At 44.6% G+C, this 72,089-nt stretch overlaps 2 protein-coding genes across 4 annotated transcripts; one reads left to right on the top strand and one right to left on the bottom strand.

The window, feature by feature from the left end:
• Positions 1-11,829: 11,829 nt before the first annotated feature.
• Positions 11,830-44,866, bottom strand: ctbp1 (C-terminal binding protein 1). Of its 2 annotated transcripts, none has more exons than XM_083785922.1 (11): positions 44,827-44,866; positions 26,789-26,943; positions 24,653-24,797; positions 24,135-24,238; positions 23,409-23,511; positions 22,611-22,735; positions 21,920-22,009; positions 20,858-20,988; positions 19,418-19,545; positions 18,090-18,204; positions 11,830-15,787 (listed from the first exon to the last, which is right to left on the bottom strand). In XM_083785922.1, the coding sequence occupies exons 1-11, from the start codon at positions 44,831-44,833 to the stop codon at positions 15,592-15,594; spliced, it is 1,299 nt and encodes a 432-aa protein (XP_083642048.1). In that variant the 5' UTR covers positions 44,834-44,866; the 3' UTR covers positions 11,830-15,591. The 2 variants fall into 2 exon arrangements, with proteins under 2 accessions (XP_083642048.1, XP_083642047.1); XM_083785921.1 differs by lacking the exon at positions 44,827-44,866 and adding an exon at positions 40,135-40,434.
• A 3,646-nt stretch (positions 44,867-48,512) lies between these two features.
• maea (macrophage erythroblast attacher, E3 ubiquitin ligase) lies at positions 48,513-71,561 on the top strand. 2 transcript variants are annotated; one of them, XM_083785961.1, is made up of 9 exons: positions 48,513-48,606; positions 53,334-53,516; positions 56,016-56,219; positions 56,969-57,091; positions 65,184-65,260; positions 65,558-65,666; positions 66,618-66,751; positions 67,702-67,897; positions 69,222-71,561. In XM_083785961.1, exons 1-9 carry the CDS (start codon positions 48,538-48,540, stop codon positions 69,315-69,317), a joined length of 1,191 nt encoding a protein of 396 aa, XP_083642087.1. In that variant the 5' UTR covers positions 48,513-48,537; the 3' UTR covers positions 69,318-71,561. The 2 variants fall into 2 exon arrangements, with proteins under 2 accessions (XP_083642087.1, XP_083642086.1); XM_083785960.1 differs by lacking the exon at positions 48,513-48,606 and adding an exon at positions 49,805-50,011.
• Positions 71,562-72,089: the final 528 nt, after the last annotated feature.

Genomic DNA, 72,089 nt, shown 5'->3' with positions numbered 1-72,089 from the left:
GAAAGAAGGGAGAGAAGTTAAGCAGATCCAGAAGGGATGTCTGAAAATCTACTGGTTTCCTCCACGTCAATCACAAGTTAACTAACCCGACTGGACCCACAGACAGACACACACACACACACACACACACACACACACACACACACACACACACACACACACACACACACACACACACACACACAAAGAGACTGAATACATCCATATGGTACAGTACCACCACCGGCGCATACACACAGTGAAGCAGGAACGAACAGTACATGACAAGAAGGCCGTGATTTTAGTATGGAAAGAACAAGGCATAGTGCAGACCTCAAATGTCATTGCTGTAATTGAGAAGGCACTGTTCCACTTCCACCCAACCTGACACACAGCTTCCTGCACACTGCGGTCAGCAGACGCCACTCATCTGTCCCTCCAGTGACCGTCCCTATGCGACAGCCTGGCCATCGCTCCGTGTCAGTGCCGTGGACAGGGACCTCTTGAACATCTCAAAAGCGTTAGCGTCCCACATAATGTGACAGCTGAAAGGTGGTCAGATGGGCCGTATATGCATTTTCAGAGAATGTTTATTTTAGTGATCAATCGATGGAGTCCCCCACGTTTGATCAATGGAACCATTGTAGTGTACTTTACGTTCTTATATGTTGGCGTCACTATGAAAACACATTTTTTTATTTTTAAATCATATTTTATTATCATTAAAACCATTGTGCCAATTTTGAAGGTGCCCACTTGCAAACCCCTCGTGACCCACCAGTGGGCCCCCTCCCACAGGTTGAGAATTGCTGTCCTACTTGCTTAGCAGTCTTACGGCCTGCGTGGGGGAGGAAGCTAACTTTACCTGTATGTGTATGTCTTGTGTATTTGTACTGTATGTGTACTTGCACTGCTGTAATGTTGTAGTGGTATTTATAGGACCCCCTCTAAAACGAGATGCTGCATCTCAAGGGCCATCCTCTCAATACAATTCTGACAAATTCCCTGATGGCAACAGTAAGAACAGACTGTTATGGGGGTGGGTGGGGTCCTTAATGATCCTCAGGAACTTCCTGAGGCCACCCGTTTCGACTGATATTAATCGACAAGACCGCAGTGATCACTTAGTATCAGTACGATTGTTTTCGACCAGTATGGGCATGCTCTGCCGACTGAAAAAAACCCTGACAGGATTAAGGTTGACGAACATGCGTTAATATTAGGACCGCGCTGCGACATGCTTGCGGTTATGTTTAGGGGAGGGTATGAGGAGGCTTGTCGTTTTCAGTAGGCTCAGTAGACCTGACTAGACCGATAAGATCGGTTAACGTGTCATCAACGCCAATCGCAGCCAGTATGCTCCAGGCGAGCCGATCGGCTGGATAAGATCGGCGTAATAAGTAACCTACTGGGAATTATCGGTTGATTTTCTGTCGAAACGGCTGCTGAGGCAGCGCTGGGTGTACAGCTCATCCAAGCTGGGCAGCCGACATCCAGTGATGCGCTCGGCCGTTCGCACCACCCTTCTAAGAGCTTTATGGTCCCCGTCTGTGCAGCAGCCTCCCATACCAGGTTCAGGTTCAGGTTCAGGTGTCATATGTATAGATACAGAGTATAAATACAAATAAATACAATGGAAATTATTTTGCTCAGAGCACTCTCAGTCTTACAGGACAAAAACAAACATCTATAGTGCAAAGACAGAACACAAACACAAAAAAGTGCAAGGTGAAGTGACAGTGCAATACAGTTCAGGGTCAGCTGTTCAGCAGCCTGACTGCCCTAGGGGAAGAAACTGTTACTGAGACAGGTGGTACAAGATTTGATGCTCTGGTAGCGAGTGGTTGGAACAGGGTATTTGCGGGATGGCTGGTGTCTTTAATGATGTTGTGGGCTTTTTTCGTACAGCGAGTGGTGTAGATGTTGTGGAGGCTAGGTAATGCTGTAATACCAGCTGGCTCACCATCAGTAGAAGACCCTGATGATTTGTGGACTCAGGCCAAACTTCTTGAGTGTCTTAAGTCCAATAGTCCATATACCGTAACAGGGTTGTAGGGTTGGATCAGACTTTGAAGTTATATAGGGTGACATAAGTGTGGTTGCTTTGCAGGCCAACATCAGTGTTTTGCACTCTGTTTTGCGTGGGCAGTAACTAGGAGCCAATGGAGGGAGTGGAGAAATTATTGTGTTTTTGGCAGTGAGTGGACCCCCATCTGAAAAGAGTTTGTTCCAGGGAAGGGACCCCCATGTTATAAGATAAGTTTTGAGTTGTTTAAAATGTAGCTTACATCAGCTAATTTTGAATTTTGAAGCGCCAAATAGGGTTAAAGTGGTTATACCAATTTTTGGATGAGGGAAGTCTGGAGGCCACTTTGAGAACCGCTGATACAGTATAGAGACTATCCTAACTTTGATGTGTAGACCTGTAACGGTCAGATATTTCTATCACAAGGTACTATCATTTCACGGGGTATTAATCATCCTCCTTAAGGTTCTGCGCCACCCCAGAGATCCTGAGATTAATTAATCGATGCCATGCCCGAGATCCCGACATTTGTTTTATTTGGAATAATCCAGGAAAAAAAAAGAATTAGCATTTTTTTGCTAACAACCGATCGTGTCAGAGCTTAATTTGACTTAGGTCACATTCCCACCTAATACTTCGGTAGACTCAATGCGAATGGGCAGAGAAATTGGGATTCTTGCATATTTCATTTGCTGTGGTTTGCCTTCAAACTGTCATCCACAGCAATTGGAAACGCAGCAGGGGGGAACTTTATCAATGTGTTCCATTCATAAACTAACCTACACAGTGAAATCTATGGTGATGAAATTATACTCATAACGTGTGTCATGTGTCATGCCGTCTGGGACTGGACCCCCCCCCCCCCCCCCCCCCCCCCTCTCTCTCTCTCTCTCTCTCTCTCTCTCTCTCCCTCTCCCTCTCCCTCTCCCTCTCCGCACGTAGCCACGCACTGTTCTTTTGGGCATGGAGGCACAGCGCTGAGCGCACTGATATAACAGACAGCAGCGCAAAATGTTTACAAGTTTATCGAGATGAAAGTCCCTACTCCCCAGTCCCCACACAGTCACAGCACTCCATGTTTACGGCACGCACAGACAGACAGACAGACAGAATATTCTGTAGGCTATACACTGCAGTGTTTTCATGTGTTTCCTTAAGCAATTGATTAATGTACTCGTCCTCATTTCGATCAGGGCTAAAGTCTCCTCATTCGACCACGTCTATCCACGGTAACGGGACATCTTTGCGCTGCGTAAAATATGCCTTCTCCGTCTCCAACTGTGTTCAGCTCCTCATCCGCCACATCGTTTGCTTCATTTCCGAGACGAGAGGACAGTCACACAGCTTGTCACGCTCACAGGCAGTCATTTGAATAATTAAGAGACGGATAATTCCAACTTGTTTATTAGAAGTAATTAGCATGTCTGGCCAGTTGATCACGGCAAGCAACGATTGCAAGTCAATGGGAACGGTGGGCTGGTGGTGCTACTGCAACACCCGCACCGGTCGGGGGGAAAAAGGCAATGGCTGAAAAGTGTGGAGACATTCTGGGGAATGGGGAGAGAGATGGGGGGAAGACATGCAGTAAAGGCCGTCGGGATCGGGAGTCTAACCCACGGCACACTGCCATACTGGATTACCAGCCAAGGTGCCTAGACCACTGAGCCATGGCCCAGGCCGAGAGCTGACCTGTTCTGACATTCCAATTATGTTGATCCTTCCCCACCCGTCCTTCCTCTTTGATGTCTCCTATTGACTGATACCTGTCCATTCAAACTCTAGACGGGCCCGCCCCAAAGTTATTAGTGCAGCCGCGCCTGGCATCCGTTCTCAACAGGCCCGGAAATTAAGGCCAGGCCCTACCTGGCCCTCATCCACCCCTGTACACTCAAGACACTGCCCGGGGCATCATACTGGTGGTTAAAGGACTATTTTGAGTCATACACTTTTAATTTTAATTTTTAAATAAATAATAGTTATAATAATGTGGCAGTGCTACAGTGCTACTATTCATGTAGGTCCTACTTGCTTTGCAGCATGGGTTCGTTTTCTTAGCATTCTAATTCCTCGGCTACCCTTTGCACTTTATAAGTTGCTCTAGATAGAACATCTGTTACATGCTAACATTTTACATTTCCGATCATGTTTAATTTATTAGTATCTAGGGCCATCTTCTCTATGTTTGGCAGCGCATTAGAGAGAGTGAGTGCATTTAAAAGGGTAGTTGACTTTAAATCACTTATGCCGGGTCCTTTTAACCTCTTACACTGGCTTGTGTCAGTTTTTTAACTAACTTGATTCAATATTTAGATATTTGATTTTAGATACATCCCCTCCCCTTTTAATATGGTTAAACTTAATTTTAACCATGTTAGACTCATTGAAAACACATCCCTGGTTCTGGTGTCCTTCAAAAGTGTGTGTGGGTGTGTGTGTGTGTGTGTATGTGTATGTGTGTGTGCATGTGCTTGTGCGTGCGTGCATGCAGTGTTCAATTACCCTTTTTTAATCTACAAGCTCACAACTATAACCACTACGACTACTAAGTCTATTTGCCTAAAAGTTTCAGTGACTTTCGCTCACTGGAACGCACCTTGCTATAGGCCCTTCTCACTGCATCTGGTTCCCATCCTGTTGAACGTCTTTAAGCCTAACTATCCTGGAGTTTCCAGCTGTCAGGGAGCCTGCTCCAATGACTAACTCTGAATGGAAGAACCAGAGAGCGGCGAGAGAGCGAGAGATGGACGGGGGAGGGAGAGCGAGAGAGCAGTCAGAGAGAGGAGTGTGCAGGAAGGACAAGAGATGGAAAGACGAGAAGGGGGGGAGAGAGAGAGAGAGAGAGAGAGAGAGAGAGAGAGAGAGAGAGAGAGAGGTAGAGAGAGAGAGAGAGAGGTAGAGAGTGAAGAGTGGCAGAGAGAGGTAGAGAGTGAAGAGTAGCAGAAAGAGGTAGAGAGTGAAGAGTAGCAGAGAGAGGTAGAGAGTGAAGAGTGGCAGAGAGAGGTAGAGAGTGAAGAGTAGCAGAGAGAGGTAGAGAGTGAAGAGTAGCAGAGAGAGGTAGAGAGTGAAGAGTAGCAGAGAGAGGTAGAGAGTGAAGAGTGGCAGAGAGAGGTAGAGAGTGAAGAGTGGCAGAGAGAGGTAGAGAGTGAAGAGTGGCAGAGAGAGGTAGAGAGTGAAGAGTGGCAGAGAGAGGTAGAGAGTGAAGAGTAGCAGAGAGAGGTAGAGAGTGAAGAGTAGCAGAGAGAGGTAGAGAGTGAAGAGTAGCAGAGAGGTAGAGAGTGAAGAGTAGCAGAGAGAGGTAGAGAGTGAAGAGTAGCAGAGAGAGGTAGAGAGTGAAGAGTAGCAGAGAGAGGTAGAGAGTGAAGAGTAGCAGAGAGAGGTAGAGAGTGAAGAGTGGCAGAGAGAGGTAGAGAGTGAAGAGTAGCAGAGAGAGGTAGAGAGTGAAGAGTAGCAGAGAGAGGTAGAGAGTGAAGAGTAGCAGAGAGAGGTAGAGAGTGAAGAGTAGCAGAGAGAGGTAGAGAGTGAAGAGTAGCAGAGAGAGGTAGAGAGTGAAGAGTAGCAGAGAGAGGTAGAGAGTGAAGAGTAGTAGAGAGAGATAGAGAGTGAAGAGTAGCAGAGAGAGGTAGAGAGTGAAAAGTAGTAGAGAGAGGTAGAGAGTGAAGAGTAGCAGAGAGAGGTAGAGAGTGAAGAGTAGCAGAGAGAGGTAGAGAGTGAAGAGTAGCAGAGAGAGGTAGAGAGTGAAGAGTAGCAGAGAGAGGTAGAGAGTGAAGAGTAGCAGAGAGAGGTAGAGAGTGAAGAGTAGTAGAGAGAGATAGAGAGTGAAGAGTAGCAGAGAGAGGTAGAGAGTGAAGAGTAGTAGAGAGAGGTAGAGAGTGAAGAGTAGTAGAGAGGTAGAGAGTGAAGAGTAGTAGAGGTAGAGAGTGAAGAGTAGTAGAGGTAGAGAGTGAAGAGTAGTAGAGAGAGGTAGAGAGTGAAGAGTGGCAGAGAGAGGTAGAGAGTGAAGAGTAGTAGAGAGAGGTAGAGAGTGAAGAGTAGTAGAGAGAGGTAGAGAGTGAAGAGTAGCAGAGAGAGGTAGAGAGTGAAGAGTAGCAGAGAGAGGTAGAGAGTGAAGAGTAGCAGAGAGAGGTAGAGAGTGAAGAGTAGCAGAGAGAGGTAGAGAGTGAAGAGTGGCAGAGAGAGGTAGAGAGTGAAGAGTAGTAGAGAGAGGTAGAGAGTGAAGAGTAGTAGAGAGAGGTAGAGAGTGAAGAGTAGCAGAGAGAGGTAGAGAGTGAAGAGTAGCAGAGAGAGGTAGAGAGTGAAGAGTAGCAGAGAGAGGTAGAGAGTGAAGAGTAGTAGAGAGAGGTAGAGAGTGAAGAGTAGTAGAGAGAGGTAGAGAGTGAAGAGTAGTAGAGAGAGGTAGAGAGTGAAGAGTAGCAGAGAGAGGTAGAGAGTGAAGAGTAGTAGAGAGAGGTAGAGAGTGAAGAGTAGTAGAGGTAGAGAGTGAAGAGTAGCAGAGAGAGGTAGAGAGTGAAGAGTAGCAGAGAGAGGTAGAGAGTGAAGAGTAGCAGAGAGAGGTAGAGAGTGAAGAGTAGCAGAGAGAGGTAGATAGTGAAGAGTAGCAGAGAGAGGTAGAGAGTGAAGAGTAGTAGAGAGAGGTAGAGAGTGAAGAGTAGCAGAGAGAGGTAGAGAGTGAAGAGTAGCAGAGAGTGGTAGAGAGTGAAGAGTAGCAGAGAGAGGTAGAGAGTGAAGAGTAGCAGAGAGAGGTAGATAGTGAAGAGTAGTAGAGAGAGGTAGAGAGTGAAGAGTAGCAGAGAGAGGTAGAGAGTGAAGAGTAGCAGAGAGAGGTAGAGAGTGAAGAGTAGCAGAGAGAGGTAGAGAGTGAAGAGTAGCAGAGAGAGGTAGAGAGTGAAGAGTAGCAGAGAGAGGTAGAGAGTGAAGAGTGGCAGAGAGAGGTAGAGAGTGAAGAGTGGCAGAGAGAGGTAGAGAGTGAAGAGTAGCAGAGAGAGGTAGAGAGTGAAGAGTAGCAGAGAGAGGTAGAGAGTGAAGAGTAGCAGAGAGAGGTAGAGAGTGAAGAGTAGCAGAGAGAGGTAGAGAGTGAAGAGTAGCAGAGAGAGGTAGAGAGTGAAGAGTAGCAGAGAGAGGTAGAGAGTGAAGAGTAGTAGAGAGAGATAGAGAGTGAAGAGTAGCAGAGAGAGGTAGAGAGTGAAAAGTAGTAGAGAGAGGTAGAGAGTGAAGAGTAGCAGAGAGAGGTAGAGAGTGAAGAGTAGCAGAGAGAGGTAGAGAGTGAAGAGTAGCAGAGAGAGGTAGAGAGTGAAGAGTAGCAGAGAGAGGTAGAGAGTGAAGAGTAGCAGAGAGAGGTAGAGAGTGAAGAGTAGCAGAGAGAGGTAGAGAGTGAAGAGTAGTAGAGAGAGATAGAGAGTGAAGAGTAGCAGAGAGAGGTAGAGAGTGAAGAGTAGTAGAGAGAGGTAGAGAGTGAAGAGTAGTAGAGAGGTAGAGAGTGAAGAGTAGTAGAGGTAGAGAGTGAAGAGTAGTAGAGGTAGAGAGTGAAGAGTAGTAGAGAGAGGTAGAGAGTGAAGAGTAGTAGAGAGAGGTAGAGAGTGAAGAGTAGCAGAGAGAGGTAGAGAGTGAAGAGTAGCAGAGAGAGGTAGAGAGTGAAGAGTAGTAGAGAGAGGTAGAGAGTGAAGAGTAGTAGAGAGAGGTAGAGAGTGAAGAGTAGCAGAGAGAGGTAGAGAGTGAAGAGTAGTAGAGAGAGGTAGAGAGTGAAGAGTAGCAGAGAGAGGTAGAGAGTGAAGAGTAGTAGAGAGAGGTAGAGAGTGAAGAGTAGTAGAGAGAGGTAGAGAGTGAAGAGTAGTAGAGAGAGGTAGAGAGTGAAGAGTAGCAGAGAGAGGTAGAGAGTGAAGAGTAGCAGAGAGAGGTAGAGAGTGAAGAGTAGTAGAGAGAGGTAGAGAGTGAAGAGTAGCAGAGAGAGGTAGAGAGTGAAGAGTAGCAGAGAGAGGTAGAGAGTGAAGAGTGGCAGAGAGAGGTAGAGAGTGAAGAGTAGTAGAGAGAGGTAGAGAGTGAAGAGTAGTAGAGAGAGGTAGAGAGTGAAGAGTGGCAGAGAGAGGTAGAGAGTGAAGAGTAGCAGAGAGAGGTAGAGAGTGAAGAGTAGTAGAGAGAGGTAGAGAGTGAAGAGTAGTAGAGAGAGGTAGAGAGTGAAGAGTGGCAGAGAGAGGTAGAGAGTGAAGAGTAGTAGAGAGAGGTAGAGAGTGAAGAGTAGTAGAGAGAGGTAGAGAGTGAAGAGTAGCAGAGAGAGGTAGAGAGTGAAGAGTAGTAGAGAGAGGTAGAGAGTGAAGAGTAGTAGAGGTAGAGAGTGAAGAGTAGTAGAGAGAGGTAGAGAGTGAAGAGTAGCAGAGAGAGGTAGAGAGTGAAGAGTAGCAGAGAGAGGTAGAGAGTGAAGAGTAGCAGAGAGAGGTAGATAGTGAAGAGTAGTAGAGGTAGAGAGTGAAGAGTAGTAGAGAGAGGTAGAGAGTGAAGAGTAGCAGAGAGAGGTAGAGAGTGAAGAGTAGCAGAGAGAGGTAGAGAGTGAAGAGTAGCAGAGAGAGGTAGATAGTGAAGAGTAGTAGAGAGAGGTAGAGAGTGAAGAGTAGCAGAGAGAGGTAGAGAGTGAAGAGTAGCAGAGAGAGGTAGAGAGTGAAGAGTAGCAGAGAGAGGTAGAGAGTGAAGAGTAGTAGAGAGAGGTAGAGAGTGAAGAGTAGCAGAGAGAGGTAGAGAGTGAAGAGTAGTAGAGAGAGGTAGAGAGTGAAGAGTAGTAGAGGTAGAGAGTGAAGAGTAGCAGAGAGAGGTAGAGAGTGAAGAGTAGCAGAGAGAGGTAGAGAGTGAAGAGTAGCAGAGAGAGGTAGAGAGTGAAGAGTAGCAGAGAGAGGTAGATAGTGAAGAGTAGTAGAGGTAGAGAGTGAAGAGTAGTAGAGAGAGGTAGAGAGTGAAGAGTAGCAGAGAGAGGTAGAGAGTGAAGAGTAGCAGAGAGAGGTAGAGAGTGAAGAGTAGCAGAGAGAGGTAGATAGTGAAGAGTAGTAGAGAGAGGTAGAGAGTGAAGAGTAGCAGAGAGAGGTAGAGAGTGAAGAGTAGCAGAGAGAGGTAGAGAGTGAAGAGTAGCAGAGAGAGGTAGAGAGTGAAGAGTAGCAGAGAGAGGTAGAGAGTGAAGAGTAGCAGAGAGAGGTAGAGAGTGAAGAGTAGCAGAGAGAGGTAGAGAGTGAAGAGTAGCAGAGAGAGGTAGAGATGTCTTTCTGTGCCAGCGGACGGACGGGTACGGCCGGGTCCAAGACTAGCAGTCACTGCTATGTCCCTTAGGCCAGTGGTGGGTCCCAAACTCTCTAGCTCGAGACCCTAAAGATAAATAGGATATCACTGATATCAAATGGGATATCACTCATACTAGTACAAAATCTACAAGCTCACAACGTGTCGCATTTGGAAATGTATTACATTCTCTTGATTTCTTTTTTTTTAAATCCCTTTTAATTTCTGACATTTTTGTATTTGTTTTACATCTTTTTTTGTTTTGTTAGTTTGTACTAAAAAGAAAAGAAAGGGGATATGTACTCGTGAGCCTTAAAATGGGTACCGCGTACCCCAGTGTTTGGGAAACACGGCCTTAGACAACAACATCAGAACATTAAGCATCTTTGGGTACTCAGAAAAGCGCTATATAAATGTATGATATAATAATAATAATTATTATTATCACTGTGATAACCAGAGCACTAGTACATTAAAGTAACCTGAGCAGTGGATTCATGAAGATACAGTATATAATAGCATATGTACCATAGACAACCCTGACCAGTGACCACATGTTATATAATAGCATATGTAAAATAGACAACCCTGACCAATGACCACATGTTTTTAGGCCTCTTGGTGTTTCATAAGTGAGCAGTCAGTCTTGGCATCAATGGAATATGATTCATATTTTACAATATACAAATGTTCAGGGCAGAGACATACAGTAGTTTCATGTGATTTATGTACCTGTGTATAAATCATCTATCCCAGTTCTTTATGTCTAAGCCTGTGGAGCAGGGGTCCTCAACGTTTTCCAGGCCAATGACCCCTTAGTCGAGAGAGGGACCCACATAACCTTTTCATAGATTTCATATAGTTTCATTGTTTGACAGCAGTGTATTCTGGATTCATGTTAATGTCTAGTTTTAGATATTTAACCGCTTACACTGTCAACTACTTCAAGTGGTTAATTAACACCGTCAAGTGTCATGTGCCCGAGACGGAGATTGATAATCTCCATCAAATTATTGCTATGAAAACTGATCCATCGTCAGCAAGCCTAGAGGTGCTTGCTGACGATGGGCACATTTTATTAATGGATTAAATAGGCCCGGGCCCTCAAGCTGTTAATATACAGTATATAAAAAAATAATAGTCTCGTGTTACCGTTCTTCACCCCACCGACTTCAAATTCGACACACACGTTCCACACCCCCACAGGGAGTGCAGTGCCCGGTGTCGAGTCAGTCGGACCCACGGTTGAGCAGAACCGCCACAAAAGGCCTCTGCCCGAGGTTCTGGACAGGACCCCTGCCAAGGCTCCATATATGGAGCTGGCCTGTTCTGACATCACGACATGGCCCCATGTCAGGTCTGTTGGACCGACGATTGTCCAGAACCGCCACAAAAGGCATCTGCCCGGGCCCTGGACCATAGCCGGGTGGGGAATGGATCTCCAACTTCCATCGTTCACTGCATGGATCTGTATTTCTTTGACAACTTTGCAGTTAAAATAGATGTGAGCAACATTTTGGAGTTCTAGGCTTGCACACTTCTCATTATGGATCTGACAGCTGCACTTGTGCCATCTAGTGGACAGAAACATAACTTCATATTCAGAACTGGAGGGTGATATATTTTTACTTTCTATATTTTCTTAGTTTTGATAGCATTAATATACAGTCAGTTAGACTAGAGAGTAGGGCTGTCCCCGACTAAGGATTTGTATAGTCGACTGATAGATGAATACATTTGCTGTTAGTCGACTAATAGTCGACTGAGCACCCCCACCCCCCCCAAAAAAATTAGCCAGATTGAGCACAGCAGGTGAGATTGAGATTCTGGAGTCTATCAGGCCAGCGCACTGTGCGATTCAAGTCACAGGCAGTGGCACATTGCCACACAGGCAGACACACTCCACATGCACATTGGAGATTTGAACAGTCAGAATGTTCAAATGTGTTTATGTCCCCCACAGACCTAGTGGAATAATACTATATTTTTGTATATTTTTGTAAATATTGTATTTTTATATAGAATATTTTGGGGCAAAAAAAAAAGAAAAAGAAAAAAAACTTTTTTTTTTCTTTGAACATCGACTAAGAGGTGGTCAGTCGACTGAGACCCGTTCCGATCGATTAGTCGACTATTCCACTAATCGAGGTCAGCCCTACTAGAGAGTACATTGACACAACCCCCGCCACCATTTTACACTCTTGAAGTAACTGCTTTTATTAAACTTTACTCCCACAACTATGTCATGTATTTGTGGTTTCTATTCTCTAGTTGATCAACTATTGATAGAAAGACTAAAATGAACAGATTCAGACACATTAAACTGCATATACTGTAGTATGCGGCTAAATATGTTTGTTTTGTATGTTTTTGTAGACATTGGAATAAAACTGATATGTTGATTGTATGATCACTATGATGTGATAAGAATGTTCATAATAGTATATTTCCAATCAAACCAAATCAAACCATAATGTATATGTTCAGAACAATCCCAGGCTGGGCCTTTGTAGATATTTAGACCTGGACGATAACAAACTTGTTTTACATGTAAATGAGATCTGAACCAAGACAACCTTTCCACAGTTTTATTTCTTTTTAAAATAATTCATACAAATGCATACAGTCACAAACATATCTTTGTCAGGTTGTCAGTTTTTTTGACCAAAAATAATGATATTTACCTTAGAGAATATAGAATATGTATACTGTATATTGCTACACCTACTACTTTACCGTAATGGGGACAACGGTAGGTAACAGTGGACAGTTTTATTACTACCAGGGATGGAACCTCAACTCAAACTGGAACATTGCGAATCCTCTACTCTGCTGTTTCGTCTTGTAGCTACTGGCAGTTGCCATTGGTTCCAATAGCAAATGTTGGAACGCTAAGCAGTTTTTCTTTTATGACATTGTTTAGGAAAAATAACAGACTATAATTCGGAAATATCCCAGCACACAGTCAAATCGTAAGTGTTAATACTGTCTATTCGTATACTCTCAGAGGTAATTGAACACTCACTGGATTTTACAGTGCATGCTTTCGAGCTCTTTGGACTCGGAGCAACTAGGGCCCAATCTTGCGCGCCGCCTTACCCCTTATTCCTAAACGTCTTGTGAATTCTTCACTAATTTGAAAAACATTTAAAATAATGAAAATGGCTGATCTACATCGACACGTTGTGAGCTGGTAGATCGTCTATTTCTTTCTTTTTTTCATTCATTTTTTTAATAGTAAGAAATGCCAAAAAGGTTAAGCATAAGGGTTAAGGTAGATAAAATAGGGCCCTGGCCTCAATGTTTGGCTATTAAGTACCATGTCCAGAAACCATTCAATAGAAAGAACTTAATGTTTCTGTCCATTTTCTAGTGACGTTTCCATCCCTGGTTGCTACGGTACGTCTACTAGTTTACCATGAAGAAGCTGGTAGTCAACAGGGTTCTGTTGCGACTATTCAGCGGTTGGCAGGACTGACACAAAAGCACCACCACCCAACTAGCCTGCTCACCTCAACCACACTTATTCAGGAACTCGGTTTAAAAAATGTAATTAAGATCTGTTTACAGATGTTTACTGGTTTCTTGACCTGGCCCGATGAAATAATCAATTTGACGAGGTATACGAGAGGGCACTATTGGTGGCACGGTTCCTTCAAAGACATGCATGAGTTATTTCGAGGTCTGAACACGAAACCTGTGGTTCAACAGCATTTTTTTACTTTTTAGTTGTATATTTTAGCTGGCAGTGTTTTGTAATGGTGCTTTTGTAGAGCGTCCCCCCAAAGACACAGATACAACCAAGTCACATTGACACAGGCAGGCAGAACACCATATTTACACATAGACACAGAGGCCACGGGGGTGGATCGACGGCATACTGACGGACCCATCACGCTCTAAGGCTTCATTTAAAACTCCACATTGTACGACGGTGTCCCGTGCCCAAAATTAGAAGCTATATTTTCGTAGTTGGACACCGTCGTATGCACCGTAAAAGTATGAATGAGGCTTAGCGGAGATCGGTGAAATGTTAAAGGGATGCTACATACTAGAACCACATGGTTCAGCTCCAAGTCAGTACATTTTGGCCATGCTATAAGGAAAGACAACAATCCTGGTCAAAAGCAAAAACAAAACAAAACAAAAAATCTTTGTGCATATTTGACTTTCTTTTGTTGTATTCAACCATTGCTTGTTGCTCTCACTAGTGGTTCGTTCCTCCCTTTGTTTTGGAGCTTTTGGCAGACAGTTTTTTTTTTACAGCCTGATGTCATGGATTAAAAAATAAACTAAACTTTTGAGGTTGGTTTGGCAGCAGACCAAAATATACAACATATGTTTGGCTTAATCACACACGCAAATGCACACTCGCTCGCACACACGCACGCACACGCGCACACCAGCCTAAAGCTGACCCTATTATAAACATATAATATAATGTTTTCCCTGTACCTACTCCTGATGTCAGTGCTCCATTGTGACTATTACACTTACTGCTTTGCATCCCTCCGTCTGAATAAGATATCCACTCAACCACTTAAACCCTATACATAGTTGACTGGAATACCCCAGGGCTCTATACTCGGCGCCCTTCTGTTTTCGCACACTAAATATAACTTAAATAAATGTATTCTCAGAAGATGGCCGATCTACTAACTGTGCATTGTGCGCTTGTAGAACGGCTATTTTCACTGAACGTTCACTCCAGAGTGGGGACGCTAGGGTTCAAGTGGTTAATTAAACTGGGGATGCAACATGCTGTATACGTGAAAGTAGCAAATGAGTCTTTGAAATGCATTCAGATTTATCCCATGTCTTTTAGACAGTTCTATTATGCCCAGGCCCCATAGCTAGAAAGGTTAATCTAGCAACAAACAAAGCAGTATGAAGCTAAAAGCTCAGTTGAGTTTCTTGGCTGCTGTGCACCGTTTGTTTAGTGTACTACAGTATGTTCTTTATGTGCTACCCTTGGAAGTTATTGTATTCCTGAAGTAGACAGTAATAGTTTTGTAGTTTGTGGTTAAACTTCTGTCAGAGATTGGCAGAGGCCAAGTAAAGATACTACACTCTAAGGGAGCAAACTCCGTTTTTAATCACCAACATAATAGCATTGTCTGTCTGAGCATGCTAATACCAGTGGTTCTCAAACCTTTGTCAGGGACAAAGGACCCCCATCTTAAAATATGTTGTGCCAGGCAACCCCCATACAAGGTTTAGGATAAAGTTATCCCAGACAAGCATACCATTTTGCCACCACCGTTAAGCCAGTCAACAAACCCTTTAGTTTGGGTCAAACTTACAGTACACAGTCTGAAGAGCAAATTTATATGCTCTTTATTAAACATAACAAAGTAAAATTGTAATCGACTTTAGCTCTTGTTAAAGTTATTTTGTTACGTAACGGGACATGAAAAGGCAAGCAGGTAGAAAAGAAAACAATGCACTAATTGGCATAGAGAGGACTCTAAAATCAATTTAAATAAAAAAAACACGGGAAACTTAATTTCCTGAGAAGGTGTGCAAAAAGCTGCCTCTTTTTTGGGGGCGGGGGGGGGGGGGGGCAAGTAAATTCATGGAGACACACAAAAAATATATTGTATTACTTTTCTAACCAATTTGGCTACATTGAGAGATCACATCACCCATGTATTTTTAAGACTGCATACAAATATTGTTTTTTTCTTTTCTTTTTTTCCTAAGTCTAAAAACTGTACATAGACAGGTTACATTCGTTTGATAACCTACTACTTTTGCTTGTACATCAAACTAACGGAAGGACACAGAAAATAGATAAAGAAAGACATGAAACCCACCCTCCTAACTTTGGACAAACTACAATCTAAGGACAGCAGGATTTATCTCTTCTTTTTTCGCCTCCATATTGACAGAGGTTATTATTTTCTCTTGTTTTGTTTTGAGACAGAACTCAACTACCGGTACTGCTGTCATAACAGTAGGTGCAGAATACCGGTGAACTTTGATCCCAGAAGTGCGGTGTGTCTCAGGGTTTCTGGTCGTCAGCTGCCTTGGGGCACCTATGACAGCTATCCTCATCCTCTTCTCTTCCTCATCTTTGGGGTTTGAACTGGCCACTTGTGAACTGTTTGCCAGTGAGTTGTAAAATCGCTACTGGGAATTCAAGCTATCAATCTATCTCACTCTACCGATCCCGCCTCTGGATTACTTGTTTTGTGAAGGAACTTAATCGCTATGACACCGGTTGCTGTGGAAACCACCAGGCAACATGGACATGTGTGAATGTGTGCGTGCGTGCGTGCGTGCGTGCGTGCGTGGATGTGTTTTTTGCACATGTGCCTGCTTTTCGTGTATGGCTACAGTTGGTCATTGGGGTGCTGCTCTCTGTCACCCTCTGGTGGTTTGATGGTGTTGTGGCCGGGCGACAGGGCGTGGGGAGGGTGTGAGGCTGCGGGAGGCAGTGCGTGTGCCATTGGCACGGCACTGGGCATGATGCCCTCCGCGGAGGGGGGGAGGCCGCCCGAGGCCAGGCTGACTATCCCTGGAGGGTACCTGGAGATACACACGGAGGAATTGAAGTAGGGAGGGAAGTGAGAGAGAGAGGAGTAAGTTATATTCTTTTGTTAAAATAAGAGGGCTTTTCCAATTTCCACTGGTTTTGTGTTAAATGTTAAATACTGTAGCTCTCTATTCTGATAGTACTCATTGCTATAGTATAGAGGGTATGCACGTGACATCATCATCATACCCGGAAGTTATGCAGAAAAGAAAATCCTACTTTCTGGCCTTGACAGCCCATACATCCAAACAGAAAAGTCCTATCTGATTGCATTAAACAATATTAAACAACGTTAAACTCACTTTGCCACTCGATTTGCCACTCACTTTTGTTATGTTCTAATAACATGGACACTGTGTTATATGGGGTTTGCAGATAATGGTTAAGATGCCTTTAGGAGACTGGTTATTATGGGATTCTTACGTAATACACAGAGCGAGCGAAATAACTGTGTACTGAGACAAGAGACTAAGTAAAGCAGTGTTGGTTCTTCAGTCTTTTACACACAACAACATTATGCATACGCATACCCTCTACCCTCTCTTCTCCAGCTCTTTAGTAAACACAAATTGTATCTCAGGTCGGGATACCAATTTTATCCAATCAGGTGAGGGAACTCACACAGGATACATGTAGAAGATTAAACAAGTGAATTTGGAAGGCGATGTCACAAATAAATGAACAGAACCCCGGATTCCCTGCGCAAGTGCTGAAACTTTACCATTGGGCTCATGGAGCCTGCCTGCTTGCTCAGGGGACATTTTGAATCTTGACCATCAGGTCAGAATTTGTGTCTAGGTGCAACATGACCTTTGACATGATCTAAATGTCTCAATGAAAGAGCAGGGAGACAATCTGTATTTATTTTAATAACTAAAATAAATACAGATTAGACACAATTATATTGTATTAATTTAAAAAAAAGTTACATAGTGCCGCTTTAACTTTTTTACATATAACTTTTTTTTTCAGTTCACCAAAGTATATCACTGACTTACCCTACCTTTTAAGGGTGAAAGAATACAAAATGCAACAAATAGTTAAGGCTACAGCTGAAGTGGGATGATAATACACCTCATCAATATATTTAGTCAAATCCTTGTTTGAACAGTGAAAAGCTTCTAACTTTCTTCTTGGCTCAGCCTGATCCAAGCACTTCAAGATCAGAGGAATATATGTTTTGGACAAGGTGTGTTTTCTAGTGGTGTGTTTGTTTGCTGTTCAGTCTTTTTTAGAGGTGTCAGCAAACACCCAGAGGCAAACTGTCAATGACAAGGGCTACCAACTAAACCCTATAAAAGAAGCTCTAGTCAACCTGCTAAATACCTAACTGACACTGATTCCGCAGATGACATCGTGCTTATCAGTCAATCCTTGGAGTACGCTCAGGCTCTCCTTCAGTCTCTTGAGCAGGCCTCCAACTTTTGTTGGTCTTTACTCAACGAGACAAAAACTGAATATGTAAATATATGCAAATCCAACAATAACCACGTTAATCAAAACACTTAGCAACACTCCTTTGAAACAGGTTGATGACTACAAGTATTTGGGTTCATATACTGTATATCTTCTTCCCAAACAGACTTTCAAACTAGGAAGGGTATGGCCTCGTCAGCCTGCAATGACATGCATAAGATCTGGTCATCCCAGCTAAGTAAGTGGTTCAAAGTAAAAAATATTTTGGATGACATGGACAGTGGACACTTTCAAAGAAATTAGAGAAACGGCTGGATGGCACTTGCCTTCCAATGGCACCGCCTTCTAATTAGAGCGCAAAATCTCTCTTGGAAAAGCCACCCATCGACTCTATTATACGGCAACCTTCCCCGTGTTACTTCACTAGTCGAATCCAGAAGAACACAGTTTTCTGGCCAGTGGCCACTGATACAGAGCTGATGGTTATATCTTCCCTCCTTCTCTGGAATGCTGCCTCAAAGCAGACCAGAGGTAGAAAACTGTCGTTCCCTGATGTCATCGCTATAGGATGTAAGCAGGAACTGGGGATGGCAATGAAGGCGTGGCATTGTTAAATCTATGATCTCGATCGCGGTCGAAACATGATGAGTGGCGAGATTTTAGTGATTGGCTGGCCAGCCTGGCTGTCACTCAAGGTGCAGCTCTGCCTTTGCGCCGCTGAGACAAAAACAGATTGTGTGTGTGTGTGTGTGTGTGTGTGTGTGTGTGTGTGTGTGTGTGTGTGTGTGTGTGTAAGGCGTTAATTTAGAATATGGAGATAGGAGGTTTATGACCGACAGCAAGTTTTATGTTGTCACTGGAGGACATTTTTTTTCTTACCTGTAAGCCCCATTGAGTTCAGGGTGAGCGGTAGCAGGGTCAACTCCTGCCCAGTGGTTGGTCTGTGTTAGAAACTCCTTATTCACACAATTCTTTAGACTATCTGGGATACGACCTGAGAGAGAGAGAGAGAGAGAGAGAGAGAGAGAGAGAGAGAGAGAGAGAGAGAGAGAGGACAGAGGGACATACAGAGAGAGAGAGAGGACAGAGGGACATGCAGAGAGAGAGGACAGAGGGACATACAGAGAGAGAGAGAGGACAGAGGGACATACAGAGAGAGAGAGAGGACAGAGGGACATACAGAGAGAGAGAGAGGACAGAGGGACATACAGAGAGAGAGAGAGAGGACAGAGGGACATACAGAGAGAGAGAGAGGACAGAGGGACATACAGAGAGAGAGAGAGAGGACAGAGGGACATACAGAGAGAGAGAGAGGACAGAGGGACATACAGAGAGAGAGAGAGGACAGAGGGACATAGAGAGAGAGAGAGGACAGAGGGACATACAGAGAGAGAGAGAGGACAGAGGGACATACAGAGAGAGAGAGAGAGAGAGAGGACAGAGGGACATACAGAGAGAGAGAGAGGACAGGACAGAGGGACATACAGAGAGAGAGAGAGGACAGAGGGACATACAGAGAGAGAGAGAGGACAGAGGGACATACAGAGAGAGAGAGAGGACAGAGGGACATACAGAGAGAGAGAGAGGACAGAGGGACATACAGAGAGAGAGAGAGAGGACAGAGGGACATACAGAGAGAGAGAGAGGACAGAGGGACATACAGAGAGAGAGAGAGAGGACAGAGGGACATACAGAGAGAGAGAGAGGACAGAGGGACATACAGAGAGAGAGAGAGGACAGAGGGACATAGAGAGAGAGAGAGGACAGAGGGACATACAGAGAGAGAGAGAGGACAGAGGGACATACAGAGAGAGAGAGAGAGAGAGGACAGAGGGACATACAGAGAGAGAGAGAGGACAGAGGGACATACAGAGAGAGAGAGAGGACAGAGGGACATACAGAGAGAGAGAGAGGACAGAGGGACATACAGAGAGAGAGAGAGGACAGAGGGACATACAGAGAGAGAGAGAGGACAGAGGGACATACAGAGAGAGAGAGAGGACAGAGGGACATACAGAGAGAGAGAGAGAGAGGACAGAGGGACATACAGAGAGAGTGTGTGAGAGTCAGTGACAAAGAAACAGAGCCAGAGACATAATTAGACATGATTTGAACCGAACATGGACTGTACACGAAAGAGGCCATAGGCATACGTACGTACACCCATGCAGTGTACGAGTGTGTGTGTGTGTGTGTGTGTGTGTTACCAGTGATGGCTCGTCGAATCTCCCTGGCGGCCTCTTCCCTCATCTCCAGAGAGGCCTGCTCGCTGTACCAGGCAGCGTGCGGCGTACAGATCAGGTTGGGGGCGTCCTTCAGCGGGCCCTGGCTGAAACTGAGACACATGCACACATTCATAAGTACAGTTTTATCGACCTGGGCCAGGATCAAGAGCCATTATTTATTCTGCATTTGAGCCACAGACCGCCATTTGATGAGATTTAGCCTCTCAGACCCAAAAATAGGCAAATGTTTATCAAGAATAACAATTCTTCTACATTCTCTAATTGTGTAGACTTATTGTAAATTAACTAATGCAGATGTTTAACAATAATTTAACAATTGAGAGCATAAAATGCATTTTATTCTCACAAGTAGGGTTGTCCCGTTCCGATCACGTGATTGGAAATCAGGGCCGATCATGCCATTTTCAAATGATCGGAATCGGATCGGGTGCAAAGAAAACGTGATCGGGACGTCAATATTATATCCATATCATGATATTAGACTGGATATTGTACTATTGTCAGTATTGTGACATGGCATAAGTGTTCTACTAGGGAAGGTGAGCGCTTGATTTCCTTACAAACCCTGGACGTTTAATCACACCCGCATTCATAGGACTGTGAATGGGTGGCTCCGGGCGGCCTTGTAAAGACATCAAGTGTCTCCTATTTCCCTGTCACTGAGAACAGCTGTTCGCTAGCTCGCTATGGTACCTTTTTTGACGTTATGTTCAGACATAACAGGATTTAAAAAAATATGAATTTCTATTGAATATGATAGGTACCATGAGACTGACGTCTGACCTCAACATAAGTTGTTTGTTTGGCGAAGTTTTTCGTAGGCCAGACTGGACTCCCTGAGTAAAAAAGGAAGCGGCTCTCTTTTGTCCGCAAATTGTAACTACTTTTGTGAATTAGGAATAGTTTTATGATGGTAATATTGCTAATATTTGAAACTGTTAGAAAAGCAATAAGCCATGTGAGTTCCCACGCTACCTGCATTTTATAATGTCTGAGAGGGTTGGAAGCACTCCGCTGCACGTTGTGTCTCACCACGCTTCTCAGATCAATACCTGGTAACCTGAGATCTCTTATAGCTTTAATAAGGGCCCATTTGGTTACTAACTTCATCATTTACCTGGGTACCACCTGGAACCCCCTAAAGGACCACAGGTGGTCCCCACTGACCTAGAAATCCACTGACCTAGGCGGTCGCACCAGCAGTTTTGTGGAGTCAACAAGACAACATTAAATGAAGCTCACATTAGAGCTTTACATTTCAAGATTTTCACATTCCTATAGAGTATAGACTCTATATACCAACAAGATCAAGTATCACGTTTACAATATTCTATACTCTAGTTCTTTATCCTCTCTGTCGGGTGTAAACCGCTATGTGTGTGTGTGCGTGCACAGTGTTACCTGAAGGGCTCAGTCTCGTGCACGTCCAGAGCAGCTCCACGTATCCTGCCCTCCTTCAGGGCCTGGGCCAGAGCCTTCTCATCCACCAGGCCTCCCCTGGCTGTGTTCACCAGGAACGCACCCTGACGCATCTATCACACACACACACACACACACACACACACACACACACACACACACACACACACACACACACACACACACACATGCAGTCACGCATGATGCATGAAAACAACATTCTGGACCTATACATGTGTAGCTCACTGGTTCTCAACATATGGTCCGGGGAACACCAGGTGCCCTTGAGGGCGTTTCAGGGGGTCCCCTGCAAACCTATTTTATACTTTGGCTATCGGATACATATATGATATTTTTGAAATCGTGGGACATTTTGAATAATTGTGAAACACAAATGTTCTCAGCAGGAAACCGGTGGATAGTGCAGTCCAAGTAGGGAATGAGGCATTGCCCCAGGTGAAGGAGTTTAAGTATCTCGGGGTCTTATTCACGAGTGAGGGGAGGACGGGGAAGGAGATCAGCCGAAGAATTGGAGCGGCAGGGGCGGCATTGCAGTCACTGTACCGCACTGTTGTGTGACGTAAAGAGAGTTGAGCAATCTTATCTCCCTTAGAAATAGGGTGAGAAGTTCAGTCACGCAGCCGAGACTCGGGAGTAGAGCCGCTGCCCTAGGGAGGTCCTCGAGGCACGTCCCACTGGGAGGAGACGAGGAAGTTACTAATTGCTCTGGAGAGGAATGTTTGGAGCTCTCTGGTGGAGCTGTTGCCCCCGCGACTCGACTACGGATAAGAGGTTGAAGATGGATGAATGGATGGACGGACGAATGTTCTATTATGGGGCCGCTGAAACAAAACCTTTTCAGAGTCCTTGACATGAAAATGTGTTTTGTAGGCTACACATTTGTGCACTCTAAGTTAAATGAACACTGAGGAGTGAGGATTTCAGTGTAGTATACACACAATATGAACGAACACACACACACACACACACACACACACACACACACACACACACACACACACACACACACACACACACACACACCTGTTTGATAGTGAAGTCATTGATGAGGTGGTGGTTGTGTTCGTTCAGGCTGCAGTGTAGAGACACACAGTCAGAGTGGAAGAGCAGGTCCTAAAGAGAGAAGAGAACATGTTGAAAGCGTTGGCGGCCCACCCATCTGTTTTCAGAACATGTTGATTTTATTGATTGATTGTTTTTTATTGTGTTCCAGCTTGGATCATAGGAACTAACGTAGTATAGTTCCATTAGTATAGTGCAGTGGTTCCCAAACCTTTTAGCTCAAGAGACCCAAAAGAAAAATGTGACGTCTCCCTGGGACCCAAACTACTAGTGAAAATCTGCAGGTCTACAAGCTCACAACGCATCGCTTCTCACGCGAGCAAGCTCATAACGTGCTATGAGCTTGTAGATCGGCTATTTTTCCCAACTTATTAAACGCCTGTTTTCTATTTAATGGAATTTTTTTAATTTTTTTAACGTATTTGTCAAATTAGTTAATAACATAATAATTGAGTTTGTTTATAATTCAATGCAATTCCCCCCCACCCATGTTACATACAGTCTTGTGCCATTTTCACCATAACTTCTGTGGTGGAAAGTCAACAGTAAAAAGCGAAGTGTTAATGCTCTGAAAGTATAAACAAACCTGCAAGGATAGTTTTTTTGTGTGCGTGCGTGCATGCGTGTGTGTGTGCGTGCGTGTGTGCTATACCTGTAGCGTCGTGACCCTCTGTAGTCCCAGGGACTTGTCTACTCCGTCGGCCAAATATGGGTCATAGAAAATCACATTGAAGCCAAATGCTTTGGCTCGCAGGGCTACGGCCTGGCCCACTCGACCTACACACACATTACACAAATCCCCCATTAGTTATACCAGGTGCTTTTTATAGAGACTAAAATGCATCTCACGGTATGTCCTCATTACATTTAAGTCTCCCATGTGTATTACATAATGAGAATAAGCCCGAGCAATTTATTAGTGAAAAGGCTCTGAGTCGTGAAAGGAGGATGTTTGCATTCAAGTCCTGCCTCTGTCTTACTGCCGACGGCTCTTTTTCGGGAAATTGAAATACTTACCGGAAATAGCTGATCCCTATTTCAGCTTGTATGTAATTTTTTTTGTAAATTATTACCCCAATTCGTAATACTACTGTGTGTGTGTGTGTGTGTGTGTGTGTGTGTGTGTGTGTGTGTGTGTGTGTGTGTGTGTGTGTGTGTGTGTGTGTGTGTGTGTGTGTGTGTGTGTGTGTGTGTGCGCGTGTGCGTGCATGCGCTCTCTACAAGCGTTGTAAGCTCACATTGTGAGCTTGTAGATCTACTTTCTTTTATTTTTTGTCTGTGAGTTTTATAAATATTGAACCAATGAAGAGCCTGTCACTAAATAACAATGGATCCATTGAAAGAAATGTTTTTTTTCCTGAAAAGTAACTGTGTTGGACATACAAGGTTTCTGCCTGACAGACAGACATTCAACGTCAATACCGGTGTGGTTCTCTTTTAATGTACCCACCGAGGCCTATGAGTCCCAGTGTCTCTCCTCTGATCCTGGCAGCTCCCGATGCAACCTCTCGGATCTGTTCCACACTCTGGACCCGCGTGCCCTCCCGGAGAGCCTGGTGCACAGAGCGGACAATGAACACTGACTACACACACCATTAAACATTATACACACAGTGAGGAAGGGCATGGCAACACCCTGCGAGTGTTCAGGTCGCTTTTCTCTGCGTGGGATCAGTGGGTAGTTAACCATAGTATTGTGTATGTTAAATTCGGTTTTTGAAAGAATTAGCAGATCTATAAGCTCATAACACAATGCAATGCAACACATCATGAGCTTGAAGATCTAGAACTATATAGGCTATAAAGGGTTAATGGGTTCTGTTCATGGTTCATCCTGAGGCCTTCCATGCTAAAATTGTATGCACTCATGTTTGTTTCTAACATTGGATAAAATAAATGGCATATAGTCTCTATCTCTGTAATCTGTAGAGCTATACAGAAGGTAGTATCTGCATGAAATGCACATATTTAGTGTTGACTAATAACAAAATGGGCTTATTTGGCATACAGTATTAAGATGACCATCTATAAGGAGTTCAAATAAAACAAGGCATAGGTGAAGGTTTTCTCTTTCCACAAAAGACTGAACCCATCGTCGTTCTTTCACGGAAGGTTGCTCCGATCTAAATGTCAACATTCGCCGAAGTTCATCTACATTTCAAATGTACGTCCTTACCTGGTGTAGCCAGGTGGTACGCCGATACAAGGTCAGGATGTGGCACAGCGTGGAATCAGCCGTTTCTTCTACAGAGGCTGCTGGCATGTTGCACACAGCAATGCCTGTGTTGGACCAGAGTAGAGGTGACTGAGCAAGACCGCTGGCTATTTGTTTTTTTTCCTACATTTTTATCCCACGATTTTGTAACCCATTTTTCACCCCTGTGTGAATTATTTAATGTGATCCTGGGCTCTACACACCCTCCGCCAACCTGGAGAGAGCAACGGACTTGAACTCATGCTTCCTTCATGCATGAGTGTCCAAGTTGCTCTATTACACCCTGGTTGGACGTAGCGCGTGGAAGGAACATGTTATTCCAACCAGTTCCTTTCCCCTCCATCAGGCGCCCTGGCTGGCCAGGGGGAGGCAGTTTAGAGACCAGGATTACTGCATGTTTTTTGTAAGGGTACCTACCCTAGGGGACACGGGGAGTACATGCAAACTCCACACTGCGTGCGTGCGTGTGTGCGCCTCACCCAGGTCCCCAGCTGACTTGATGTCTATGTTGTCGTAGCCGCTCCCGATGCGAACGATGATGCGGAGAGCTTTAAACTTCTCCAGGTCCTCTCTCATTAGCGTGATGGTGTGGTACATCAACGCCCCTACTGCTTCATTCAATACCTGGACACAATCACAGAACACAAAAACATACTGAAGCAAACAACATTTCAAAACAGCAATTTCATGACATAAATATTATATCTACAGTACAAGCTAGTAGATCTGTGTGACACCTAAGTATAAATCGGGCATAATCTGACCCAACCCATAAACCAAACCTCTAAATGTCTAATCCTGACTCTTACCCCGACCTGCATCTCTGACTTGTAAGCCTTCTGTACTACAGTAACTCTCACTTTATTTTCAACCATAAAACAATCATAATTATTCTCAAATATTTCCCAAATTCTACTACACTTGCCTCCACAAGTATAGTAACCCTAATAATAATAAACCCTGTACTCTTGCGTCGATTACGTTCGACTCTGCAAGGCACTTAACCCTGCCCCTATGTCACTTGTGTGAGCCGGCACAGAGCACATACTAACAACCGAGGCAGAATCACGTCGGCCGATCCTATGGCGGACATCAGCACTGCAGTATCTGATGTATTTTTACAATGACATCTTATGCGGTTGGTTATTATTAGAAAGGAGATATTATCCTAACGATGTGCATGTGGCGTCGTTGCACGTGCGCTGATCTTTCAACTGTTCAACACGCCGGAAAATCATCTTCTGCTCATCGTCACCTCTGTGTGCGTGCACGCCAGCAAAAGCAACATGCGGTTCAATTACAATTAAAGAGCTCCTTTTTATTTAGGCAATGAGTTGGCTGCTTAACAGAGGGAGAGGCAGAGGGAGAAAGACATGGGCAGAGAGAGGCGGTGAGAGAGAGGGGGGGTAACCGGGCGAGACAAAGCAGGGGGAGAAAGCCGGTACCATCTGTTTGTAGCACCCCGTGGCCCCGTGAGTGTGCTCACAGAGGGAGTGTGTCTGGCAGGCACCCAGAATGAGACCAACCAGACACACAAACAAACAAGCCCTGGCTGAGACAGTCCACAGTAGCTGGGAGCTATGCTGTGACCGCTGCTGGAAAGTCACTTAATTTGTCCCGTTATTTGTTATCGTGTATGTTCATTTCTTTCTTTTAGTCAATTTGTGTATTCTTCTATGTCAACTTGAAAAATGTTCATGTTTGACCAGTTTAACCACATAAGCCCTTTACATTTTGTCATATGATGAATACTTGAATAGCCACAATATCCAGTCTACAAGTTGTACATCCTGGGGCATTGTGAGCTTGCAGATGGTCTATTTTCTATTTCTTGTAGTTTTCCATCCCACAACATTCTCGTGCGTGCGTGTGTAGTATATTTTCTTACAGGGGTCCGTGGATTATTTCCTTATTTTCCTAATGTAGCACGAAATGAGTTGCGATTCCCAGGCAAAGTCCATAACTTATTCAAACAAGGCATCTTCCATAGTTACATCAGGTTACAGGCATCCGTTCCATACAGTTAGAGCATTTTGAGGCCTTCGTTCCCCGTCCAGGAAGAGAGCCTGGTGGTTACCAGTTTCTCCCTCAATTCTAACTCCTGATCCCTTCCTAGGCCCTGTGTCCCCCATGCTTTATACATCTATAACATACCGTGGGTGTCACCTCTGTGCCTGTGTGTGTGTGTGTGTGTGTGTGTGTGTGTGTGTGTGTGTGTGTGTCAGGGGAAACGGCTAAGTCAAAGACCCCCAACTGTGACAGGCACTCTAGTATAATAAAATGCATAGCTAAATATCTGAATATCTGAGCCTCCTGTCATAAAGATGGCTCTGATCAACCAGGGATAGCCCCAGGTGGTCTTCCTGAGTGATAAACCCTCACAATGTGTTTATACAGCTGCCTATAGCAGCTTTTAGAGATAACCTGCAGATAGCCTTTAGACCTTCAGTTCTAGTCGGTCACTTTGGTGAGACACTGGAGTGAGATCAGGGATAAATACAGAGTTAATGTTATATGTACAATTATGACTAACCACGTAGTTATGAATATGCTATATGATTCATAATACACCACACGTGCGTGCATGCGTGCGTGCGTGCATTGTTGTGTGTTACCTTTTCGTGGATCTCCTGTGTGGACTGGGCATCACAGAAGGCCACAGTCGCCACGTCTTTCAGGATGGGCATCTCCACCGTGCAGTCACGCCCATCCAGCAACGCCACCAGGGGGCGCGGGTGCATGGGCCCGTTCATGATGGGCGGCCTGATGCCTAAACAACAACAAGACAGCCATACACACCCACATGAACATGAGATCCAAATAAGGTTTTGTCTATGTGTATATGCGTGCATGCATGTAACAAATGGCGAGAGAAGGAGAGGCACAGAATAAAGGATATAATAGAGATCAAGAAGCCAAAAGAACACAAGACAAACAGATGGAGAGACGAGAGTGCAAGGCAAAGCTTGTACTCTCGCAAAACAAGAGGAGAAGATGAAGACCAAGACAGGGAGACGAGGTGAAAACGTAACCTTTTATGTGGGTGCACCGTTGCACCCTGCGTGAAACTCAGGAGAGCTTTTAATTTGAAATTACGGTTCTAGCCATTGGCATCACTTGGTCCGAGGCGAATGATGATGTTACACTGTTGCTCACCTTCTGAAGACGCTGAGGACGAAATAGAAGACTCCTTCGTCTGGTAACTGAAGACTGTAGAGCTGCTTTTTGCGATGAATCATTTTGAAAGAGTACTGCATGGCCAAATGGGGAAACTCTAGCAGTCTGTCAGCCCGAACAATAGTGTAACTTCATCACAGTGACTCAGTCAGAAATAGTCATGTTGGCCCGGATGGTTAGCTCAACGGTCTGGGCTGAGCCAGCCTGACGGCGTTTGACTCTCGATCCCGACAGCCTTTGCCACGTGTCTTCCCCCATCTCTCTCCCATTTCCCTGTCATACTACTTTCATCCTATCAATAAAAATGGCAGAAAAAGCCCCAAAAAATAAAAATATAAAAATATATATATATTCACGTTGTTACGGTCCAGCCGAGAAATAGGAGGTGAGTTAGAATCATAATAATATTCAGTGTCTGAGGCAGCGCAGCAGGAATCGGGGTGACAGCTGACAGGTATTCAGAATGACAGCTTCATATCAATGAAACATTCACATCACACTGTTAAGCCCGTCACACACCGTCTGCGAACGCCACGCATCAAAACAGCCGCCTCCGTTATTTTCAATGAACCTATCCCACACCGGCTCCGTCCGACGCGTGCTCACGCCTCGCCTGACGCTCCGATATGCCACTGTTCTATTTTCCAGGCGTTGCCGCGCCGCTGCGCACCCGGTGTGTGTCGGGCTTTATACATTCACCACCTACAGAGGAGGTGAGACATCATACACTCTGCAGGACTCTTTTCCACACAAATAACTGGTTCCATTGTAGATTATTTAAATCTTGGTGCTTTCACAGAACCGGTGGCCATTTTTTTGCTTCCAGTTCCGAACCAACTTTTAGGGTTCTGAACCAGTTAATTTTTCAGTGGAAACACACTGAACTCATGCCAAGGATAGAGGCTTAGGAGACTGCTAGTGAGACGCCGGTCAGTGAAGAATCTGGGGTTTAAGTTTAAGTGGTTAAGGCGAGATAAGGACAGATGTGTGTTTGTGTTCCTGCCTCTGCATGCGTTTCTCATTTCTGACAGCATATGTTGACCACATGATTAAATAGCCATTACTCCTAGAATACTCCAATTATTCTTCGAGACTGAAACAAAGCCATGGCAAAGCTCTCCAAGTATATAACACATGTAAGTGTTTTCCCTTTCATTCTGTGTTATAGCTTTCAGTTGCACGATCAGACATGACGAAGTGGAGTAGTAGTCCCTGCTGCTGAGTCATTGTCAGCCTCAGTCTAGAGTCTCTCAGAAACGCCAGGTGGGGGTGATCGCTTCAAGGTTTGCCTTGTGACAAAGAGGCTGGCAGTTTGACCTTCTGGGAAAGTGAATGAACTGTCGAGCTATACTGTACTGTATGCTCCGGTGGAGCTGCTCAATGACTGACAACACTGTACAGTGTGTGTAATGTAGTTGACCTGGTGGTTAGCTCCCAGGTCTGAATGAGACAGTATGTGAAGCATGAATTAATGAATGAATGAATGGTTACAATGTGAATTTAAAAAAAAAGTTAAGTGTTGTCAGCCGATCCCACAAGCTAGTCCATTTCACACAGAATGTTTTACCAAAATCGGTGACCAAAAAAGGCAATAGGCTGAAGCAAGAGATGACAAACAACATGCATGCATGGCGGACACAATTGCGGGACAAAAACAAACACATTTTGATAGCTCTCATTCTCTGTATCTTTCACTCTCAAGTGTCCGCAAACAAGCAATAGAAATTACTAATTGTTTTTTAAACTTGTGATCAAATACGTACAGAAAGAAACATATCGACAGCAAGTTATTGCAACTCCAGTCCCGTGGCCTATACTATTACATTAAGGTGAAATTCCAATCCTGTTCACTGGCCCAGTAGAGCCTGGTAAAACATTAGCTATAATGTAACATGATCAGCCACAAGTTACTTCTATCTGCACACCAGTACAAATCAATGGTCACTGAGAAAACTGCAGATGTGATATCGGCACGGGCTGCAAGACAAACTGACACAAAAACTAAATCACACTTCAACTTTGAGCCTTATTTGTGTAGCCCGTTATTAACCACATGAACCCCAGCATCCATATTCTGGGGGGAACATTATCCAATAATAGCGGAGCTACACGTATAGATACAAGCTCACAACTGTATTTGCACAACCAGTTCGGGCGGCGGTGGCTCAGGGGTAGAGTGCCTGGATGGTAACCGTAAGGTTGCCAGTTCAAACCCGGGCTCCCCCAGAGTTACTGTCGAAGTGTCCTTGAGCAAGACACTGAACCCCTAATTGCTCCCGATGTGCTAGTTGGTGCCTTGCATGGTTTCCGCTGCCATCGGTGTATGAATGTGTGTGTGAATGGGTGAATGTAATGCACAATCTCTGTAAAGCGCCTTGGATAAAGGCGCTATATAAATGCACCATTTACCATTTAATACAGTGTGAAAAAGGCCATGGTAAACTAAAATGTCACCCAATTTTGATTATCCTTCAAAAGCCACTACAGATAACAAGCTTGGCTGTACTTGTGCCTTACAAGTTACCAGTCATATATGTAACAGTATTGGGAATGATCCAGGGATTCCAGACATTTCTAAGCCACACACAGAGAGAGGAAATAGCTCTCATTCCAGAACCAAGCCTGACCTTGGGAGGGCCAGCGCTACCGAGTGCTGCTTGTATTTTAAAATACTCATCCAGTCACTTTCTCCATCTCTCTCACGCACGCACGCGTGCGCTCTCACACACACACACACACACACACACACACACACACACACACACACACACACACACACACTCTCATAGCAACGTAGTCTATTGCAATTCATCGTCTCACTGTCACAACTGTATATTCACTGCTCATTTATTTTCTCTCATATTCACTCTGGTTTCTTTCCAGCTGGTGCTACATTGTAAAAACAACATGGCCATCACCTCCCTCTCTCTCCCGCTCTCTCTCTCTCTCTCTCTCTCTCTCTCTCTCTCTCTCTCTCTCTCTCTCTCTCTCTCTCGCTTTCTCTCTCTCTCTCTCTCTCTCTCTCTCTCTCTCTCTCTCTCTCTCTCTCTCTCTCTCTCTCTCCCTCTCTCTCTCTCTCTCTCTGACTGCCATATTGTAAATACACATCCGCTCTCTCTTCCCTCTGTTAGTTTCTGTGCTTAGTTCTAAAAAACAAAAACAAAACAAATACCAAAGTACCATACCAGTGCCATCACCACCCCCCGGTTATATCTGACACTCCCCCCCCCACCCCCACCCCTCGGGGGTTGTGTTACACTCACCCTTTGATTCACATTGCAGTTAAAGATGGGCGACAATGCAGAAGGACAGTAGCACGTCCAAGAGGTGGTGGCAGTGAAGATAATGGTTGAATTATGTCCTTGTGTTTTCTGTTTATTGACCTACAGTCTTGCTTAGCTTATTCATATTTTATTTTTGTTATTGGATGCAATTGGGAACAATAGCTGAGTCAGATAATAATGCCAAAATCTTAAAGGGACACTTCACCCTTTTTGCAAAAAAGAAAATATATATGTTAATGACGTTAATGACTTTCCTGGGGGTCTTTATGTGTGTAATAAGTGGTTTTAGATATTATATTTTAGCACTCACTTCCTTCCTGGACTACAACAAGGAAGCTCTGAGAAGGAAGTGAAGTGGTCACGTGACTGGGCTGCGCCATGACACTTTCATTGTCACTTTCATAGGAGCCAAACTACCCGGAGGTTTGGCAGAATGCACTGGAGTCAATGAGAGCTCAGTGGCCAGCTCATGAACAAACATTATTTATGAATGACAGACCTTTTGTAAAGTAATCACTTCTGGAAAATAACAGCAGACATGTAACACATTATTGTCTGCTGTGTTGCTTTTCGATGTGTACACTGTGTAATTTTCATAGAGCTATGGTATCTAAAGAGCACAAAGTACCTTTCTGAATGTACCAAGTATCGCAAGACTTCCCATAGTTTCCTGCATGGCAGCCAAATCTTGCGATACTTGGGAGCCAGAAACGATACCTGTTGCTGTTTAAATCCTCAGATAAAATTATATACTGTGCACTGTGCACATCGAAAAGTAAGTTATTAGAAAACAACCTGTGATATGTCTTCATTTATATTCCTGAACTGATTATTCTCAATTGTTCATAAATGTTTGTTATGAGCTGGTCCAGCCGGCTCCATTCACTGCCATGTATTCATTGCACTTCCGGTGTGAGTTTGGCTCCCATGAAAGTGTCCATGAAAGTGTCATGGCGCAGCCCAGTCACGTGACTACTTATCTTCCTTCTCAGAGCTTCCTTGGACTACAATTGACAATATTCAGACTGTGGCCATCTTGCCAGCAAGGTGCTAACTAGGTGCAACTTCCCATTGACAGCTCATTCATCCAAACAGAAAAGTCATATCTAATTGTATTAAACAAACTCACCAGCATAGCAGCTATATGGAAAGCTTGAATTATCCTCTCTCAATCTGTAGTGTTTTTGTTTCATAAAGATCCACCATAGACATTATGAGCCACTGTTAGAGTTTGGGAGTGCTCGTTGGATGACACTCACCCTGGGTACCACCTGTTATGAATTTGCACATAATGCAGGAGGCAGCAAAAACGAGTAAAAACGAGTGCTTCCAAACTCCAATACTTAGGAAAAAAACATCACCTGCAAGGAATTTCTTGACAGGAAGTAGCACATAACAAGTCTACAGTGGATTTTTATGAAACAAACACTTTGCAGATAGAAAGATAATAATTCAAGCTTTTCGCACAGCTGCAATGTTGGTGAGTTTGATGTTGATTAATACAATCAGATAGGACTTTTCTTTTTGGAATATCGTCAATTCCCATAATTCTTTGGTGTACTGCTCCTCCTTGTGGATAGGGGGAGCCCAGTGTCCATGACATCAGAGACACTGGGCTCACTGCTAAAATATCTAAAACCACATATTACACATGAAGACCCTCAGGAAAGTGTTCTAAATCTTCTAAACGTCATTAACATATTTTTTTTGAAAACCCTAACCCCTTGCAACTGTGTTGAAAAGCAGAGTAACCTATAAGCAATCAATTATTTGTGGTGTATGTTACCCTTTGTTTATGGTCTGTGAGGATAATGTTTCAACACTAGCACAAATAAATGTGGATTGAGTTCTGCCAGGAGTGTTTGTGTGTGAATGGTGAGGGTCATTGCATTAAGGCTTAAGTGCACCATTCAATGGCCACGATACAGATGAGCCCATCTGTGTGAGTAACATGACGTTATCAGCTGAGGACGTGTATGACATCTACTATCAGCCTGATAGTTGACTGCTATTGTTGCCAACATCAGAACGCCATGCATTTCTCAGGGTGCCACAGTCTGTAGCACTGGAAGGTCTCGGGTTCAATTCCCGCTGGGGACGGCGTGTTCTCTCCTCCATCAGCGCCCATACCCTAGGTGGGGTTGGTGAAAGGGCCTTTCTGTGTGGGGTTTGCATGTTCTCCCTGTGTCCCTTAGAAAAAAAAACATGCAGTAATCCTGGAGCCTGATGGAGGGGAAAGGAACTGGTTGGAATCATAGACATAAAAGGTAAACACCTCCTTCGGCTCTGGGGCGTGTGTCTCTCTTGAAGGCAATATGGAGGCACGCTTTCCTGAGATTCCTTGTGAAGCATAACGGAAGCAAAGCGGACACTTGCAAAGCTTTGGAACGGACAAGGATGTTCACTAGGCCAATCAGAGGCAATGTAAACGTTTGTTTTCTCATGCCAATAAAGCTCCCTTGGATTGAATTGATAAGTCCCGGAAAGGACTCGCTGTGATTGGCCAGTAGTCACTTGAGTGGCAGTGAAAGACATGAAAAGACATGACGAAAGACGTCACTAGGGCAGCGACGCAGCGTGCCTTCAGCACTTCCTCTTGACTTTCTGCCTTCAATGGAGACACGTCGCTACAAGGAACTGCAGCAGCCAATGAGGCATCTATTTTTGTCTCCACCAGGCCGAAGGCATGTGGGGAGAGTATGTTTTGCACTCCGTCCGTCCGTTTGTGTGTCCGTCCGTGTGTCCGTGAACAGCTAATCTCGGCCACCGTTAACCCGGTCGATGCCATATTTTGCACACACACTCCCTGGATGCCAACCATGAACCTCTGCCCCAAACTTTCCAGAACGGCCTGTTATAGCGCCACCAGGAGGCCGCTTTGTGCAAAACAAGTTTTTCCATGCCATATTTTGCACACACACTCCCTGGATGCCAACCATGAACCTCTGCCCCAAACTTTCCAGAACGGCCTGTTATAGCGCCACCAGGAGGCCGCTTTGTGCAAAACAAGTTTTTGCACAGTACACCTACAGATTTTGTCCAAACATCACGCAAATTGGTACACAGTCTCTCTAGAGCCATTCAACGAAACGGGTCTTTCAGAATTATCAGACTCCATCCTGATTGGTTAAGATTGGCTTCCAAAGTTCACAGGAGTGCTCAGTTTCAAACAAAATGCTGCAAATCATGAACACATCGCGTGATTTCCGTGAAATTGTGCACCCACATTCCCACTAGGCCGAGGACGAAATGCCACATGAACAATTTCAACTCAGCCTCAAGGTGGCGCTATAACTGGCCGAAAAGTGTTTTTACCTCTAACTGCACGGATCTGTGGATAACCTGGTGGAGACCTGTGCCCGGAAGGGCACTTTTTCTAGTTCTATCTGGTTGGAATAACGTGTTCCCTCCACGCACTATATCCTACCGGGGAAACTACCCCCTGTCAGGTGATAAGAAGCGGCCTGCTCACTCATGCATGGAAGGAAGCATGAGCTCAGTTCAGGGCTCTCCCCAGGTTGGCAGAGGGAGAGTATAGCGCCCAGGTTTACAGCTTAAGCAATTGGCATCGGGTGGAAAATTATAAGAGAAAAAAAAGACGACTTTCTCAACTAGAGTCTAGAACGGTGGTTTTCATAGTGGGTGCCGCGCAGAATACTTTTATTTGATAATAGTTGGAATTTATCTATCACTTCAGTTCAACCACTCCTCAAACCTGCTCACCAAAAAGATTCACAAGCGTTGTGAGCTTGTAGATCGGCTATTTTTGGTGAATGTTCCCCAACTTCCCTACAGAATAGGGATGCTGCGGCTCAAGTGGTTAAATGTCAAGTATGAAGTTATTTATCTGTCATAATGGAAACTATACTATTCTCTAAAGTTTTCCTCGTGAAACATACTGTATCTTAGGGGGAAAGATTTACCTTTGATGCCTTCGATGAAAACGTTATTTACAGGGCAGGGTGACCTGAGACAAACAAGTTTGAGAAGCACTGGTCTAGAGCAGGGCTTCTCAACATGGGGGTCGCCAAATTATTTTGGGGGGTCCCCAGATTATTAAAAAAGAGTTTACATAGTACATGCATAAACTTTCCTTAATGACTATATCTGGTTTCAGTATTTATTTATGATGTATTTTCTCTATTTTTAAGGTTATTGTAGCGGTCAATTTGTATTGGGGGTGGGGAGGGGGGCAGGGCGGGGGTCTCGAAACATGGCCAAAGCATTTCCGTTGAGAACACCTGGTCTAGAACACCAGATGGGATCCACCAATATGATACAGAGTTCCCTGAAAACCTGCCAGCGATGTTAAAATGACATTAACAACATCTGAACACGTCACAGTGTCGGATGTTAAAAGATGAATCATTTCCATGTGTCTTAAGTGTGTTCGGTTACTAAAGAGGAATTTACGCTACTTCAGTAGCAGGCGACCTGCCAAAGAAGGTAGAAGCCAATTGGTTTAGAGTGACCTACAGAAGACCTGTCAAGTGTACTATCATCACACTCCAGAGTCAAACATGTGCACATGTACAGTAGCTTATATTTATATGAAAGGAATAGAATACACCCGCACACTGTGTATTTGCTCGGTACATGAATATTATCTTTTTAATAATGCAACGTCTCGGTCCCTCCGGACCTCCTTCAGGCATATACATATTTGCAATGAAATCTGTTGATAGCTTGCTGTCAATTGGTTCAACATGGTTCTCCTGAGTAGAAACGGAAATAATGTATATGGTAACTAGTGTATATTTTACTGAAAATACACTTCCCCTATTGCCTGTCTTTGGGTAGTGAGCTGCTGCTTTATTTTTTGTGTATTTGGGGTGATTGGAAGTGAAACTGTCGAGAATGAAAGCCAGCAGAGCAGACTACAAACCCACATCCACTATGACGGAGAGGAGAGGAGAGGGGAGGGGAGGGGAGGGGAGTAGATGAGTGGAGGAGGAGAGGAGAACACTGCTGTCAACACCTGTGTTGTCGACAGGCTGCTACAGCAACAGGCCAGCCACAGAACGCCTGCGACTGTGATTGATTATGATGGGCCTGGCTACTGTGGCACACAGTACTCGCATCGCGTGGGCTTTGCATGGTGTGGCACGGCCTATCTCTGTCTACCTACCCCTTTTACACATGTCTGACTCAATATCTCTCTCTCTCTCTGCAATATCATCCTATCCCCTACCTTCCCCAGTCTTTCTCTCAGGCACACACCGGTTCTAGCCTGCTGCCAACAAAGCGCGTTAGACACCGTTCTTGTTTTTTATTTTTATTTTGGTAACGGATAAGTCTTGACAATGTCTACAGTGTCTTTCCCTTTTCCTCTCTCTGCTCACAGATCATTTCCCACCCAAGCGGACACACCCCCCTCTGCCACTCCTACCCTCCTTCATGACACACACACACACACACACACACACACACACACACACACACACACACACACACACACACACACACACACACACACACTTTCAATGTACCCATCCATCCGTGCACACACAACTGCAGCTGTGCATTCAACACATACCCATATCTGCAGTTCACCCCCACACGTAGGCCTACTGTATACATAGAGACTGTATGTACATGTAGGCACCCACAAGGACAGATTCCTAGTGTTAATTTAACCATTTACATGTTTTTACACTCTCAGAGTGAACCACTTTTACTGTGTTGCACGTGCACAGGTTATGTGCTGTCTCTTGTGCTCTCTCTCACTCATTCCCATGCACATGCATGCATGCACGACACACACACACACACACACACACACACACACACACACACACACACACACACACACACACACACACACACACTCTTTCAGTAGAGCTCTTAATCTGCAGGTACTGTATCAGTAAGCCATTTCAGGTTTGGCAGCTTTTTGTTCCCATTACGTATGACAGCAGTAGCAGATGATACAAAAAAATAAAAATCAGTAAATCTAAACATGTGCCAGAATGTAAGAGTGTTATACAATTACCCACCTGTAAAAAGTATAGTGGGCAATTCAAGTCCTTTCTAAAGCGTTTATTTTATATACTGTTATTTTTTAGGGGCAACTGCCCCTCCTATGCCCAGCTTTCCAGGTTTGTGTGAACACAAACATTGGCTTGTGATTGGCTGATCACCCCCCTGAGTAAAGTACATATTGAGGATAAAAGTGAGGGCCATGATTCTCAGAGAGAAGGAAACCGATGGATTGTGCAGTCCAAGCAAGGAATGAGACATTACACCAGGTGAAGGAGTTTAAGTATCTCAGGGTTTTGTTCACGAGTGAGGGGAGGACGGAGAAGGAGATCAGCCGGAGAATCAGAGCAGCAGGGGCAGTATTGCAGTCGTTGAGCTGAGCCAGAAGGCAAAGCTCTCTGTCTACCGAGCAATCTTCGTTCCTACTCTCACCTATAGTCATGAAGTGTGGATCATGACCGAAAGAATAAGGTTGCGAATACAATCGGCCGAAATGAGTTTTCTTTGACGGGTGGCCTTAAAGATAGGGTGAGAAGTTCAGTCACGCGAGAGCGACTCAAAGTAGAGTCGCTGCTTCTTCGCCTGGAAAGGAGACAGTTTAGACCCTGGGGCAGACCAAGGCACAGGTGGAGGGATCACATCGACTCACTGGCCTTGGAACGCCTCGGGATCCCCCAGGAAGAAGTTGCTAATGTTGCTCTGGAGAGGGAAGTCTGGAGCTCTCTGGTGGAGCTGTTGCCCCTGCGACCCGACTACGGATAAGCGGTTGAAGATGGGTGGAAGTGAGGGCAGAATAGTGAAGACGCCAAAAGTGATTGGCCGGAATGACTTTTGTGATGTATGATAAGAGCGCCCCTCACTTCACACGGGTGTGATTTTCTTTATTCTATTTTTCTAAAATGGAATCTGTACCTCTGTTCATGTTTCCTTAGAAACAACAGACAGGGGTACAGGTACATTTTTCCTAGTAGTTCCATTTCATGTTTTGAGGGGTGAAACAGCTGACTACTGATCTATGTACACATTGTACAGTACTGTATGTTCTGCAGTGCCCTGTACGTCCACGTACTGCATTGATTTCTCATTGTTTTATGCGTAGCCTTCACTACAGCACATGCCGTCAAGCTACAGGTGGAATAAGACTACGTTTGTCCTACTGTTATTATGCTGATATAAGCATTATAATTGACTGTAGTATAGAGCAGAGCCAGGGTTCCCAGACTTTTCCACATCAAGGCCCAAAAGAGAAATGTGGGATCTCACCGTGGGGCCCAAACATACACAAATACAGGGGTGCATACTTAGTTTAGACTAGACTAGTCATTGGTTAGACATGGGTTAAGGTTAGGTTTAGGTGTGCTGCCCCGTCGGAGGAATACAACAATGAATGTACATGACATGTTACATTCATTTATAAACTACTGCCGGTGTTCTACCTGGAAATATACCAGACCAGATACCAGACCAAACACCCAGATTTGATTAAAAATACATTTTGCAGAGATGAATCCTTCCACGACATTACATTGTGTTCATTTTTCAATGTAACGGTTTGACCATGTTTTAAGCCAGTCAAGGGTTACATGCATTTATAAAATACAGTACAACACTTTTAATCAGCCAATCATTCTCAAGGTTTAAAAAAGACCAATGAAATTACCCCCAAAAAGGTTTTGAACGGCAGAGCAACAAGGTTCCAAGCCAATGAGGTATTTTCTCTAGCCCAAACCCATATCTCTGCAGGGGGTGATTGACATGCATCTGTGTCACTACGCTAGGCGGGCCCTGATAATCCGATCAGACATGAGTCAACGCTCACAGATCAAAGAACCCCTGCCAGTCCAAACAGGAGCCACCAACAGGCATCAATCATCAGGCACAAGCTAACAATTACCAGACGGTTGAAACAGTGACCTCCGTGGCGAGCTTAAATAGATCTAAAGATGATATCAGTGTTCTGGCATTGGCAGTTAAAGTGATTCATGTTTCCATAGCATTTTGGAAGGGAAAGTCTTGATTTTATTCTATCTGATACATTAGACAGTGGCTGATTTTTTTAAGTCCAATTCAAACGTTGTTTTTGAAAACCTGTTATAATTTGAGATTTTTTGAAGGGTTTTTAGGGTTTGTCAAGTTGAAAGTGGCTAACAATTTTGACTCATTGGCTGCATTATTGGCTATACTACTGAGGTCGTAATTTTCTTAATCACACCCGTGTGAAGTGAGGGCACTCTTATCATCGTACATCATCATACATCATCTCATTCCGGCCAATCACAATTTGAGTCCTCACCTTCGTCATCAATGTTTGTGTTTACACAAAAACCCAAAATTGTCCATTCATTGTCGATGGCATTTTAATGTTTGTGCAGGACAATGTTGGTGCACTGCACACACACACCAAAAGCTGGACATAGGACCCTCAAAAATAAAATAATGACCAGTTTATCAGCCAGACTGAAAAATCAATTCGGTCAGGCTCTAGTTACTATCCTTGTGCTATTATTGTGACCGTGGACTGTTCAGTTGTTATTTGTGAACACAAAGTAATCTAAATCTGATGTCACCAAGCGATAAAGTCTGGAGCCTGTTGATGACATCACTCTACACAATGTCTTAGTGGCCTCTATTCGGGAGAACATTTCATGTTCACATATAGTGACTGAAATATCTAATATCAGCAGAGCATCATTACGTAAATAAATACTCTTTCTTTAATTCTCTTTTTGTGGCTTTGAATTCCTCCTGGAAAATGTATTTCAGTTTCCCTGTTTACTGTATTTTTTCTATACCTGTGTGTGTGTGTGTGTGTGTGTGTGTGTGTGTGTGTGTGTGTGTGTGTGTGTGTGTGTGTGTGTGTGTGTGTGTGTGTGTGTGTGTGTGTGTGTGTGTGTGTGTGTGTGTGTGTGTGTGTGTGTGTGTGTGTGTGTGTGTGTGTGTGTGTGTGTGTGTGTGTGTGTGTGTGTGTGTGTGTGTGTGTGTGTGTGTGTGTGAGAGAGCAGTCTCTCCATGAAGCACAATGAGGGAAATATGTGTCATGTCCTTGCTAGCCCTCGAAGGAGAGACGGAGAGAAAGAGATCTATTTCTGTCTCCACAAACAGAGGTGTTCAAGTCAAGCGGTCGTCAATGGAAGAGATTTGCTCCTACACACATGCACACACACACGTCACTGACACACGCCACACACAGCTAAGAAAAAAGAAAAGCCTAGCCTTTCCAGTGTGTCGGTCGGGGGCATATTTAATGCACAGATGAAGAAGATAATGGAGAGAGAGAGAGAGAGAGAGGGAGAGAGGGAGACAGAGAGAGATGAAAGGGAGGGGAAGAAAGTATGGGAGGAAGGAAGAGAGGGAGAGAAGGGGGAGGGGAAGGAGAGACACTGAGCTCACAACACACACACACGGGGGCATCCACACACACACACACACACACACACACACAGGGGGCATCCACACACGCACATGCACACTCACTTACACACGCACTGCTCCGACATAAAAGGCAATTGCTGGTTGTTTACCTAGAGGCATGCCTTTGTTGAGGAGATGTGAGCTTCCCATGGCGTGTTCCCAGCACACAGCGCAGAAACCTACAGTCCTCCCAGAGCAGACATGGACAGGAATCCACTCAGCATATGGCGGCTGTGGCTAGCTATACCTCGCTTCCTTCACTCCGTCTCCCAGCCCCTTATAGTGACAAGCATACACATGTGCTCCCCCTATCCCTTTTCTCTCTCTCTCTCTCTTTCTACTCCCCCTCCCTTCGCCTCCTTCTGCTCGCTTACTTGCTCTCCCTCACTCCCTCTGCTCTCTAACCTACCGCCTTTCACTGACTTTCCCTCTCTCTCTGTGTCAGTAACACATGCACTCACAGAATGCTAGTGTCACTGCATTTAGAGCAAGATTGAAAAAGAAAAAAGAGTGAGAATGACTGTGTGCGGAGTGGGAGAGAAAGAGAGAGAGAGGGGTGGCTGCAAGATTTTAAAAAAAATAGAAAGCAGTAATAGGGAGGAGCTAAATCTGTCCGAAATTAATCTTTTGTTTCCTGAAAGACAGCGGAAAAAGAACAGAGGAGTTATGACGGGCTGAAATTGGAAGCCTCGTAGTGAACCAAAATAAAAACATGATTGATATCTCTTATGCTCCGTTATCCGGATGTGGGCTTAAATAAAGAATATGTTCGTAAAGTTCTTGCACTAGGAAATATCTGTTTATATGGAGTTCAAGTTAACAAAGTCTTGTCCAATTCTTAAATAGTCACACATCTGGTCTTATATCAGTGTAATTATGTTTGAAATTACTAAATCGCAAATCAAATTGAATTACAAGCATCAACAAGATTATATAAAGTAATGAGCTGTAACTGTACTGTATTCACACTGTGTTTCCAGAATGACAATTACATTATGAACTTTAAAATTGATTTAAAAAATGAATACATTTAACATGTAATGGGTAGACGCCGGTAGAGGATGTAAATAGAGATGTAGAGAGGAGAAGAGATGGTATTTCTCTCCCCCGTGAGAAATTAAACGCTTGTTTTTTTGCACACGGGAGTGTTTCAAATACTTGGGGTCACAAAGCAGGGAATGTTCACAACCTCTCTGCCAGAAGAGAGTGGGCTGACGCCCCCCAGCCCTGCTCTATCCGCCAGGGCTGGACTGCGTCACAAATTCGGCCCTGACATTTGGCCCGGCCCGGCCCACCACTACCGGCACTGAAAAATATGCCTCCGACGTGTCCTGATAATTACCATAATAATCCTAAACTGGGCAAGTAAAAAATAAATCACACCCATGTGAAGTGAGGGGCACTCTTATATACGTCGTTATACATCATCTAATTCTGGCCAATCACAATTTGTGTCCACACTTTTGTCTTGCTTTTACACAAACACGAAAGGCTGGGCATATTGTTATATTGTGTGTGTGGGGGGGGGGGTCAAACCCTCTTTTGTCAGTCGTCTTTCATTTCCCTGTCTCCCTCCCTTGCACACTGTTACCTCCATCTCTCTCTCAACCCTATTCTCTCCCGTCTGTCTCCACATCTCACCTCTTTGTCCTTCCTACTTCACCCTCTCTGCCCCAGCACACACACACACACACTCACACACACACACACACACACACACACACACACACACACACACACACACACACACACACACACACAGTCACACACACACACACACACACACACACACACACACACACACACACACACACACTGTCAGCTACAGATGAACACATACTGTATGGATACACAAATAACTAAACTAAACTGAACACGGGACATAGATGCAAATGTGGCAGTGTTTTTGGATTGTGATTGGTAGAACCACGTGGAGGCTTCTTTATTGGAGACCGACCGGTCCAACAATCAGCCAGGGACCTAATCTACTATTTATTGTATTTAACAGACAACCTGATAATCGACCGAGGCTCAAAAGTCCTGAATAGCAATGTAGTCACATATACATAGTGGAACAGTAAACAATTACAATTTTGCACTCTTATCCAGTGCGACTTACAACTAAAAAGGCACATCATCACATAAGTAGAATGCAGAGAGTGCCTTAAGAACACACTATGGGTTGTATTTTGCGTGTCTTAAGTACAAGGTCTTATTACTTAACTTAAGACCTGGAGGCGTGATCAATGCCATTTGTCTATTCTGAGTGTCCAAAGAGCATTGACCACGCCTCCAGGTCTTAACCTGGTACTTAAGACACGCAAAATACAGCCCTATGTCTCCCGCTGCAGTTCCTCTCCCTGCTGAACACACGCCACAACCAACCTGGAGAAGGCGCTAGAACAGTCAAAGTCGTACGATTTGTCACACACGTTACCGCAGTGAAAATTGTTTTCCGCATTTGACCCATCTCTTGGAACGGTGAGCCACAGCCAAGGAGCGTTGAGCTGCAGCCGTGCTGCGCTCGGGAATCATTTCATTAGTAGATTTGACCCCCCAATCCAACCCTTGATGCTGAGTGGCAAGCAGGGAGGCATTGGGTCCCATTTTACAGGCTTTGGTATGACCCGGCCAGGGATCGAACCCCGACCCACCAGTTTCAGGGCGGACACTCTAACCACAAGGCCACTGTCTGGTTCCGTGACAGAATGCATTGCCCATTGCCATGGGGGAAATAGGAATCAAGCCTCAGTCTCCAGGGTGGTGGGCAGGAACTTTACCCCTGCACCACCCAGACACCCTCACTACAGTTATAAAGAATTCAATATACATGACAAGTCTTTATTGCCATGTCCAAGATAAGCAGGTGAAGTGGAGACATGTAGATCCAAGTTACATAAGAGAGACTAGGAGGACACAGGAGATTATAAGACTACAAAGAAACAAAGGAATGAGTTGGAAAAAGAGGAAGCAGGGCAGGTGAGATGAGTGGGCCGGGCAGAAAAGGACTAGTATGGGGTCTGGACCCCCATGAGTTCTTGAGGAGGTTCTACCTAGGGGGTTCTACCTAGGGGCTGGAGTGTGTATAAATGGACCCAAATGTATCCTTGTGGGTTCCTCGAGTGGACCCCATTTGTTAAAATAACTTAAAGGACCACTTCACCACTTTTCAACCTATCTTCATATAATTGGTCCTCACTAATGTTCATGAAGAAATAGCACAATTTTTCTGCGTCTCATAGGAGGGCTGTGGGCAGTTCAGAAACCCGTCCACCAGTGACATCATCGTTAGGCATGGAATGCACTTCCCATTGCAATCAGAACTGCAGACTCACTCCCAATGTTCCGCCGTAGTCTGAAAACCCACCTGTTCAGACTCCCATCTTATCCCATAGCACTTGCCGTAGCACTTGCTCTAGCCCAGACGACATTACAGGCATATGCAAAGGCTCAACTTTTGTAACTTAGATAGCATTTTATTTAGACATAGGACTATATAGTATATTATATATGCATAGTTTCATTATATAGATATTCCACTGTTAGGTTCTTAGCTTATATGTATGATTCATGATGACTATTTATTATGTATATGATGTATTACGATGTTTTTGCTTGTTCTTGCTTACTGTAAAACGCTCTGGATTAAGAGTGTCTGCTAAATGCCTGAATTGTAAATTGTAGGCATATTTTGTAACTATGTCCAATTTTTTTTTTTTAACTATATTTAGATTTTTATTATCGCTTCCAACTTTTCAGGAATAGAAAGCCTGCCGTTTCTATTAGCTTAGATTCCCTATCGAATCATATTCTCTTTTTCTCTGATCTTTTTATTTACTGTTTTACTATTATTATTATTATTAGTAGTAGTAGTAGTATTAGTAGCTATGCTGCCGCATTGTCTGAATGAAGCAAAAATCGTTAATGATTTTACAGTGTAGATTGCGTCCCAGAGATAAAAATCATATTAAATGCATGGGGACCATGGCCTAATAATAATTCATAGCACACCGACCCTTTACATTAAAATTGATTGTAGGGCTTAAGGTTAAGGGTTTGAACAAGGCAATTAATCAACGCATCTGTTCCAGTGATGTTGCTAAATGGCCAACAGGAGCAGACTGTAGATCTCCCATACAGAGTTGTGAATAACTCAAAGAGAATAGGTATGCGGTGCACAAAAACAGCTAGATTTAAAAAAAGTAACATTGTATTGCAGACAGTGTATTCTCTTCTGAGTGAGTTTTTTGTAATTTATTTTTTATTGAATGACAAAGTATAATTCAGGCTTAATGTTCCGGCTCCAGCATTTTACCTTACATGTAAATACTTGGAAATGTTATGTATGCATGACATAGCATCTAAGCCTATTTTCATTCACAAGAATCGGCATTTCATTCATGAAAATAGGCTATTTTGAGGATACCCACATAATTGATCGGTGCTGATCCATTGGCTCAATAATATTTCAGTCTCAAGCCTGGCTAAACGGCAAAGTCATCAATAACAGACTGACACACATAAAGGCAAACATGCGCACCAACATACACACACTTTTTCTTTCTCTCTCTCTCTCTCTCTCTGTCTCTCTATCACACACACACACACACACACACACACACTCCCATTTACACCTGATTTTGACTTGTCAGCATTGTCTATTCGTCACCTACACGCACTGCGGAGACCAGCTCTATTACGCTCACACTCATACACGCATGCTACACTGACACATAACACACACACAACAGGAACGCACCACACAGGAACCACCGAATACGGGGCAAAAATACAACACGAACCTTGCATCACCCTCCTCTCTGTTTGTGTCCACTGCTCCACTATGTTCCAAGGCTAAGGGAGGGGGGGAGGGGGGGAGCTTGCAGTAAAGAATTGACCAATCATAGAAGCTAACTTTACATGCCAGCCAATCAGCCTGGGCTGCCTCTGGAGAGTGTCCAATGGTAATATGTTCAGCAGACCTGTGGGAGGGTTCTTTCGCTCTCTCACACAGGAAAAGAAATGCAGGCATGATACTGAAAGAGAAGAGGTGGGGGTGGCGGGTGTTTGCCAGGTTGGAGAACTGGTTATCTATAGGCTGCGCGCTCGCGCGTGCACACACACACACACACACACACACACACACACACACACACACACACACACACTGCACACATACATACATGCTTTTCTTAATTATTCCTTCCTCATTATTGCTACAATTTTGAACTAAAACCAAATATGTGTACTCATGTGTACTCGTATACAAGTCCAAGTTGGACTTTTACTTTCCCTTGTGGATCTACCATGTGGAGGTTACATCCCTTGTTGACTATGTGGTTGACTTGACAATATGTTAATGTTCTGTTTGCATTGTACATGAGATTATGTGCAGACACTCTTTTGCAGATTAATGTCTAATCTGTCATGTACATAGGCCTACCGGCTGTTATGTGGACCTACCAAAGAGCTGCTATCTTTGTGTCTTAATGCTATGCACCTTTTGTCTAACCTCATGCACAGAACTGTACTGCACCATCTGGATTATACAGTGTGTATATAATTCATGTATCTTTGATTTGTGCCTAGCAATGGCTAGCTATGTTTCTTTTTGACGTTTGATCATTTATTTCTCCTTGCTCTTCCTGCCCCCTTTTCTTTTCTCTTCCTAAAAAACACAAACACTTTTCACCTACTTCTTTACACGTGTACTGTAAACCGGTGATGTGACAATAAAGGAATCTTGAAAGTGAAAGATAACGAATGGTCATTGCGGTGAGAGGGAAGCATGCAGCGGCAGCCAATACACAACGATTGTGCAACAAAATTGGAACGGTGCTAGAAAGACCACCAGTGCCGTTCGGGGAAAAATAAATACATAAATAAATAGAGCAGTCATTCCCAAATATTTAGACCCAAATGGCCCCCTCTCGGCGACTATGATCCATAGTAGTTCTCCTGTTTCTGTAGCATGAGGTAGCTTGATGTACACCACCTGGACATGATGCGAGTCTGTTGTAGGATCCAATCCAACCCTTGATGCTGAGTACCAAGCAGGATGCATTGTTTGGGGAACATTTTTATTGTCTTTGGTATGACTCGGCCAGGGATTAAACTCCAACCTCTCATTATCAGGGAGGAGACACTAACCACAGGGCCATTATAAGTAGGTGACAAAAAGTGTGACTGAATCCTTGGAGAGACCAAATAAGTAGACAACAGATTTATACCAGACAATTAACCTCTATCGCGAGAGACAATCAAGGAGTGCTTCTCTTGATGTTGTGCCATGTCGGTGTGCTTCAGTTATCACAGTTGTAATAACTATGACTTGTGAGAAAAATAGGATTGTATTGGGGCAAGCATGTGAATCATGTAGAACCTACCTGATGATACACAAAGTGTTGGTTGTTAACTTGTTTGCCATTGTTTTTTATTCATTGTAGGTTATGACCTGCAATCACATTAGTAAATGGGAATTTTACTTTCAAGCTTCCAGCTATAGACAAGTCCACGGAGGGGAACCCCGGGCGCAGCCATCACCGAGGCGCAACCAGCACCGGGAGGGAAGGCCACGCCCGGCCAACAGGCTATGGTTCAAAACCTGCCGGCCAGGTGCAGCAAACCAGTGCTGGCCACGCCCAGGGCACCCCCCCCCCCCCGCGGACCTGCCCACTGTCCTTTTTCTCCTGCCAGAACCAGCAGGAAGCTCTCTCTGCCTTGTGTATTATTGGGGGATAGCAGGCACTGAGAGGTCTCTAGGACTATGGTTTGCCTCCTGCCTAGTGTCCTCCTACGCCTCACCAGACTGTTCGTCTGTGCGGTGGGCATGCGTCTATCCTTGTCCACACTTGGCCTTACTCTGGTGTATTTGAGTCAAGGGAGCCTTCTCTGCGTCTGTGTCACTGTCATAGTTGTTGTCGTTGAATCTGTCCTATCGAGTCTCTCGTCACTCTCGGGAGACTCTGGGGTATTGCTCGTTTGTACGGTCTGTAGCTTGCGTGGTGCCCTCTTGCGAGTGCTGCAACAGAGGTTGCAAACCCCTGTTGCCCTGCCAGACTTTCCTGGAGGTCAGCTGTCTCTCCAGCGTCACGACCTTCCTCGGTTGCCATCCAGACTTTCCTGGAGGTCACTGGTTGCCCAGGGAGTTCAGTTTGTAAATACAATATTATGGGAAGTTTCACTCACCTCATGCTATCAAATGGCAAGAGTGTAATATGTGTTTTTACGTTTATAGATTTAACTCAAACAGGGGCCTTACGGGCCCAAAGTATTCTCAGCTCCAGAGCCACTGGACAAATGCTATGCAGCTCTGCTTTTTAATTAATTAAAGGTATATTCAGTGATTTCACTCAAAAAACCTTAGGTTTCGTTTTTGGCTGTGGGACCCAGCCTTTCGTCCAATCAGGATAGAGAGTCAAAAACGAAACCTAAGGTTTTTTGACCCCCAGGGGTTAACTGGGGACAGGGAGGAACTCCTTATATGGCCAGCACACTCTATAGTAGGGAGGATTATCACAACAAAACAAAAAAATAAGTGAGATTTGAATTAAGTGAAATCACTGAATATACCTTTAAATATAATTTCATGTCTCACCTAGACACAGGATTTTACATGCATTTTCAAGATTCAATTCATCCCCTGAGCAAGCAGGCAGGCTCCATAGAGCTCAATGGTAAAAACGTCAGGAATAAGGAAACCGGTTTCAAATCCGGAGTAGAAGAGGAAAGTTTGCAGACCAAACCGCTTTGTCCTGACTCATGTATGCCTTGTCTAAGGAAATTGTTTTGGGAGAGCACTCGTTTTGGTTCACTCAATGTCCTGTGAATATGCAAGGTGAAGTGCCCCCAAGCAAGGCGCTAGGCGAGCGATTGCCCATGTTGAACAGCCGATGATGGCCTTGCACATTGACGAAAGCATGCACCATCCAAGTTGGCAAGCCATGGTCGTGAACCAAAAGACCGGATCAAAGAATAATTGATGATGTAGAATGAATGTACAGTTTTTGGAAGAAAGCAATTATAATTATTGGGATTTATAAGTAGTATCCAAATTAATCCAATGATCATTATTTAGGAGGAAATGGGCCTGTGACACTCCAACTTGAATACACAATTATTTGACATTTGCAACTTTTGTTGTGGTTTGTGAAAATAAATGTGTAATAAAATACATGTATGCATGTATGGGTTATGGTATTCATTATTATTTCAGAGCATACTTATTTACACGCACCTCGACAGTGGGTGCAGGGCCAAAAATGCAATTATGGAAGGAGGTAGGGCCCGTACACCATTATTTTGGTAAATAATTACTGTATTGACTTACACGACAACGTTTCGATCTTGATAGTTCTTCGTCATGTCAGTATGGTATTCGTGTATTATGCTACCGGTAATTCAATAACACAGCAATACCTACACCATCCCACCGGGTGGCAGTAGTGAACACCGAGGCCAAACCACACTGACCGTGGGGAAAAAACAACCACAAGAAAAATCACAAAACGAAGATGGCGGTGCAAGAAACGGCTTCCCAACTCTCCATGGCTCTCAAAGTGCAAGAATATCCCACATTAAAGGTAACCCCCAAAGAATGTGGCGACGGGCAGATAGCGATACGACCATGGCTGATCAACTCACAGCTGTGTGTGTTTGCATGACCGGATCAGTGAGACGTTATGGTGATGTTATGAAGCTGAACTCGGCCAGCGGAGCTGACCATAGAGATAGATGTGGAGCTGACAGGGAGGCTAGGCTAGCTGAACTAGCTCTGCTGGGCTAGTAGTAGCGCGATAGATCGCCACGGATTCGACCGTGACGTCCCAGCTAGCTAAGCTGACCGTAGCAGATGTGCCTTTTATATGCCTCAATAAAAAAAGAGAGCCCGGTTTATATTCGGCCATACGATGGTGTCGCGGCGGGGCCAGTGTTATGTTAGCCGATCTACGGTGATTGACTTAGTTTTCAACTGAAAGAACAAATAAACACGTATCTATTTTATTCATTTTTTGTCGTCGAGCAACATTGTTTGACGAACACTTTGGACGTCTGTGACGTCACCTTACCGTCCTTGGAATTCCATGTAGCAGCCAAACCATGGCTAGCTCTTTAGAAAACAATAGCAAAGATAAGCTGAGTGGCTAAAGAAGACTAGCTTCTGTCTGCCTAGTACTGATCATCAGCTGCCCTTTAAACCCGGAGACACGGCTCAGCTGGCTGCCTAAAACTGCCCTTTCTACATTATTAGCCTTAGCTGGGCGTTAGCCGGACGATCATTGCATTTAACCGAAATGGCAACTTGATTGGATCCCATTAGTATTTATATACAGTTAATTGGCGCTGATGGATTCGTCGTCCGGCGACGAATGTCGAAACTGCTGTTATACATTTTAAATGCAGACGTGCCACGACATGGATGGATTCTTATAATGGTGATCGTAATGAACCATCCAGGCAACGACGTCAAAGCCTAGACATGGATCGATGGCATGCAGACGTAGTTGGTGTTACGACGTTACTAATACACGAAAACACACAGCGCTAACGTCAGGGGCATCTCTGGCATATATAGGCGAATATAGCTATATCTTTATGATGTATTATTAGTATGAATCCCCCAGTGTTGGAAGTAGTCAGCCGTGACTTATGCTTTTACACTGGGGTTAATTTAACCTGAGGTATGTAGGAATGCACTGTGCACATGGAAGCACTCCATCCATACCGAGTTAGCGCAGTGTCATCACATTGCAACTGACTGCCTCTTTCCACTTCAAAATGGCCAGCGAGCTGTTCCTGTTCCACAGCCTGCTGCTGCTGTCGCACATTACGCATTAATAAACACTGACACTGTGATAGATCCGTGATTCCCACCTACAGAGATAGACTACTGCGACACGCCGTTTTTAGGGGCGAGTGGAAATTAAACCGTCTCTGTCTGTCTCCTTTGTCAGCCATCAAAGAAGGCGTCGTGATATAAGCAGGGATGTGAGTAGCAAGCAACATGGGTGGTTATTAATGCTGATGTAATTGTGGAATGGTTTGATATGGTGTGTGTCACTGTTGGTGTTCAAATGAGACGTTTCAGTTTAGGGTTATATTATATATATATATATAATATATAGCTGGCTAAATGGTTAACTTGTAGCATTTCCTTTGTCTTTTTTTGCCTGGATTTTGCAGTAAAGGTGATGTTACTGGTGGGAAGGAACCATTTTGAGGCAGTGATGATGGGGGAAATTGGCTCATGGTGGATAAAATGGGATCAAGCAAAAAAAGGACTATCATGATCAGTTGGTCGATATTAATTACATTAAAATATGCCCTGCCTGCGTGTTGTGGCTCAATGATGGCCTTTCCTCAGACATGAAGTGTAATATCTACTGTAGTCCTTACAATCATTTCAATGTTAGTCCTACAGTTTGGGGGCATCTGAAATTGAACTGGTTTGCTGACTTGGAAAAAGGCCAAGCATAGCCAAGCCTTTATTAAGGTCACAGTAACAGTTTTTGTATTGACTTGTGCTTTCGTTTGAAATGTACCCATTCTGCATACTGTGAATACACATTTCAATCAATCAGAGACGGCTAGAGTTCATCCATTTTTAGTACTTTAGAGGTGAAAAGTGAAGGCACAGTGATGGTGATTATACAATACAGTCATACAGTATTGACAACTCAGCTGACAGTGTATTTGAGACTTGGTGTGTGGAGCAGTGTAATGGTTGCCTTTAACCACTTCAACCCTATATGGTTGACTGGAGTCTCCCAGGGCTCTATATTAGTGTGTTTTCTGTTATTGTGGGGAAAGTTTCACAGAAAATAGAACAGTTGAGTTTGTCGAGCTGCTCCCCACAATATGGATGCTGGGATTAAGTGCTTTAGTTCACATTCACATTTACTTGAATTAATTCTACTGCTAATGAACCCCAAAGAACTGAAAGGAGGAATATATCTCCATATTTCACGTGACCATGGGTAGCATTAGTCAGCCCTCCTTTTTTGGGGCTGTGGCCTACAGTGTTATTATTATGACATCACAGATTGTGGAGGCATTTCTGCTCAACATTGCAAAAATAATAATAATAATCCACGCAGTGATGTAGTCTGTCTGGCTACGGCGACAGACGCTGTCTCGTCGTGCACGGCACGGACTTCATATAGAATTATAAAATATAGAGAGCGGACCAGGTGAGCAGTTGTTTACTTCCTGCCTGCGCGTAGTGTGCCCCGCCCCCGAGTTGGGGAAAGGCTTCCATGAGCTGATGGCATTTCTCAAATCATCTTGGCAACTTTGCGCACGGTATGCGCAAGCAGCTCACTACTGGCTAATCATCCCACCGCCGATCCATCGCATAACACCACGCAGAGTTATGAATAAGAATTTAATTTGAATAATAATAAAAGATTCTTACTGGAATCAGTCATTGAGCTGTTATTTACTGTCAAATTGTCAATGCCATATATCCACTTAAACCCCATGCTTTTTACAAAACCGGCATATTGACTAGATGAGCACCGAAGTAATTTCCACATCCTTACTGGGTTGCGTTTTTTCCCCCATTCTGAATTCCCATACACTTTTCTTATATAGCCTATTCGCCTCGAATAAGAACTGTCTTCTAAAAAACAAATGATCCCAGCGGTTTCACTCATATGGAAATAAAAAATCAACTGACGCCGATAAATTGCTAATGTTAATGCCGCCCATTAGTTACATTTTCACAAGAAACGGACTCAAATATGAGTCTTGACTATCGTAAACTAGGGATGCACCGATCCGATACTCGTATCGGAGATCGGCGCCGATCCAGGCAAAAACTCTAGATCGGGTATCGGATCGGTGGCCGATCCATTATCCGATCCGATCCGATCCGATAATTATGTGTAATTACAGTATGAAAACAACTCTACCTCCTCTGTGACACAGCAGTGTAGTATTGACAGTATAACATGTGGAATGCAGCCAGGCTAGCCTGCACACACATTAACCTGGTCTAATTGTTGCACAGTTATTTAATAAATAATTCAGTGCATTTATATCTGTGTTTGTTACATTTTGTTTTACAAAGTTGGGAAAGTAATGTTTAAGTCAAGCCTTGATGTTGCCTTACACAAAATAATGATTCCAGACACCACACAGTGAGGCATACAGCTTAATAGGTTATTACGTTTCTTTGTGGGGGGTATCGGATCGGTACTCTGTATCGGCAGATAATGGACCCCCCATGTATCGAAATCGGTATCGAATGCCAAAAAGCCGGATCGGTGCATCCCTATCGTAAACGATACAGGGCCACCCCCCGACAATATCGCAGACCACAGTGCTTATATGAGACGATTACCAAAACGAAACCCAATATTTTTCTCCATTGAGAAAACCTTCCACGAACCAGGGGATGAACGAGAGACATGTGCTCTATTCCCAAGGGCTCTATACTAGGTCCCCAGTCCCCACCTGTTCTCACTCAACACGAAATATCTGCCATTCCCAAAAATAGCTCAGTGTGAGCTTGTAGATCTGCTATTTTTACCAAATGTTATCCTACGTTATCCAGAATGCTAGGTTTCAAGTGGGTCATTTGTTGGTACTAGGTCTAGGCTAAGAAATGAGCATAGCAATGTTGTAGCCAGGGCAGTGTGGCTCTGACCTTTGTCCTTACTATTTACGATTGGAATCTGAGAAATGAAGCATTCTGCTGTTGCACTCTCCCTTTGTATGTTGGTTTGAACAAGAGTATTGAGTTGATAGAAATTTCAATACATTTGGCAGGATCAATTGAAGTCCTGTTGATTGACTGTGTTTGTGGCCTATGTTCCTTAAAATTATCTTGTATAAGTAGTACGTTGTTTCAGTTGTAGATAATCCGATCCTTGATGCTTGACTTCCCTTATGTCATCAGTAATGCCCATATATGGGCGTATCATTTACTTAATTCTGGGGCTGTGAGATATGACATACCTCAATATTTATGCCAAATATCTCAATATCTATACAATATGACTTGTTTAAAATTCCACAGACCTGTTGTGTGCAAACTAAAGACAGTTGCTTCCCCAATCCCCACTCAAACGCACTTGCCCATCGTGCAACATGAAAGCAAACTCCACTTGCCCGAACGTTTTATTTACTTTCCACAGGCACTCGGGCAACCATTGTCAACCGTGTATATAATCTATGGGCGTATTGATAATGTCTGGTTTGATTTAGCCGTTGAACCCGTTGAACTAGTCGAGACTATATTATGCATATTCTTATTCTGCCCTCCAATGCCTAATTCAATCTCCCATGGATCCTTTGTGTGTTTCAGGTCCCGTACGAGACCCTGAACAAGCGCTTCCGGGCAGCCCAGAAGAACATTGACCGGGAGACGAGTCACGTGACCATGGTGGTCGCTGAGCTGGAAAAGACCCTGAGCAGCTTCCCAGTGGTGGATTCGGTGGTGTCGCTGCTCGACGGCGTGGTGGAGAAACTGAGCGCCCTCAAGAGGAAGGTCTGTTACACGCAGAGATATGTACACACAATGCACTCTCGCGCACATGCTCTTTTACAGGAACAGAAACCTGAAAGACTGAACCGAGTCAAATATAACTTACTGCATCACATAAGTTAGCGCGCGTTCATCTTCACTAACGTCTGAATAGCTCTCGGTTTCTAGCCTGAAAGAGACGTATGTTTTTCTGGGCATAGAGGGGCGGGAAACGGACGGTGGCTCCCAATTGGTTCACCTTGAAGGAAGAGTGTGTGAGTGAGAGAGATATTGAATACAGGTGCAGGGCACGGTCTAATCAAGGAGAGAACGAGAGTGGGGTTTATCCAAGGGGCCAGTGAGGTGCTCCAACGTTGAAGCACTGGGCCCCAGTGGTAAGAGGAAGGACTGCAGGCGGACCCGTGGATTCATGACGAGGAAACCCCGTGCAGCTGGGCTTTAACATTGAGCGCTCGGTTGCACTTCCGCATTGGACCACCAAAATTTGGTGGCCCAATGCGAAAGTAGACGTTTTGAGACGGTCCTTCCGGGTGCTTCAAAACGCCACTGAGCAACTTCCACTGACATGAATATACTCTATGGGTTTAGCACTATGCCACATTTCACAGACCTCTCTCCCAGGCTTTTTTTTCACTGTTTCAGAACAAAACACCTGCGGTTAACTGAAAATTTGAAGTCGATTTATCTCTGATTCTTTTCCCAGATTGCGTTTTTGATCTGAACTAAGCTTTATTCATGGCTCAGTCATAACTAGAGCATGGCTGATCGCGGTTACAACATTTACATTTTGGGCGAATAAAAAAAAAGAATTGCGGTTACCGTTTTTACTTCCGTTTCACGGCGTGTGAGTTAATGGTCTTGAAAATAAGAGCTTGCTCTGAAATGACTTGGCAACTGGAGAACGGGGGGCGAAATAAATCGGGCAGTAAATGAGTTCAAAAGAAGAGAAAAGAGTGTGATCTGGATATTGGTGCCGTGTCTAGTTTTCCCAGAGCCATTTCCTGTGGCCTGTGCTGCTGCTAGCTGCTTCCTGCTTTCACACAATGTGTAATGTGTACAATGTAAAGGATTACCAATTCTTATTTTTCAATAGATCATTAAAAATGTTGGCTTGCTGCCTGAGCATTCAAGGCATGAGTTCAAAGTTCTGAGGATAACGCTATATTGGAAGCCATAAGTTCTAATTTCTTTCAAAAAGAAAAACATTCCTGCCCCTGCAGCTACAGACATGCCTTTTTCTCCAGTACAGCGCTTTTGTTGTGGCTTCCAGCTCATGCTTTCGCTGCAGCCTGGGATGTTTGGTGTCTGTCTGCAGTGGAATGCTGCAGGGCAAGTTGTTATGTTAGGCAACACCTTCCAAGGAAATGGAACCAGGGACATAATGTCAGCAATTATCGCATTATTGCAAGTGGACGAATACAATAAAATGATAATTCCCTGGTTTACTAGGAAATATTCTTGTATACTGGTATTCAAGCTGTTAGCAGTAGCATATACATTCTAAATCCACTACGGTATCCCTTATTCCAAAATTCCATTTTACCCATTTTGGGCGGGAACCCCTTTTGTTAGCATTATGTTATGATGTAGCTATTGAAAAATAGCAGATCTACAAGCTCGGCTGAGTGTCTGCTATTTTTGAAAAATCGAAGAACGACTGAGATAGAAACATAGCTTTTGCAGAAAACTTAAAAGACATTTATAGAATCGTTCCCAGGTCAAAAAGGGGTTAACCAAAATTCCATTTTCCATTTTCTATATAGGTCTATATAGTACATAAGTTATTTTTCTTTTGGCTACATCCCACCCCACTATTTTCTGTGACTCCCCGCATGTCGTCTCTAACCGCATCCATAAACCTCCTCCTTGGCACTTCCTCTTCCTCCTCGTACCTGGCTGTCCCGTTTTCAGCATCCTTCTCCCAATGTCACCTTCTCATGCCATATACTGCACTTACATTATTTGGCAAAATAAGTATGAAGCACTGAGAAAACTGTTGCACCTGTCTTTGTCCTTTTTTTTCCAAACTTGACTACGGTAGCGGTGGTCTCAAAAAAATAAGGGAAACTTTGACAGAAAAAGACTCGCTCACCGTATAGAAACTAGAAGTAAAAACTTTTTTCCTTTATTGTATCATGCTCATAAAGTGCTCTGTGCTCAAAGTGAAATTAAAAAGCAAACGTTTCGGTCCTAAGACCTTTGTCAGTGCTATATGATTTTCACAGACAAAGAACTTGCTCTTAAAGAGCTCCAAAACAATACAGCTCAGGTGCTGAGAATTACTAATTACTAATTGATGACATCACCAGGTGGTGGGGCGTGGACATTACAGAATAGATATACAAAGTCACACAGTTATATAGGAAACAAGAATATTGCATACAACACATGTTAACAGAGCACAGAGAAAAATAAGTATAACATGACTCGTCTTGTTGTCAATATCGTGCAGCCCTGATCTTGAATGTGTGCTCAATGTCCATGCGTGTGTCTGCCCCGCAGGCTGCCGAGTCCATTCAAGCTGAAGATGAGAGTGCCAAGCTGTGTAAGCGTCGCATTGAGCACCTAAAGGAGCACAGCAGTGACCAGCCGGCCTCCGTCAGCCTGTGGAAGAAGAAACGTATGGACCGCATGATGGTGGAGCACCTGCTTCGCTGTGGATACTACAACACAGCCGTCAAACTGGCCAGACAGAGTGGCATAGAGGTAGGACTGTACAGTCTGTATGTATTAAAATGAAGACCTGGGGCCGATTCTACAAATGCCTTCTAAATCAGTCATTGTTATCACACTTTCAAGATAAAACATAATATAAAAATAGCAGACGTACAAGCTCGCATTGAGGCACAAAGTGGCACGCTGTGAGCTTGTACAGTATATCTGCTATTTTTTTTCTAAATGTTTTTTTGTGGCTTTCGCCTTTATTTTATATTTGTTATGGAGGGACAGACAGTAGGCTGACAGGAAATGGGGGGAAGACATGCAGTAAAGGCCGTCGGGATCGGGAGTCGAACCCACGGTACACTGCCAGACTGGATTACCAGCCATGGTGCCTAGACCGCTGAGCCACGGCCCAGGCCTATATCTGCTATTTTTGAATGGCCAAAGCTACAATCTAGTAGTCTAGCTAGTAGTAGTATTATGTGCATGTACTGTATGTGAGAGAGATGGATTGCGTGTTTGTGTAGCTGGTACCAAAGCTACCCTAATGAAGGCTTCGTTGAACAAAATGTTGATGGGTTTCATTGCTTGTTACGTTTGTTTGTTTCATTGTTTAGGTTATGGATCTGCCTCACATGAACTTTCACATGAAACTTTGCTTAGGTTATGGATCAGCCTCATATAAACTTTCACATACAATTTTGCTGTGTATCGGACAGTGTCTCTGATTCCTCATGCGTTGTAGACAGACTTCAGTCCTTCATTGTGTGTGTGTGTGTGTGTGTGTGTGTTAGGACCTGGTGAACATTGAGATGTTCCTGACTGCCAAGGAAGTGGAGGAGTCTCTGGAGAGGCAGGAAACGGCCACTTGCCTGGCGTGGTGCCATGACAATAAGTCCCGTCTCCGCAAGATGAAAGTCAGTGAAAGTCTAATACCTTCTAATAGACGCACACGCACAGTTTATGAGCCTGTGAAAGCATAATGTCCGCTGAGCAGAAGGGGCTGCATTTCAGGATGGCTGCCAAAAAAGTGTTATGCAATTGTTGTCCTCACTTTGTGCATGCAGCCTCGTGTGTGCGGCTTATTCAGAATTGAGCAATGCCGTGACGGGGTTGAAGTCTTATTTGACAGGGTTCCCACGGTCATGAAAATCCAGGCCTGGAAAAGATTTGGAATGAATGAATGCTATTGGTTTTGTTCATATATGCATGTCCCAAAACCAAAACATGTCTAGCATTACGTGAAATACGTCTGGCATATTGTATACAGGACAAATCTACAAGATCTACAAGCTAATAACATGATCTGTTCTTTTTGTCATGTCCTTTGCTCAAATCTGTATGGCGCATTGATGGCACACATGTGTAAGTGCCTCATTATTACACCATATGATTGCTTATTTCCATTGCCTAGAAATGGAGTAAAATACTTTGAGAATCATGAGTCTAGGCAGCTGGACTGGGCAGTTCTCAAGTAATGTTAATGTTTTTAGCTGTGTGAATGTAAAGGATGGTGCACTGTTTGAGCCAGAAGTAATTTAGAGCACCTTCAACTCCTTCAACTCGAGTTACTAGTAACACGTGTTGACATTCATTATACTGTGGCGACTGGTACACACACCCAGGAGACAGAAAGACGTTTGCCTATTCCAAGGCGTTTAATCACACAAGTCAGTTAACAAAACAGTCTTTATCAATCAGTTTCAAGTATACTGTCAGTGCAGAGCAGGGCAATACAGGTATTGTCAGTTCCTCCTTCTCTCCGCACGATGGTGCTATACTGCCGTTGTCTCGGGACCGAGTCTCTGGACATCAACGGCGTCTGAGAACGTGATCTAAACACTGTTCGTCTTCAGCCCTGCGGCACTCAATAAACATGGGGTATTGCTACTCAGCTGGGGACTCCGGTTCCCCCTCTGTGTACTAAGGTCGTAACCGGGTTACTCCGTTTCCATCCCACGATAGGTAATTATATTCGGTATTCTCCTCCTCCTCCTCTTCACCAGTCTGTCAGTTGACAGTCCCTCAAGCTCGCGCTTAGCGCGAGCGCCGTAGAAGCCTGGTAGGGCAGAGGATAAGACATCGTAAATATAGTGCTGTTCATGTTGTTACTCACATAGAATGGGATCATGAACTGTGGTTCTCGACTCACCGCCCAACTCGCTCGACAGTGTGTTGCCTCACCCCTGGAGCCTGGATCTCTACTGAGGCAGACCGGCAGAGAGAACTGCCTTTTGAATTCTAGCGCGTCTGGCTGAAAACAGCTGACGCGCATTCCAGCTGATCTAATATGTGACGTGGGACGTACGTGCCTTCCAGTACCCGCCCTAGAGGTTGGTGCGCTCCTCTTCTCTCTCTCTGCTGGCCTCCAGGGGTGTGCTTACCTGCTGTTGGGCGGTGTTCTGCCATCGAGATGCCACATATCCCCCCCTTTAAGTGTTTGCCTGGTGTGGGTTCCCCTCCCCCGTCCTCTTCATACCGTCTAGACAGGGCGTCGGCGTGGGGGATGCTCCGCCCTGGTTTATGTTCCACCTTGAACTTGTAGTCTTGTAACTCGAGGAACCAACGCGTCACGCGAGCGTTAGTGTCTTTGTTCGTGGACATCCATCTGAGGGGGGCGTGGTCGGTGTAGAGTGTGAAGACCCTTCCCCAAAGATAATATCTTAAATGATGCACGGCCCACTTTACCGCTAGGCACTCCTTCTCAACGGTTGCGTAATTTCTCTCGTGTGGTAAGAGCTTACGGCTGATAAATGTGATCGGGTGTTCCTCGCCGTCAAAGTCTTGTGAGAGGACGGCCCCGAGTCCTGTCCCCGACGCGTCCGTGTGTAGGAGGAAGGGCTTCGTGAAGTCTGGCGCCTTCAAGACTGGCTCCGCACACAGGGCGGCCTTGAGCCGTTGAAATGCCTCCTCCGCCTCGGGCGTCCACTTCACATTGTGAGGAAGGCTTTTCCGTGTCAGGTCATGGAGTGGTCCTGCAACAGTGGCAAAGTTATCAATAAACTTCTGGTAGTAAGACATTAAACCAAGAAACGATTTCACCTGTTTCTTGTTGGTGGGGCGGGGCCAGTCACGTATTCTCTCCACCTTCTTGTGTTGTGGCTTAATGTACCCGCGACCGATGGTGTGGCCGAGATAGTCAGTCTCGGTCAATCCGATCTGGCATTTCTTCGCGTTTGCGGTGAGCGCCGCTTTACGCAGGGCGCCTAGGATCGCCTCCAGATGCTCGAGGTGTTGGCACCAGGTCTCGCTGTGGATGATGATGTCATCCAAGTAGGCGGCGCTATACTCGCGGTGGGGTCTCAGCACCCTGTCCATGAGCCGCTGGAAGGTGGCTGGGGCTCCATGGACACCAAAGGGAAGCACGGTGTATTGAAACAAGCCGTCCGGCGTGGAGAAGGCGGTCTTCGCTTTGGCGCGGTCGGTGAGGCTCACTTGCCAGTATCCCTTGGTCAGATCCAGCGTTGAGACAAAGCGGGCCGGGCCCAGCCGTTCCACCAATTCGTCGGCCCGCGGCATGGGATAGGTATCGAAGAGGGAGACGTCATTTAGCTTCCTAAAGTCATTGCAGAACCGGAGCGATCCGTCCGGTTTGGGCACTATGACAATGGGGCTAGACCATGGGCTATGGGACTCTTCGATCACCCCGAGAGTCAACATCTTCTTCACCTCGTCCCTAATCGCCAGCCGGCGGGCCTCTGGTATGCGATACGGTCGCTGTCGGATCACTTTCCCCGGCTCGGTGATAATGTCATGTCGAATCACACTCGTGCGCCCGGGGATCTCCGAGAAACGATCTCGATAGCGAGCCAGGAGCTCCTTCACATCCTGGATCTGGTTGGGGGACAAATCCGCTCCGATCGGCACCTCCGCCACATTCTGAGGGGAGATAGTAGTTAGTAGAGCAGAGAGGGGGCCAGCTTCGGGCTGGTGCCACCGCTTTAACAGGTTCACATGGTAAATAACCTCGCCCTTGCGGCGTCCGGGTCGCCGCACCTTGTAGTTGACCGGGCCAGCCTTTTCCACAATTTCATATGGCCCCTGCCATTTGGCTAGAAATTTACATTCCACGGTGGGGATTAGAACCAGCACCTTGTCACCCACCTGGAACTCTCTCGGCGTGGCTCGTCGATTGTAGACTCTGCTCTGCTCCTGTTGTGCCTTTTCCATATGCGCTCGTACGAGAGGCCATATCCTCCTGGCGCGCGCCTGCATCTGTTCCACATGGTCTATTACGCTCCGATGTGGCGAAGGCTGGCTCTCCCAGGCCTCTCGGGCCAGGTCTAACAGGCCGCGCGGCTGCCTCCCATATAGCAGCTCGAAGGGGGAGAAACCTGTGGAGGCCTGGGGAACTTCGCGGATAGCGAACATTACATAGGGAATCAAACGGTCCCAGTCCTTGCCGTCAACATCCGGCAGCTTTTTCAACATCTTTTTGAGCGTCTGGTTGAACCGCTCGACGAGCCCATCCGTCTCAGGATGATATACGGAGGTTTTAATTCTCTTTATATTTAGCCACTTATACAGGAGCGTTATTACTTGTGCCATAAAGCAAGTGCCCTGGTCAGAAATCGCCGCATCTGGGATTCCCACCCGGCTAACCAGCATGAGAAGCTCGTGAGCCACTGCTTTAGCTGTCGCCGCGCGCAGTGGTATCGCCTCCGGATACCGGGTGGCATAATCTACAATTACGAGAATATATCTGTGTCCTCGATTGGTTTTGGGCAAAGGCCCCACCACATCCATGGCGATGCGTGAGAAGGGAATGTCAATGATCGGCAGTGGGATGAGTGGGTTGCGTTGGAACGGGCGGGGCGCAGCTAGCTGGCACTCCGGGCAGCTTCTACAAAAATCTTCTATCGCTTTCTTTGCCCCCGGCCAATAGAATCGTGCAATCACTCGCTCGTATGTTTTCTGGACCCCTAAGTGGGCTCCCAACTGGTGGGTGTGGGCCAGGAATAGGACGCGGCTCACATACTGTTTAGGCACAAGCAGCTGCTCTACAATCTCCCCACCACGGTTTTTGGTTCCCCGATATAACAGTCCTCGTTTTACACAAAAGTAAGGAGAGCTTAGCTCACTCACCCCATCCTCGAGCCGACCATCGACGGCTGTCACTTGTCCCCGGGCGCCGCGAAGGTTTGGATCCTCCCACTGGAGGGTGGCAAACTCGCCACGGGTCGCCGCCTCTCGGGGCTCGGCGTCCGGGAATTCGGCGAAGGGGTCCGGGCTCTCCGATGTGGCGGATCCGCCCGGTACTTCTGCCTCCTCTGCGAGGCTGTCAGGCTGGCTTGACCCAGAGGAGTGGAGAGGTGCTCGATCGCTCTCTCTGGCCGAGCCATCGCTGTGGTTCTCTCTCTCTCTGCCACGAAACGCCGGGTAGGAGGGCCGTGCTGCGGTGGTTGGGCGGCGGCGGCGGCGGCGGGTTCGAGGCTGGCGGCGGGGACGCGCTGCTTGCTGGCCGGGCTTCCAGTAGCGCTCGAAGAGGGCGCAGTCATAGCCGAGCAGGAGCGGTACCGGTAGGTCGGGGACAACGCCGGCGGCCACCACTGCATCACCGCGGGGCGTCTGGACTCGTACTGTGGCCGTAGGGTAGTGGCGGACGTCCCCATGGACACAGGTGACCGGGACGGTGTCAGATGAGGGGGGTCCCGCCAGATCGGCGCGCACGAGCGTGACCGCGCTGCCTGAGTCCAATATGGCCTGGGCATCTGTGCCGTCGATCTTCACGGGTATGGAGAACTGTTGTCCCGGTTCGCTCTGAGTGTGCAGAGCGGTACGGGGGGCCTCTGACGTCACGCTGGCCATGGAAACGTCCCGGTCTCTCTCTGGACAGGCCCAAGCGATATGGTCTAATTTTCCGCACACGTAACACTTGCGGGGTTTCTCTCCGCCCCGGGAAGACCGCTCCGAGCCCCCGTCTCGGCGCTCGTTCTGCGGCGGCTGCTGTCCTCGGTTCGAGCGCCGGTCACGGCCAGAGCGGTGGGACCGCTCTTCAGTGGGGCGCTCTTCAGCGGCCGGTTTGCTGGGGGTCTCCCCGCGGGTCGACTTCATCAGGTCGCAGGTGACCTGCCAGTTATCAATCAAATCTATGAGTCTGTCAACGGTGCCGGGGCTCACTTGGGAGGCGTACCTTCGGGCTTCGGGTGGCAGCGCACGGACACACTTGTCCATGACCACCCTCTCCACGGCGGGCACGTCTCCGTCGCCGAGGAGCCAGCTGGTCGTGAGGCGCATCAGTGAGGTGACCTGGGCACGGGCGGGCTGGCTGGCAACGAAGGACCAATTGTGAAATTTTTGGGCACGCGCCGGCAGGCTGTTGCCCTGGCTGGCGAGTATGGCGGCTTTTAGTCTCTGGTAGTCACGGGATTCGGCGATGGAGAGGTCGCTGCACACTTGTTGGGGTTCACCTGTTAAGTAGCCGGACAGTATGGTACCCCAGTCTAGGACCGGCCACCTCTCACGGGCGGCGATCCGCTCAAACAGCTCGAGATAGGACACGATATTGTCGTGGGGTGTCAGCTTGGTGAGTACATCGCCCGGTGGTCGAGAGGCTAGATGGTCACGTCGTAGGCTCCGTGCCATCTCTTGCACCGCCAACTGTAGCTCGGCCTGATTTTGGATCAGCGCGGCGATGGCGTTATTCTGCTCCATAATGCGTGGGTTTTATTTAGCGTGGACCAGTCGGTGCCCGCATTCTCCACCAAATGTGGCGACTGGTACACACACCCAGGAGACAGAAAGACGTTTGCCTATTCCAAGGCGTTTAATCACACAAGTCAGTTAACAAAACAGTCTTTATCAATCAGTTTCAAGTATACTGTCAGTGCAGAGCAGGGCAATACAGGTATTGTCAGTTCCTCCTTCTCTCCGCACGATGGTGCTATACTGCCGTTGTCTCGGGACCGAGTCTCTGGACATCAACGGCGTCTGAGAACGTGATCTAAACACTGTTCGTCTTCAGCCCTGCGGCACTCAATAAACATGGGGTATTGCTACTCAGCTGGGGACTCCGGTTCCCCCTCTGTGTACTAAGGTCGTAACCGGGTTACTCCGTTTCCATCCCACGATAGGTAATTATATTCGGTATTCTCCTCCTCCTCCTCTTCACCAGTCTGTCAGTTGACAGTCCCTCAAGCTCGCGCTTAGCGCGAGCGCCGTAGAAGCCTGGTAGGGCAGAGGATAAGACATCGTAAATATAGTGCTGTTCATGTTGTTACTCACATAGAATGGGATCATGAACTGTGGTTCTCGACTCACCGCCCAACTCGCTCGACAGTGTGTTGCCTCACCCCTGGAGCCTGGATCTCTACTGAGGCAGACCGGCAGAGAGAACTGCCTTTTGAATTCTAGCGCGTCTGGCTGAAAACAGCTGACGCGCATTCCAGCTGATCTAATATGTGACGTGGGACGTACGTGCCTTCCAGTACCCGCCCTAGAGGTTGGTGCGCTCCTCTTCTCTCTCTCTGCTGGCCTCCAGGGGTGTGCTTACCTGCTGTTGGGCGGTGTTCTGCCATCGAGATGCCACAATACAGAGAGAGCTGCATGCTTTCAACAGGGATCCCACATGCCATGGGGAAACATTGAAATGTATTCTGCCATGGAAAAGCAAGCTCTCTGACATTGAAATTAGCAATGTGATTTATTTTTTAAAAACAATATTTTTGTGTGTGTTCCCCCGGCCGCCATCTAGTCCACACAGTGTAACGTGAGGGGGGGACCTAACCCTAGATCAGCTTTCATTCCTAAGTCAGCTCATTATTTTACAAGTAATTGTAAAATAGCCACTAGTAGGTAATGTTAAATGAGTGCATTTTATATAATAATTCTCTATATATAATGAGGTTCACCACACATTACATCCATAGAGGGCAGTATGATTCAACCAGCTCAGAGCCATGGCAATGTGCCAGCCAACTTCAGCTATATGATAAAATGGAATAATTCAATATTAACCATAGAAAAACATGTCTTTTTAAAGGACCTATAACATAAAATTCAACTTTTTCAATTTCTTTTGTGTTTTTGGGGCTCCCTTATGTGTTTTCTCTCCCCACAAATAACCAATTTTGAACAATCAGGCTTTCATATCATATAGGTGCTTTAATGGAAATTGCTCTCAGGAACAGCTCAACTGATTTTGGTCTCATCGTGATGTCATCAATGTCACCCTACTTTGTATATTTCCTCCTTCAGTCTTCAGTTTCAAATTTACATTTACACTTTGTTTACAATGTCCACCATTGTTGATTTTCCGAGCTGGCATGGAATGGAAACGAGCCTGGTTTTATCTAGCATCAGTATTATATTGACTAAAATATTAAATTATCTGCATATGCTGATATGCACCACCACCTCAGGACATTGTGGTACTGCAGCTAAAACTGCTTTCAAAGTCCAGAAAGAAATGACAAGGCCTGGTTATATCAGAGTGGTGATTGAGGCTCAAACCATTAGAAAGAACTTTGATGGACATAGACAATATGATATTAAATATTAAAAGCAGTTTTAAAATGCATGTTATTTGCGCTTTAATGGACAGCATTTTTTTCCTGATACTATTTTATGTGGTATGGATAAGAAAATGTGTTCTGTCTATTTTTCCTGAATAACATAATAGTCTAGTAGCCAGCCCATAGAGCCCCATTGTGAACCCAGACATGTTGAGTACACCAAGGTTTTATGTTAGAAATGTTTAGTATGATGAAAGCATGATGAAATTTTGAATATTTTCCCTTCTATAGGTTGTTAATAGTATGGTCACATATTATGCCAATTATGAAAATTGCTCAACATATGCAAGTTAGCATCCGGCAGTTTCTACTTTCTACATGCTAAACATTTCTAACATAAAACCTTGGTGTACTCAACCAATGTCCGGGTACAGTTTTTGGCTACTAGGCTATAAACCTATTTAATGGAGACACAACACAAACAGAATCGAATGTCATGTGCATGACACTGGTGACACAACATACCTGACAAAGTGTGCCGTCCATTGCTTTGCAGAGTTGTTTGGAATTCAGTCTGAGAATTCAGGAGTTCATCGAGCTCATCAGACAGAACAAACGCATGGACGCTGTAAGGTAGGGGTCAAAGAACACACACACACACACACACGCACACACACACACACACACTTCAATTTCTTTATATGAGTCCACATTTATAAAATACATTATCAAGGGCCCAAATATCTTTTCAGTTGCTTCTGATGTCCCCACACACTCAATGCTTCAATCCAATCAAGCCCTAAATGTACAGAATATGAGATATTGGCCCCTCGATACCTAACTAAATATTCTCAAAATAAGTGCAATCAAGTGGTTGTCAGAAAAAAACACATTTTCCAACATATTACCTGTCTGTGCCCCAACAACCAGACATGCAAGGAAACACTTCAGCCAAGCAGAGGGAGGACAGCTGGATGAGGTTCGGCAGGTGATGGGCATGCTGGCCTTCCCCTCAGACACGCATATCTCCCCTTATAAGGTAAGACCATATGCATGTGGAAATATCTGGGAACATCTTTACCGCTATACTTATACCACTCTATGGGGTGGCTCTGTTCCAAGTATCAAGGGCAACCCAGGCCAGAACCTGAAATGTTCCTGTGAAGTTCTGTGATGATCTATTTCAGGGGTTTTCAACTGATTGTGAACGAGGGACCACCTAGAATCAACCTAGGGACTGTTTTGAGTGGGGATATGCATGGGCTAAGATTAGTGCCTTTGTAACACTTGTTCTGCATCCCATGTGTATACAATTACAATTTAGTCATTTGGCCTAAATACATCCCATTATACATCCCACTGTTTCTCAACCAACTATAGCCCTCTTGATATTGTAACTCTCTTTTTCTGTTGAATTTCTTGACCTCCAACTTCTCAGTAAATGACTACATGGATGGTCATCATAGGTCACCAGATTATTCAGTTCACGGTTTCTCAACTAGTGGAAAGAAAAGAAAATCTACAAATCCTACATTACTAAATGCATGGTCAGGGACCACATGTAATACCACCTGTTGAAAACCCCTGATCTATTTGTTTACGTTGCCATTATAATCAATCGCAACCTCCCCTGAAGGGGGTGGTATGCCATTTAAAAGAAAACTTTAAAAGAAAACAAAAATTGACTAACGAGTTATGAGCTTGTATGTAGATCTGCTATTTTACTGAAGGAAAATAAATTAAGTGGTGATTTCTGGGTTCTCAGAGCTCAGGGTTAGTACTGCATCCTGAGCAGGGCCCAGATTAGGTTCTGACAACCTTATCTGAATGTCTAGAACCTGTGAAATACATTTCACTGTCATGGCATGGTTCACTTAATTCTTGCAGTCGAATAGAGCTTGTGGAGCCTCTTCAGTCTACATCTTTGTCTTCAGTTTTTTCCTTTCCATTTGTATCATGCCACACTTTATTTTTCTCTGTTAATATCCAGGACCTTTTGGACCCAGCCCGCTGGAAGATGTTGATCCAACAGTTTCGATATGACAACTATAGGCTGCATCAGCTGGGCAACAACTCCGTCTTCACCATAACCCTACAGGCTGGCCTCTCTGCCATCAAGACACCGTAAGTCACCAGAAGATGACGCACAGTATATTATATGTATTATCTTATTTGATATTTGCAGTACGAAGAAGGGATGCACAATATTGAAATTGGCCGATTATGTCCATAATTATACAGATAAATATGGATATTGCAATACACGGTTTCAAATGGCCGGATTTAAAAATGAGCTGCAATATAGATATTTATAGAAACCACTATCCAATGCAAGAGTGAGGACTAACAAACACCAACTCAAGACTACTGAATCCCTCCTGTCTAGCATCATGAGCTCTGCCAGTGTATCTACTGTACGTAGGTGGTCCTGGCTGTGCCCTGGTTTGGCTCTCACAGTGTCGGTTATACAGTAATAGCAATATGCTTTTGTGATCATAATCTCCTAAATATATATCGGCTTCTCTGCACTACAGATGTGCGGAGGAGCTCTGTATTTTGGGATGGCAGATCTTCTGTATTAATCCACTGTTTCTGGATCCCTTGTGTTATTTTATCTGTGCATGAGCTATTTTCCAACAATAGTTTTTATTTGATTTATATATGATCTATTAACCCATTTTGGGGGCGGGAACCCATTTTGGTGTTAGCATTGTTATGCTTTAGCTATTGAAAAATAGCCACCGAGTGGCGCGCTACGAGCTTGTAGGTCTGATATTTTTGAAAAATCGACATAGAAACATAGCTTTTTCAGAAAACTGTCAGGATTTAGAAGACATTTATAGAATCGTTCCCAGGTCAAAATGGGTAAAATCGATTGGTTCGATTAAAGGCCTATTCATAGTCTGGATTTTCGGTGGTGAGCTGACCACCGCAAAATAACGTTGAGCGGTGTCGGAACCGCGGCTTGTGACGTCATGTTGTAGTTCGGTGGTCACCTAACCACCGAAAATCCAGACTATGTATGAGCCTTTACTGCACCCTTTGAATCCTTAACCACGCCACTCTACTTCCAGTCAGTGTTACAAGGAGGATGGGACCTCTAAGAACCCCGACTGCCCAGTGTGCAGCAAGTCTCTGAACAAGCTGGCACAGCCTCTGCCCATGGCCCACTGTGCCAACTCCAGACTGGTGTGTAAGATCTCTGGGGAGGTCATGAACGAGAACAACCCCCCCATGATGCTGCCCAACGGATACGTCTACGGCTACAACGTGAGTCTTTACTTTACAGTGGAAGCTTCTGTGGTTCTTCTGACAATAACTGTGTTAGTGGTCAGTAAACCAATCCTTATACAGTAGCCAAAATCTGAGCGTGCAGGTAAATCGTGGATTTTGATTGTTTTAGTGATGGTGTACAATATGGAAACGTTTATGGCATGTGGTCAGGTGATTATTCTGTCCCTATCGAGATAAAAGAAAAAAGAAATCCACGTGATTTTTTTTCTTCAGGTCATTCAATTCACTTCAGTGCTAATTGCCCATGTGGGGCAACTAGCTTTTGGGGTATTCATAAACACAAGGACGCATAAAATTAGAAAAGCTATATTTGGAACTGAAAATGTTAATACATACACTAGGAGGATTACATAGTTATGTAACCTTTCTTCCTTTCCAGTTTTATTTTAATACATCGATTCAAATGGACCCCCACTGTCCCGCACAAGAAATGATTGTGCGTACATTTAAAATAGCTACACACTCAATGAAGCCCTGAATTCATGCCGATTGTTTTTGTTTTTGTCGCATTCCTAAGCCAATAATTTGATGGTCATCGGTCAGTTGGAGACCCTTTGAAACAAAAAAAAGTCCATGAATTCAAGGCTTCATGGAGTGTATAATTGAAATGTGTCATGGCCATAATGGGGAAATGGTTAAATATATGCTAGGGGGACAAATATTTTGTTGTGTCTTTTTTTTTTTTACCCTTATCTATGTCAAAAGTCAAGTCTTGATTACTTCCTATCAAACGTCACCATGCATGTTTATACCAGCAGGTGTGTCATGACATCCACATTCCACAGTCCACACATCAATCTTCCACACAGAACTGTAATTCTTTATTCTAGACACTAGATGGCGGTGTCACATGTAGTGTGGACTGTAAACGGAGAAGGCTGCTGCCCATTACAAATGATCTCTTTTTAGAGACCATACTTAAAATATGTTTCTGAAAACATTTGAGCTGTTCAGTAACAACAATTTGATTCAGCACTGCCTTTGTTTGATATTGACAAGTTTACTTTCACTTGCTGATGTTTTGAAATGTTCATTGATTTAGTGCTATATCACACATTTCATTCTGGCCTGTGACATTTGCATTGTGACTCATTTTGGGGTTGCCCATAGCTGGGTAAAAGATGTGCATCTTTCTGCACACTTCCAAATCCCAGTCCAATGAACAAAGCTTCAGACCTCCAAACCCTCCGGCTCGTAACTATTAGGATTTTTAGTCCACATGTCAGATATTTTACTTTACATATTTATTTTCATTACTTAAAAAATTTGGCCAAAGACACCTTTCTTTCTTTCTCTCCAGTCACTTCTATCCATCCGCCAAGATGACAAGGTGATCTGCCCCAGAACCAAAGAGGTTTTTAACTTCTCTCAGGCTGAGAAGGTGTACATCATGTGATGGGTCAGATAGCCTTCCTGCTGAGCATCAACACCATTAGATATTGCCCCTTGTTCGTCACCTGTGACCTGGTCTTGTCAAAAAGACGCCTGTGAATCTTCAATTCAATGGCCCTGCTCTCTGCCTTCTACCCACCGCCTCCCAATGACATTAATTAATTGTGTTAATTAATTAAAATTATAGTTTTCAGAAAAACCTATGTTTCTATATCAGTTGTTCTCAAACTATTTCATGTCATGGAGCCCCAGAACTATATGTAATTGGACCCCCATCTGAAAATATGTTGTTCCAGGGGCACCCCTAGAAGCAAAGATTTTAGTTAAAAACGTTCACTCTGAAATAATATATATTCAAAGATATGAGCCACATTTCAAGATTTTTTTGAAAAATAGCAGATCTACAAGCTCGTAGCTTGTAGATCTGCTATCTATATCAATTTTTCAATAGCTAAAGTAGTTTAAATGCTTAAAACACCAAAAGGGGTTCCCACCCTGAATAGGTTAATGAGCTGAAGTACCTAGACGGTAGACACCTACCAATCCCATTCCCTCCCCACACAACATTTCTACTATACTGAAACTGGCCTCTTCCTCGCTCAATCTTTGTCTTGGCTGCAGATTGAACGATGTATTTTCATCAGCAGACTGAAAGATGTATTACATCTTGCCCTGTCCATTGAAGCACATCATCAGTGTTGGGCAGAAACCTTGGATGTCCAAAAAACTTGACTTTTCAGGAAATGGAGAAAAAGGAACCGTGTTCCAATTGATCCAATTCGTGTTCTTGTTTGGTTAAATGTTTGTAAATGCCCATAGACATGTGTAACCACCTTACACCTGGATTCCATTTTGGGCATGGTATAGGCCGAGAGAAAACAAATCTTAAATGTCAAAAGTAGCAGATCTATGAGCTGGAAAAATAATCATAGAAAGATGACATTTTGAGATACAAGGTTTCTTCCCAAGAGCGACGATTTGTTTTAACCGGCATCGCCATGACTCTTCAGGCCCTCAATCTCTGAAGGCAAGCTACTACAGGAAAGGACTGAGGGGGCAAATTAAGCAAAGTAGAACTTTTGATTATCTGAGGCATGTCTTTTAAATCCGAACAGTTTTCTCAAAAACCTATGTTGCTATATCAGTGGCGCTCAAACATTTTCATGACAAGGACCCCCTAAAATTTTCTGTATTTGGCCATGGACCCCAATCTCAAAATATTTTGTTCCAGGGACGCCCAGAAGCAAAGTTAAATGTTTGCATATATATATATTTTTTTTTAAACTAGCAGATCTACAAGCTCATATCACAACACAAAGTGACACACATGAGCTTGTATATCTGCTACTGTATAAATCTTTCTAATGTGACACTCTCGTATAGCTAAAATCTGAAATTACACGTATGCTTTCCCAGTTTTAATTGGTTAAAACAAAGCATTGATGCTACTTTGACCCCTTTTGATTTTAACCAACAGAGTACATTCCATTCATTGACTAAAATAAATAACTACATTTGGGGTTGGACAATTTTGTCTTTTATTTGTCAAAACCCTTGGCTGACTGGTCACATGGTGGCATCACATTGTAAGATGCACTACCCTGTTGACTTCCTTTGTTGTGTAGCCATCTTGTGTGTTATTTTGGGGGGAGGGTGGGGTTTGGGGAATTGACCCTGGAACTGGTGGCCATTTTGCGTTGTGTCCTCTCTGGCTAAAGCCAGGCAGAGTGCTGAAGGCTCCCCTTTTAATGTAAATACTAGAAAAGAATCGTCAAAAGTTGACGTGTTGAGACGACAAGGACAAACCTTCCAAGGACATTCCTCTGAACTGAACAAGTCTTGATGTTTTGTGACCTAAGACCCAGTTTAAAATATCCTGAAGTTAATAACAAAGTATTCAGTTCTCTTCTTGAGGGAAATTGTTAGGTTTGCTGACGAACTTGGTAATGTCTGAACAGTGTACTTAGTACCATAACAAAGATGCTTACGCAATATAATAGAGTACCATCTCTGATGTTTTTTTTTTAAAGAACAAGTGGTCTTCCTTGGTTGTGTGTGTGAGGTTTGACTTTGTCATTTCTCTCCCTCAACCAACAGAAAAGAGTGGGTTCATTTAGTGAACTTTTGATATTTATTCAGTTTAAAAATCTGACTGAGTTGTTGAAGTCAGTCCCACATTACCTGTCTTTTAATTTCATACATATTTTTTCAACAATGAACATGACAATAAAGAGAAGGATTGTGGTCAGTTGTTTCCTGTATTTTGTACTTGTTGCTTATTCTTACGGCAGCTTTGTCACAAGCTTCATGGTTTAATCATTAAGGGAACTAACAGCTATTTAATCCCATCTTGGTTCCAGTCCTTACACACTATCATTTTAATATCCAGCAAAATACAATGGAGGGCTGCTTGTCTATTTACCATCATTTTATATGGCTATTTTGACCATATTAATTGCATGAATACAATGGTGTATGCTCTGTTGGGTTTAGGGGGATGTATGGGATAGGGACATAGCCAGAGTTATTTTTTTAACGTTTTCAGGGGACAAAAACGTGTTTGTGTGCGGACAACCCTCCCGCTCAAATGCAAATAAACATCTGCCTTATTAAAAAATACCAGAAAAGATTGGCATGTATATTATAGTTCAGATTATACCTTTTTAGATGTTTGTTTACACCTAGTGGTATTGAAAAAATGCACAGGTCAGTTGTGTCACTGTCCCTTCTTACATTTACAGTATATATTCAAAATATATCTATAATGGAGGTAATT

Source organism: Protomyctophum parallelum (assembly GCF_964188405.1).
Source record: "Protomyctophum parallelum genome assembly, chromosome: 16".
NCBI lineage: Eukaryota > Metazoa > Chordata > Actinopteri > Myctophiformes > Myctophidae > Protomyctophum > Protomyctophum parallelum.
Note: the sequence above shows the minus strand (reverse complement) of the source record. Positions and strands in the feature narration are given on the sequence as shown.

Excerpts from the sequence above, each read along its gene's own strand:
- maea (XM_083785961.1), top strand. The coding sequence starts at position 48,538 with ATGGCGGTGCAAGAAACGGCTTCCCAACTCTCCATGGCTCTCAAAGTG. Across the intron at positions 48,607-53,333 it reads AAGAATATCCCACATTAAAG|GTCCCGTACGAGACCCTGAA; the intron begins GTAACCCCCAAA and ends TGTGTGTTTCAG. Across the intron at positions 65,667-66,617 it reads CGCATATCTCCCCTTATAAG|GACCTTTTGGACCCAGCCCG; the intron begins GTAAGACCATAT and ends GTTAATATCCAG.
- ctbp1 (XM_083785921.1), bottom strand. The coding sequence starts at position 40,174 with ATGGGAAGCTCACATCTCCTCAACAAAGGCATGCCTCTAG. Across the intron at positions 19,546-20,857 it reads CACGAGACTGAGCCCTTCAG|TTTCAGCCAGGGCCCGCTGA; the intron begins GTAACACTGTGC and ends CATGTGTCTCAG. Across the intron at positions 15,788-18,089 it reads GAACTCAATGGGGCTTACAG|GTACCCTCCAGGGATAGTCA; the intron begins GTAAGAAAAAAA and ends GTGTATCTCCAG.